The sequence below is a fragment of the Lactuca saligna genome, chromosome 2 (genome assembly GCF_052625555.1).
Source record: "Lactuca saligna cultivar CGN05327 chromosome 2, ASM5262555v1, whole genome shotgun sequence".
Lineage (NCBI taxonomy): Eukaryota > Viridiplantae > Streptophyta > Magnoliopsida > Asterales > Asteraceae > Lactuca > Lactuca saligna.
Window position 1 is genome coordinate 44,118,508 of NC_136418.1, and position 72,089 is coordinate 44,190,596.

The 72,089-nt window shown below is 35.2% G+C and overlaps 2 protein-coding genes, 2 long non-coding RNA genes and 1 pseudogene across 5 annotated transcripts; 4 read left to right on the forward strand and 1 right to left on the reverse strand.

Annotated features, from left to right (window-relative positions):
* Window positions 1-12,427: 12,427 nt before the first annotated feature.
* LOC145028851 (uncharacterized) lies at window positions 12,428-13,000 on the forward strand. The gene is made up of 3 exons (XR_013676212.1): window positions 12,428-12,513; window positions 12,605-12,740; window positions 12,896-13,000. It is a non-coding gene; the product is annotated as an uncharacterized LOC145028851 (long non-coding RNA).
* A 46-nt stretch (window positions 13,001-13,046) lies between these two features.
* LOC145029672 (uncharacterized) lies at window positions 13,047-24,376 on the forward strand. The gene is made up of 19 exons (XM_078978166.1): window positions 13,047-13,104; window positions 13,186-13,306; window positions 13,438-13,620; window positions 13,709-13,777; window positions 13,850-14,053; window positions 17,519-17,595; window positions 17,716-17,732; window positions 18,303-18,464; window positions 18,554-18,799; window positions 18,948-19,097; window positions 19,262-19,327; window positions 19,470-19,727; window positions 19,831-19,859; window positions 19,958-20,265; window positions 20,358-21,286; window positions 21,404-21,433; window positions 21,536-22,621; window positions 22,792-24,251; window positions 24,365-24,376. The coding sequence occupies exons 3-19, from the start codon at window positions 13,465-13,467 to the stop codon at window positions 24,374-24,376; spliced, it is 5,259 nt and encodes a 1,752-aa protein (XP_078834292.1). The 5' UTR covers window positions 13,047-13,104; window positions 13,186-13,306; window positions 13,438-13,464.
* Window positions 24,377-35,399: 11,023 nt separating this feature from the next.
* Window positions 35,400-37,865, reverse strand: LOC145028853 (uncharacterized). The gene is made up of 3 exons (XR_013676213.1): window positions 37,302-37,865; window positions 37,116-37,207; window positions 35,400-37,011 (listed from the first exon to the last, which is right to left on the reverse strand). It is a non-coding gene; the product is annotated as an uncharacterized LOC145028853 (long non-coding RNA).
* An 819-nt stretch (window positions 37,866-38,684) lies between these two features.
* Window positions 38,685-41,230, forward strand: LOC145030912 (mitochondrial fission 1 protein A-like). 2 transcript variants are annotated; one of them, XM_078979362.1, is made up of 6 exons: window positions 38,685-38,849; window positions 39,126-39,264; window positions 39,388-39,509; window positions 39,695-39,758; window positions 40,422-40,533; window positions 41,062-41,230. In XM_078979362.1, exons 1-5 carry the CDS (start codon window positions 38,757-38,759, stop codon window positions 40,502-40,504), a joined length of 501 nt encoding a protein of 166 aa, XP_078835488.1. In that variant the 5' UTR covers window positions 38,685-38,756; the 3' UTR covers window positions 40,505-40,533; window positions 41,062-41,230. The 2 variants fall into 2 exon arrangements, with proteins under 2 accessions (XP_078835488.1, XP_078835489.1); XM_078979363.1 differs by having other exon boundaries at window positions 41,066-41,230.
* A 1,086-nt stretch (window positions 41,231-42,316) lies between these two features.
* On the forward strand, window positions 42,317-44,433 carry LOC145030913 (pentatricopeptide repeat-containing protein At1g08070, chloroplastic pseudogene; annotated as a pseudogene).
* The last annotated feature ends 27,656 nt before the right edge of the window (window positions 44,434-72,089 follow it).

Genomic DNA, 72,089 nt, shown 5'->3' on the forward strand with positions numbered 1-72,089 from the left:
ACAATAATGCTTTTCGTAAGTACAAGTACATTGCTTTAATGATAAAACAAAGTTGATTGCTATTAAGGTATACAAGTTTATTGCTAGAATGGGAAACGCGTTTGTATGTGTATGAGCAAACAATGAGTCTCAACCAAACCTATGACTGAAGCCCTATCGAGATCTATGCTTATCGTTCCATGGATGAATATGGTATCATGCACTCCAGCGATTCGGGCGAGTGAGGAGTTGTCAATTCCTAATATCGCTATCCATAACGACCATTGGCTCAAAGAGTTAATGGTTAGAGATAAGGGAAGGGCCTTAGTACGATAAGTTCTCATGTTCCGTGTTGCATAGACATACATAAAGAAACATAGCAATACAATAGCAATCATGTTTGATACAATTCAATTTAAATACAACATGCAAACAGTAGTTTTTCTGGACATGCTTTTCCACCCCAAAACATAAAAACCGAAAATAGGGGAGTGCGTGAATACTCACGATGTTTTGTGTAGACACAAGCGGTACTTCGGGATGCACCAACGTCTTACTACCGGGATCCTACGACATCAAACACACGCACTAGTGAGTTTCCATGTCGATATCTAATGCTAATATACTAAACTCTACATATAGGGAAATGCCAATTTATGTTTTAGTATTGGATTTTATATCAATTGGTTACACTTTTTCTGAAGTAATGAAATTCTATATATCGGGCGATTAATTACAACCTTGGAATATAAACTTTCCAAATTTTTAAGTCCTTATTACAACATAAATTCACGAAAATAGCATTCGAGGGATAAAAATTCTCAAACTTTTTATTTAACTGTTATTACACAATACTAAGCTGGGAAAATTATAAAAATGGATTTCCAAGCTGTTTAATTATATTTTATGATTTTTGAGCATTTATTTCAATAAAAATTGAAATAAATAGAAAACAGTTTCCAAAATTACCCAAACTTTTTATTTAATTGTTATTATATATAAATAGGCTGGGAAAAATATAAAAGATATTTTTCAGTGGGTATTTCTATTTTTCCTTACTTTATTCCTTTAAATAGTCATTAATTAAAGAAATAATATTAAACAGTTAAAATAAATCACCATAAATTTTTGTAACATCATTTACAGTATAAATATCCTGGCAAAAATATCAAAAGTGGTTTTCATAATGTATAAACTGGTTTTGGGTATTTATGTATATTTAAGTGTATTTTAGTGCAATTAACTTTAGAAAATAAGAGAAAAATAGTTTACAGTAGAGAAAAATATTCAAAATTTTTATGTAACCTCCTACTCTATAATATTATATCCTGGTAAATTTTCATGAATTTTGGATAATCAGAACTATTTCTCCCATTTTTAGACCATTATAATTACCAAAAATTGGGAAAATAGTAAAACATGATGGAAAATCTTGAAATTATTTTCTGGAGTCACCCATCACAGGTAAGGTATGCAAAAATTGTTAGATACAATTTTCACATCCTATAAAGTGGTTTTGTAATTTATCATGTCCTAAATAAAAGAAAATTAGAAATCATATGAAACAGTAACAAAAATTGCTGAAATTTGGTGAGGGGTCATTATTCCCCATAAGGATCATCCATGAATTTATTTAGGATTTATTGACCCCTGGAAGTATTTTATATGATTTATGCCCTTGGTTTTAGCAATAATTCTAATAAATCAAAGAAATAACAAAAGCTCTTGAAATTTTCCAGATTATCTCATGCATGCAAGGGCTTTCAAAAGGAAAAATGTAAAAAAATGTATTCAGAAAAGAAATGAGGGTAATGATTCCAAACAATTTAAGAAAAGTTGCATGCAATAATGCATGAAGTGTAAATGTGGTTGAAGTTCATGAATTTGTGTAGCCCGTTCAGTGAGGTTTTAAGCCACGAAATTTCAACCATAATTCACTAGATATGTTAAGTTTCTAAGGTATTTTTCCTCAGATTTATGGTTGGGTTTAAGGCCATTGTTTAAGCAAGATAAAAATAGTAATCACAGAAAAAGAGCTGTATGCGCAACCTTTTTGTAAAATCTTTTAAAAATCGGATATTTAATATTTTACAGTGAGACCAGTTGCGTTTGAAAGTTAACTCGTGGAACTAACCAATACAAAAAGAATATCATGATTTGGTTAAGAAATGACTGAGTTATGACTGTTCAAAGTCGAACAAAGTAATCTGGCAGATTGCATGTTTGCTTGTGTGCATTATTAGGGTATTTCAACAAGAACATCATGCATGTCTTTGGTAAGGCCCGATTCCTAACACATGCATGGAATGAATGAGCATCCAAGATGTACTATAAATGGTTTAAATGCTTTTGTTCATGCATGAACACAAAAGAAATGGAGAAGAACATGAAATATTAGGTTTTGATGTCACATGATCATATGTGCATCTTTTCCACTCCTTGCATGGGTTTGATCCCGGATTTTCACCATCTCTAACACATGCATTGTGTTATGGTGAGAATCTACAAACCACAAGGGGAGAATAAAGATTTCTAGCCATGGAAAGGCATAGAATCCGAAAAGTAGAGAAGACTAAGAAGAAAAAGAGGTTTAACCATGAAACTATGGAAGAAGATGTTGTTGTTTACCTTGGTTTTGACCTTGAGAGAAGTAAGAACACTTCAAGGGCTTCACAATCTCGAAATTTTGCAGAGAATTGAGAGGATTTTCGTGAGTTTAGAGAGAGGGAAGAAGAGAGTGAAGTGTGTGAAGAGAGTGAAGTGAGAGAGTGAAGAGGGAAGAGGTGGAGTAAGGGTTTAAGCTTAATGATTGTGTTTTGGGGAAGAGAGAGGGCATGGGGAGAGGTGATGGCCGGTTTTTGCATGCATTTTTGCCTCCTCTCTCCTAAAATTTAAACTTTATAAACTTCCCTCCTATATTTTATATAAAAACATTCATTTTTATAAAATGTTTATTAAGCAATTTGATTTATTTAAAAATCTTGTTTTCAACAAATAATTTATGATTAATACTTGTAATTTATATTTCTAGTTCATTGGTATAATCCATAATTTGATTAATAAAATTTGATATTAGGAAGTTTATAGCCAAATTTTATAAAGTTTTTAAGCTTTATAATTTATAACTTTGGATTTTTGGCTCTTTAGGGTTTTCGGAATATTGTTTGATATTCAACAACATGTTGAAGTATAATTAGAATGTTTTAATTTATTTTTTTAGAGTTTTATACCCTATTTCAATTATAACAAAGCTTGAAGCTTTATTCCAATTATAGTATTGGCATTTCCTATTGTAGCTAAGCAACTTACTAGAATTGTAAGTATCAAGTATATTAGTCCTAGACCTTAGTTGGATCCTAGTTTATGCAAGATTTTTGACCTAATTTATACTACTAGGTCATGGCATGTTGTGCATGAATGGTTATTATAAAGATGCATGAGTCCAAGAATGACCTGAATTGGCAGTTGTCACAGTTCCCCCACTTAAAAAGAATTTCGTCCCGGAATTCATTCTATGTCATCGCTTGTCATCGCAAGGGAATAGTTGCGGATACTTTTCCTTTATGTAGTCCTCGCGCTCCCAGGTGTACTCCTGCCCGCGTTTTGAGTTCCATCGAACTTTCACAATCGGGATCTTACTCCGCTTAAGTTGTTTTACCTCCCTGACAAGGATTTCTATCGGTTCCTCAACGAAGCTCAACTTATCATTGATCATAATTTCCTCCAGGGGTACTATCAATGTTTCGTCGGCTAGACATTTCTTAAGGTTGGAGACGTGGAATGTGTCGTGAATGGCGCTTAACTCTTGGGGCAATTAGAGTTTATACGCTACTGGACCAATCCTTTCAAGGATTTCAAAGGGTCCAACATATCTCGGGCTTAGTTTTCCTTTCTTACCAAAACGCACAAGCCCTTTCCAAGGCGACACTTTTAAAAGTACCTTGTCTCCTACTTGGAATTCTAATGGTTTTCGATGATTATCCGCATAACTTTTCTGACGATCTCTAGCAGCTTTAAGCTTATCCTTGATGATAGCAATCTTGTCGGATGTTTCCTGGATAAGTTCGACTCTAGTCAACTGTCTGTCTCCGATTTCTATCCAGCATAAGGGCGAACGACACTTGCGTCCATACAATGCTTCATATGGAGCACATTGGATACTCGTGTGGTAACTGTTATTGTAGGAAAACTCAATTAGGGGTAAATGAGTATCCCAATTTCCTTTGAACTCAATGACACACGCTCGTAGCATGTCTTCCAATGTTTGTATTGTTCTCTCTGTTTGCCCATCTGTCTGAGGGTGGTAAGTTGTGCTCAAATCTATCTTGGTTCCTAGTGCCCTCTGTAACATCCACCAAAATCGAGATGTAAAACGACTATCTCTATCAGAAATGATAGATAAGGGTACACCATGCAGAGAAACAATTTTGTCGATGTAGATTTGGTCCAATTTTTCCATTTTGAAATCTTCTCGAATGGGGAGAAAGTGTGCAGATTTCGTCAGTCGATCCACTATGACCCAAATTGAGTCATGACCTTTAGCAGTTCTAGGAAGTTTGGTAACAAAGTCCATAGATATTTGCTCCCATTTCCATTGGGGAATTTCAGGTTGTTGCAACAACCCGGATGGTTTCTGATGTTCAGCTTTGACTATTGAGCATGTCAAACACTTCCCAACATACAAGGCAATATCCTTTTTCATTCCAGGCCACCAATAGTACTCTTTAAGATCCTTGTACATCTTATCTGCTCCAGGGTGGATGGAGTATTTAGATCGATGGGACTCCTCTAGTACCATGTCTCTCAGGTTGTTAACCCTTGGAATCCAGACCCTGTCTTTAAAATAACGAACTCCATCAGGTTTGGTTTCAAATCTTTCTTCCAAACCATGTAAAGTTTCGCCTGGAAGATTTTCCTTGCATAACGCTTTCTCCTGGGCATTAATGATTTGAGATTTCAAGCTTGTCTGAATTACCATTCCCAAAGCTCTCACATGGGAAGGTTTCACTCTTTCTTTCCTACTAAGAGCGTCGGCTACTACGTTAGCCTTCCCTGGGTGATATCGTATCTCACAATCATAATCACTAAACAACTCTACCCATCTTCTCTGCCGCATGTTTAACATTTTCTGGTCCAGGATATGCTGAAGGCTTTTGTGATCGGTATAAATGGTGCACTTGGTTCCGTACAAATAATGCCTCCATATCTTAAGGGCGAAAACTATTGCTCCTAGTTCTAGATCATGGGTGGTATAATTCTTCTCGTGCGGTTTGAGTTGTCTGGAAGCATATGCAATGACCTTATCTTTTTGCATTAGCACAAATCCTAATCCTTGATGAGACGCATCACAATACACCACAAAGTTCTCTAATCCTTCTGGTAAAGCCAGAATTGGTGCATTGCACAGCTTGTTTTTTAGGATTTGAAATGCCTCTTCGTGTTTCTCTTCCCAGAGAAATTTTCTATCCTTTTGGGTCAAAGATGTTAATGGTTGAGCAATCCTAGAGAAATTCTCAATGAAGCGTCTGTAGTACCCAGCTAATCCTAGGAATTGTCGTATTTCTGTCGGGGTTTTGGGGGCCTCCCATTTCTTGATTGCCTTGATCTTAGCTGGATCTACATGAATTCCTCTTTCGCCAATCACATGACCAAGAAAATGTACTTCCCGAATCCAAAATTCACACTTAGTGAACTTGGCATACAATTTCTACTCCTTTAACAGCTCCAACACTAGCTTTAGATGTCTATTGTGATCTTCTTGGGTCCGCGAGTAAACAAGTATGTCATCGATAAATACAATTACAAACTTGTCTAGGTATGGTCTACAGACCCTATTCATCAAATCCATGAAAACAGCGGGTGCGTTCGTTAGTCCAAACGGCATGACTAAGAACTCATAATGTCCATAACGGGTTCTAAATGCTGTTTTGTGAATGTCCTCTTCGTGAATTCTTAGCTGATGATACCCTGACCGAAGGTCGATTTTTGAGAAGTAGGAAGCGCCCTGCAACTGATCAAACAAGTCATCTATTCTAGAGAGGGGATATCGATTCTTGATTGTCAACTTGTTCAATTCTCTGTAATCAATGCACATTCGGAACGAACCATCTTTCTTTTTGACGAATAACACTGGGGCTCCCTAAGGTGAAGAACTTGGTCGAATAAACCCTTTGTCTAGAAGTTCTTGAAGTTGTCCGGATAGTTCTTGCATCTCGGATGGTGCAAGGCGATATGGTGCTTTTGCTACCGGTGCCGCTCCGGGAATTAAGTCTATCCGAAATTCGACCTGTCTATAAGGGGGTAGACCGAGTAATTCCTCCGGAAATACTTCGGGATAGTTTTGAACCACTGGAATCTCCTTGAGTTGCTTAGCTTCAGGTTCTCTTTCTAGCACGTGGGCCATGAATGCAATACAATTCTTTTTCAAGTACTTGTGAACCTTCACACTTGATACTATGTTTAAACTTCTTCCTGGCTTCTCACCGTGTATGATAAGGGTTTCTCCATTAGGGAGAGGCACTCTAATGACTTTCTCATAACAACCAATGTTCGCTCTATTTTGGATAACCAATCCATCCTTACTATCACATCAAAACTACCAAGCTCTATAGGAATTAGGTCAATGCTAAAGTGTTTATCAGCTAAATTCAAAGTACAACCAGGAATTATATCACTAGCCCTAATTTCATACCCATCAGCAAGTTCAATAGCATAAGCATTCCTCATCTTTACCGATTTCAAGCCAATTAAAGGTCTAAATGCTAAAGAAACAAAACTCCTATCTGCTCCTGCATCGAATATTACTGATGCAAAATGGTTGTTCAGGAGAAACGTACCTGTTATCACTTCAGGGTTCTGACGAGCTTCTTCTGCACCAATCACAAAGGCTACACCTCTTGGCCGTCCAACTTGATTTCCTTGAAAGTTTTGCTTGGCTTGGCCTTGTCCATTGTTACCAGGTCCATTGTTCAGTTTAGGACATGCTCTACGGAGATGATCAGTACTCCTGCACTCGTAACATGTCCTTTTTCCCTCCTTATTCACCTTACAATACTTCGAGTAATGGCCTGATTGCTTACAGTTTTGGCACACCGGGCAAGCTCCCTTGTGATGGAAGTTACACTTATTGCACTTTGGAAGCGGCTCTGAGTACTGCTTCCGCTCCTGCACTTCCCGTTCTTGAGTTTTCACTGGTTCTTGCTCCTGGGCTCTTACCATAAAGTTTCTTGAGACTTTCTACTTCCTCCCTGACTTGCCTCCATACTTTTTCTCTCCCTGATCTGCTGGCTTCCTCTTGCTACTAGAGCTTTCCTTTGTCGATGATCCCATCCTTATCACATCACAATCAGTAATAGCCAACCAAACATATAATATGCTGTCATCGCATGACCTGCCTCTCGTCTAGCAGCACTAGCAGTGTCAGTAGCCTCCATCGAATGCTGAAACAGGATTTCCATCCCTGTCATCACTTCGTTCAACACCTCCTGTTGCTCGACTATTACAGCGAGATTTTGACGTAGATCCGCTGCCATCGAATGCATCATCCGGGACTCCTCCGGGGTCATACCTGGCTGTCTGACAGGTATCCCTATGACTTGCTGAGGTGAGGGTGCTCTCGGTCCTGCATCGCTGGGTTCTGCTCCGCTAGGTCCTGTCGTGCCATGTCCTGCTGTGTTGGCGGGTATCCTTCCTGGAATGGGAACACTCTTCCTCGCTGTCCTCCGAATGCGAAGTCCTTAGAGCGGTGGCTGTGGCAACGCCGATGTAGGTGATGCCTCGCGTCGTTGACTCGGGGCATTGTCATTGCTGATCTCCACCGAGTTCCCAGTATCTTCCGTATCCTCTGATGGGTCTTCTTCTACCGAGGCGGGGGGATTACGTCGAGGGATAACAGTGACGTAGCCGGATTCATCGGCTGAGGCGGTAGCGCGGGAAGATGACGATGTTGACATAGTGGACTGTGACATAGTTTCAATGAGATATGAAATAAATGACAATGCATGCCTATAATATGCAATGCTTACACACACCAAAATTAACCTTTTGAAATTTTGAAATAAAGTTTTCTCAAATATTTTTGTTGAACATATTCCCATTATAATTAGCTCAAGCTTTGTATAAATCTTTTCTTAATTAAACATAGGTGATCAGGCTATGTTTAATCAAGGTCCAATAATACAACTCGCGACCTAATTATACTAGTAATATGTTTGATGTAAAAAGAATTTCTTTGTAAGTTTTAGTTATAGGTTGTGTTTTCTTAAAGAAAAACCGATGTTATCTATAACTTTAGCTCTGATACCACTTCTGTCACACCCCGCTAAAGCGGAAACGCAAGGTATGACAGCGATAACGGTTTCAATGCAAAAGATAAAGATACATCACCCTAGCAGTATTTAAAAGTTTACAACCCATAGCTTCAAAAGAAACAAAATACAAGTTTTTCAAAATAACATTGTTCAAAATATAGCTTTATAATAGCTTCAACACGATGCAGCATGCTCTATGATGATGAATCTTTACATCCACTTACTAAATACTTCCTGAAAAATCATGTAAAACGAGCATCAACTATGAAAATAGTTGGTGAGTATCACAAGTTTATAAATCGAGGGTACAATAATGCTTTTCGTAAGTACAAGTACATTGCTTTAATGATAAAACAAAGTTGATTGCTATTAAGGTATACAAGTTTATTGCTAGAACAGGAAACGCGTTTGTATGTGTATGAGCAAACAATGAGTCTCAACCAAACCTATGACTGAAGCCCTATCGAGATCTATGCTTATCGTTCCATAGATAAATATGGTATCATGCACTCCAGCGATTGGGGCAAGTGAGGAGTTGTCAATTCCTAATAGCGCTATCCATAACGACCATTGGCTCAAAGAGTTAATGGTTAGAGATAAGGGAAGGGCCTTAGTACGATAAGTTCTCATGTTCCGTGTTGCATAGACATACATAAAGAAACATAGCAATACAATAGCAATCATGTTTGATACAATTCAATTTAAATACAACATGCAAATAGTAGTTTTTCTGGACATGCTTTTCCACCCCAAAACATAAAAACCGAAAATAGGGGAGTGCGTGAATACTCACGATGTTTTGTGTAGACACAAGCGGTACTTCGGGATGCACCAACGTCTTACTACCGGGATCCTACGACATCAAACACACGCACTAGTGAGTTTCCATGTCGATATCTAATGCTAATATACTAAACTCTACATATAGGGAAATGCCAATTTATGTTTTAGTATTGGATTTTATATCAATTGGTTACACTTTTTCTGAAGTAATCTTCTCTACTAATAAAACAGTACTAGAAACGCCACCTGGCATTCCCTTAGCCACTCACCCTTGCATTTTCCCGCTCAAAAATTATAAGTGAAGTTCCCACTTCGCCCTTCTATTCTCAAAAATAAAACTGTACACATCAGGAAACATAAATCGTCAATCAGTAAATATATAAATCAGGAAATTTCAAATTTAATTCGGTGGAATATTGAAGATCAAATCAATCCCAATAAATCAGGTAATCAATTTAAATTCCATTTTATATCAATCCCAAAAAATCAGGAAATCAGTTTAGGAAGAGATGATATATTTCAATACAATTTCAGAAGTCAATACAATTTTAAGGGTCACGTATTCATCATCAGGTCAGCAAAACTACATTGCTCTTTACCTTTTAGATGTTCTATTTCATCTACATTCTTAATCGATTTCATCACTTTTCCCTCTATTTTTTTACCTGTTATGTATAACAGTTTGATACATTGGTATTTCTTTATGTATATTCTGATACATATAGTCACGATCTGTGTATGTCGATTTTTGGTTTTCTTAATATGTGTATCTTATATAATTGTATGTGATACATTAGAGTCATAGGACCATTCAATTTCTTCTACACCTATTTGCTTCCTCCAATGATTTGGTCCATCTAAATACTTAATCGTAATTAGGGTATTTGGATGGTTAGACCAATAATTCTTCCATAATGATTTTTCTTACATGACACGTTTTCTGAAAACTTGAAAATACTTTTATCAGTTGGTGGTTTCTTTTAACATCATATTCATATAAACTACAAACCTGTTGAAAAAGTAACTCAAATTATCAATTCATGTGATTTATCAAACCCGTTTAAATAATAAACAAAAAAATTACAAATTTCATTTTAAACTTCCTGTTACACTATATCCTATGTTTATGAATCTACTCTCAAAGTACAATACTATATTTTGGAATTGATCATCTTTTAGTTTATTTTTCTAAATATATGTTTTATTGTCTATATGTACGTATATGTTTATATCTGTTTTTGAAAAGTATGTTTGCAAGTGATACAATTAAATATATAAATCAATCAGTGCTTTACGATTTTCCTGTTTATATCCTAATTTTTTTGTTTGCAAGTGATACAATTAAATATATAAATCAATCTTTTTGAAGTTCCTGTTACACTATATCCCATTTTTAGTAATTTATTCTCAAAGAACAATGCTATAATCTGTAATTTATCATCTTTTAGTTTAATTTTCTAAATATATGTGTGGTTGTCTATGTGTGTGTATCTCTTTAAAAATTCGCATCCCTTCGCATTAATCACCTTCGCATTTTAACCTAATTAATCAAATGCGAACCACAAAATTTTCATTCCAGATGCGAACACAGTTTAGTTCTTGAACTCTAAACTTGCGAAATCAAAAATTCATATGTTGAACCCATATGCGAATATTAACCCAATTGACTTCAAATTGATTCACAGATGCAAACACTCGATTGTTTTACTTTCGCAAAATGAGCATCAACAACTCCACAATCGAGTTTTTAAATTCTTGCAAACAACAATTTCACAGTCCTTGACTTCACGTTTTTCTTCACGAATCATCCCTCAATCATCAATCCAATTGCGAATCAAAACTCATATGTTCTTGCTTTATCGATTCATCGACTACACTCATACAAATGCGAACAATACTCAATTTCAAAATCGATTGAAACTTATAGCAAAGCTAAATCCAACTTCGCATTCAAAGCACACAATTGTTATTGATTGCATTCATGAAATACTAACAAGATAATATATTATAATACAAATATACATATTTTAGGTGGTGAAATCGTAACAGCCTAACAATTTGGTATGCAACTTTATTAAATCAATAAAAAAAGTTATGCAAATTGGAAAAATAAATAAAAATATATCTTTTGTTGTTTTAATTAAGGAAATAAATATTTTATATGAATACTCACCTGGAAAAACGCATATTATAATTGTCTAATTTAATCGTAACAGCCTACCAATGTACTTTCTTCTTGACTGTTTGATTGTTTTTTTCTGTGTGCTGATTATAATTGTCTAATTTAATGTAAATTTTTTTTTAACTTGCAAGGTACAATGGAACATATTACTCCTATAAAGGAAATTGACTCAATCAAGGACGATTTCACAATTAAAGTTCGGATCATACGTCTTTGGACTCAAAAGTCAAGATTTGATGCGAACGACACATACTCGATAGAAATGATTTTGATGGATGAGGAGGTATAAGATGGATGTATTCAATTATTATTTTTATAAAAAATTATTCATACTCATAAGCAATTATATTATTCATACTCATAAGCAATTATATTTAAATATTTATTATTTCATTTATTTTAGGGAAGGAAAATTCATGCATCATGTGTGAAGAAATGGTTTCCTAAATTCAAGCGCTATTTAAAAGAGGATAGTTCAATTTACGTCAAGAAACCTAACGTCGCACCAAATACTTCAAAATTTAAGTTTGCTCATCCGGAATCAAAACTAAATTTTTATCACGATACAATTGTAAAAGATTGTGAAAACTTTTCTGGATCTGCACATGGCTTTCATTTTGTTGACTTCAATACTATCGTTTCTAACAACATCCTGGAGTCAAACTATTTTGGTTGGTTTATTTAATATTAACTTTTGCTATATAACATCCTAAATTCTTTCTTCGTATTACAATTTGATATTTTATATTAAATTATATTTCCTTGCTTTTGTAGATATTATTGGACACATTTTTGAGTATGGGCATATGGATACCTCAGAACAAGATAAATCAAAACACAAGATGCTCTTGCATCTTCAAGATATAGAGTATTCACCATTATTACAAACAAGTAATATAGCTTCATTTATATTATTTACAATATTTATTTATTATTTCAGGGATACTAAGCTTAAGATAACTTTGTGGGGTCATAATGCATACTACATGCATGATTTTCTTGCTAACAATAACAACCTTGCTCCAGTTGTTGTTATTGTTCAATTTGCCAGGGTGAAGTTTATTAATGGTTTGTAACTATTTTTAACAAGCATAATCTAATATATATATATATATATATATGTATATATATATATATATATATATATTATTGAATAATCAAATTTATTTTGGCAGGTCGTCCTTTTTCATCCACCTACTTTGATGTTAGTAGGGTTTTCATAAACAATGATATCGATGAAATTACAATCTACAAAAACAAGTATTTTCATTTAGAATTTCCTATGTATTATCAGATTTATTTATTTCATACTATAATAAATTTAAATCATTTCTTTGTTGTAAATGAACAGATTGGTCTCTGAAAATGGACAACAACTGTCATCAAGTGGAATTAAAATGATTGCATCAAAACAAGACACAGAACATGATGACTTTCTGAAAAATCATTTGTTTTCTAACATTGAAGACTTGTTTGAACCTTTGGAGGTACTTTACATTATTTTTAAAATTGTTAGTTTAATGCACTTATGTTTTTAAATTTTAAATGTTTTTTCATATTTAGAGTATATTGTTATAACTAAACTAAAATACACTTTCGCAAAATAACATTTATTAACAATGAGCATTATTTTAATATCCAGGAAAAGACAGTCATTATTGTTGGTACTGTTAAGGGAATACGTCAAAATATACGTTGGTATTACCTTGCTTGTAGCAACTGCAAAAAGTCAGCAAAAGAAAAAGAGTCTTCAACTGATACGGTTGATGGTTCTCATGAAGTGGCCGAAATCGTTACTTATGAATGTGCTAATCTTAAATGCAAAAATATCAAAATTTCGGTTATTCCAAGGTATTAGATATTAATTTTATATAATAATAATATATGTTTATCATAATTGTTTAATATAATATAATTTTATACTTTATTTAGATTTAAAATCCCACTTCGGGTTCAAGACAACACAGGAACATTGACTTTAACTTTATTTGACCAAGAAGCAAAGAAGTTGTTCAAATACACAGCTAAAGAGTTGTATGATAAAAACAAGAAGGTATTATTTTATATTTTAACTTGGCATCAGTTTGGATTTTTTTCAAAAGGTGTTTACAATTGTGTTGGCCTAAAACTTGGCATTATATATTTTACATACAAATTTTCTAATGATATTTATTTACATTTTAGCTTGGCAACAATTTGGAATTGTATCCAATGGAGTTGAAAGTTGTGTTGGACAGAAAGTTGGCAATTAAGATTGATATCACACGTTACAATGTCGATAATAAAAGTAATCTTTATGGGATATCAAGATTAACCGAGAATGCAGACATAATTGATGAATTGGAAAAAAATAATCTTACTCCACAGGTTTTTTTCAACAATTATATTTTGTTTTTTAACACATTGACCCAACAATATCTGACTCAATATCATTTGTTTTCATCTTGTGATGCAGCCTGCTAATTCTGATTCATTCTTGATTGGTTCTTCAGATGTTGGTTCTCATGACACCAAAGTTCTCAAGGTTTTAGTTTTTAAAATATATTTCTCAAATATTTTGTTTTAATTTATAACAACTAACTAAATATTTTTTTAGGATTCTTTTTCACAGACCGGTGAAAATTTAACTCCATGTGCTAGGGACAAGTCAACTGCAACAAGTCCTATAAAATTCATTTCTACACCAATTGAGTTGAAAAGAAACCTTGCTACATGCATAGATATTGATGAAATTGAGAATTTGTCTACTTCTAAATATCCTAGACTGTCACCACCAGATGAACAACCAACTCCTCTTTTGGTACCCAAGAAAGAAAAGTAAATGCATTTTACTTCGACAAACAATCTTACTTCGTGTTTAATTTTGATTTCGCATCATAGACTCCTAAGCCGTTTACGTTTTTATCTTTCTTGGTTTTGAATGTTTTTTTTTTGGGATTTCATGGTTGTCATTTTTATTTCTTGAAAGTACATTCAGACCATTGGGTTTTTTTTGTAGTCCTATAATTTGGTTTGCCATGTTATTTTGTTTTTCCTACAACTTATTTTAAACTACATTGCTTTATTCCCACAAAATCTTGAAGAATTACATTCATATGTGTAATTATGCAGTTACTTATATGTTTCATTTTACATATCAATTTATTTGACATACCACTTTATTTTACCTAAATGTACTTCTGTATTTACACTATCTCTGTAATTAACTAACTTATTTACCCCTAATCAACTTAAACACATAATAACACGTGAACTGCATTTGACTCCAATATTGAACAAATCACATTTCACAGTCCTTCTTGACTTCGCATTTTTCTTCACGAATCGTCCCTCAATGAATAACCCAATTAACCCAATTGCTAATCGAAAATCAAAACTTATCTGTTTTCATATGCGAACCCAACTGATTGGCTTTTCAAAATCAAATTCGCAACTCCAAATCGTTCGATTATTCGCCCCAATTCCAAAATCAAATAACAGATCCTTCGTATGATTCATTTAATAACCAAGGCTTCTTTTACTTCAAAATGACCGTATTGCCCCTAACTTGATAAGTATTTCATATATCGCAATTAACAATTAAGACAAATCAATCAATCAATCAATTTGTATAAGAAAAATGCGAAATTCTTAGCTTTCTTCCCCAATTCGCATTCTACTGTAAAATTCACATTCTTCATTCACCCTCTTTCTTCGCATGTTCCAGTCATTTTTTTTTAGTTCATTCGCATTTTAGTTGTTTGTCTCACCAAATACGAAATGAATATTAACCATAATCACCTTCGTATCTTTAACCACAATCCATACAACCTCATATGCGAAACCCAATTTTGATTTGTATTACCAAATGCGAACATTTTTGCTTTTACACGTGAACTGCATTTGACTACAATATTGAACAAATCACATTTCACTGTCAAGAATGACTTCGCATTTTTCTTCACGAATCGTCCCTCAATCAATAACCCAATTAACCCAATTGCTAATCGAAAATCAAAACTTATCTGTTTTCATATGCGAACCCAACTGATTGGCTTTTCAAAATCAAATTCGCAACTCCAAATCGTTCGATTATTCGCCCCAATTCCAAAATCAAATAACAGATCCTTCATATGATTCATTTAATAACCAAGGCTTCTTTTACTTCAAAATGACCGTATTGCCCCTAACTTGATAAGTATTTCATATATCGCAATTAACAATTAAGACAAATCAATCAATCAATCAATTTGTATAAGAAAAATGCGAAATTCTTAGCTTTCTTCCCCAATTCGCATTCTACTGTAAAATTCACATTCTTCATTCACCCTCTTTCTTTGTATGTTCCAGTCATTTTTTTTTTTAGTTCATTCGCATTTGAGTTGTCTGTCTCACCAAATACGAAATGAATATTAACCATAATCACCTTCGTATCTTTAACCCCAATCCATACAACCTCATATGCGAAACCCAATTTTGATTTGTATTACCAAATGCGAACATTTTTGCTTTTACACGTGAACTGCATTTGACTCCAATATTGAACAAATCACATTTCACAGTCCTTCTTGACTTCGCATTTTTCTTCACGAATCGTCCCTCAATGAATAACCCAATTAACCCAATTGCTAATCGAAAATCAAAACTTATCTGTTTTCATATGCGAACCCAACTGATTGGCTTTTCAAAATCAAATTCGCAACTCCAAATCGTTCGATTATTCGCCCCAATTCCAAAATCAAATAACAGATCCTTCGTATGATTCATTTAATAACCAAGGCTTCTTTTACTTCAAAATGACCGTATTGCCCCTAACTTGATAAGTATTTCATATATCGCAATTAACAATTAAGACAAATCAATCAATCAATCAATTTGTATAAGAAAAATGCGAAATTCTTAGCTTTCTTCCCCAATTCGCATTCTACTGTAAAATTCACATTCTTCATTCACCCTCTTTCTTCGCATGTTCCAGTCATTTTTTTTTTAGTTCATTCGCATTTGAGTTGTTTGTCTCACCAAATACGAAATGAATATTAACCATAATCACCTTCGTATCTTTAACCCCAATCCATACAACCTCATATGCGAAACCCAATTTTGATTTGTATTACCAAATGCGAACATTTTTGCTTTTACACGTGAACTGCATTTGACTCCAATATTGAACAAATCACATTTCACAGTCCTTCTTGACTTCGCATTTTTCTTCACGAATCGTCCCTCAATCAATAAACCAATTAACCCAATTGCTAATCCAAAATCAAAACTTCTGTTTTATATGCGAACCCAATTGATTGGCTTTTCAAAATCAAATTCGCAACTCCAAATGGTTCGATTATTCGCCCCAATTCCAAAATCAAATAACAGATCCTTCGTATGATTCATTTAATAACCAAGGCTTATTTTACTTCAAAATGACGATATTGCCCCTAAATTGATAAATATTTCATATATCGCAATTAACAATTAAGACAAATCAATCAATCAATCAATTTGTATAATAAAAATGCAAAATTCTTAGCTTTCTTCCCCAATTCGCATTCTACTGTAAAATTCACATTCTTTATTCACCCTCTTTCTTCGCATGTTCTAGTCATTTTTTTTACTTCATTCGCATTTGAGTTGTTTGTCTCACCAAATACGAAATGAATATTAACCATAATCACCTTCGAATCTTTAACCCCAATCCATACAACCTCATATGCGAAACCCAATTTTGACTTGTATTACCAAATGCGAACATTTTTGCTTTTACACGTGAACTGCATTTGACTCCAATAATGAATATTAACCATAATCACCTTCGCATCTTTATGTTGATTATTTTAAACATGGAACATTTATGTCTATTATTTATAATAACTATTATTTTTGTCACGATAAATATGTTATTTTTAATAAATAATCAATAACCAATTGTAAACAAAATTTATATCTTTCATTCTCTAAAATTAATTCATACATTTTTGTAATGGTTGCAGCATATTTACTTATCTTCTGTAAATAACCTATATTCAACCAACTATTTCCTAATATTCTATACTCCTTTTTTAGATGAAATTTGAATATTAAACTAATTTTTAGTTGTAATCTTTTAAATTCCGAAAAATCAGGAAGAAAATTATATCTAATAAAGATCCAACAACAATAAAATCATATAATCGTAATCTTTTTCCAATATTCAAGCATATAACTTTAACTCAAAACGTGAAATCCAAAATTTTGAAACACGTCATTCGTCTTCTTAATGTTCAATTGTTTCTGCGATTTTTTTTTCATTAAGCTTACATCAAACTGCTTCGTTAAAGTTGTAATCCTCATTCCAGTTCTACCTGCAAGATTTCCATATCCATATGTCAGGTTAGTATTATCAGTTTAGATCACTTTGTTTTATCTATGAATTTATGGTTGAAATTTACAACAATAATCAATATGCTGGAATAGATGTTTTTCTAATTGTAAAAATATAATCTTGAATAGATACATAAGATCAATAAGCAATTTATAATCATATCATGTATCACACAATTTTACCTTCATTGATTCCATGGAGATCTAGGGTTTTAACCCTTGATATCATCCGAACCCACGATTGGTTGAAATTGGGGAAACAGTAGATTTAAATCTAATAAACCCTAGGTTGGAAATGAGGATGATGAGTCATGATGCTAACATTTTAATAAACAAATTAATAAAGGTAACTTTTTAAATACATTTACTTTATTATCATTATTTATTTAATTCTAACTAACTTCAATTGTATTATATAAACATATTATGTACATAATTTCACATTTCATTTCCTAACCTATGTCTTCTTATGCAGAAAACAACAGTAACATGTACCACATGCAGGCCAAAGAGAAAAGAAGACAAAGAAAAATATATTTGGAAAATAAAAGATCGAAGAAAATAAAAACAATACCAAACGTTCCAAGTATATCATTACAGCATCTCTTCAAAAAAACCATTAACTATAACCGTATTAGTATTTTATATTCCATCTTTTACTATTATATAGTTGAATACATATATTTACAAGTTTTATAAGTTATTTCTATTTGCAGATCAATCAACCAACATTGTTCGTCAAACTCAAAATGTCAATTCATTTACAACACCTGCAAAGCATAACACAACCATACAATACTGTCATTCCTTTACAGATGTTAGAACTCCATTTTCTAACATTACAAATGTTATAAATCCGTTATCTAACATTACGAATGGTAATTATTTTTGGTTTTTAAAATATACTATTACCCATTATGTAAATATTTATTTATTTAGTTAACTATTTTATTTTTATTTTATTCAGATAACATTGGTTTCGATAAATATATCACTTCCAAGTTCGCAACGAAAAGACAGTACCATGTACTTTCAAATGATATGACATCAAAAAATGCATCTACAGTAACAACTTCATCATCATCAATCAAGTTAAATCCAGGATGTCATAAATTAAAAACGAAGACAAGACATTTATCCCCTATCCCATTGATTGATTTGACAGAAGATGTAGAAAATATACATCAAGTGACCAATGAAAATCGTATAGTTGGTATCTCAAATGGTAATGAAAAAATAAAATCCATTTTACATTTCAGATACTATGTTCTATATAATTATAAAATTCATTGATATTTTATTCAACGCTTTTATTTTACAGAATATTTGGATCATGGTGATAACTTTTATTCTTTATGCAGGAACAAACAATAATATGTACTACTTGCAAGCAAGAGAGAACAGAAGACATAGAAAATTATATTTGGATAATAAGAGATCGAAGAAAAGGAATACAAAATACACTGTTCAAAATCCGTCTACACCACATGTCTTGAAAAACACGGAAAACTGTAATTTTTTTTTTTTTAAATTTTTACACTTCATTAACCTATATAAAAAATACATACATTCTCATCATTTTATATTATTCCCCTGTAGTAATATAAAATTTGAAATTGTAATTTTTAATTTATAATATATGTCTTCAATTTTTATAACATGTTGTTTTTTACAGATCAATCAAAAAACGTTGTTCAACAAAATGAAAATGTCTTTTTCTATAGATCACGTGGAAACCAAAGTACACCCCTACAATCTTCTCCTTCATGTATAAATGTTAGAACTCTATTATCTAACATTTCAAACGGTAATAATATTTGTTTTTGAAATTTACTTTTAACCACTTTCTAATATATTTATATATATTTACTACTTTTTTCCAGCTAATATTAGTTTCAATAACTATGTTACTTCAACGTTACAAAATAAAATACATTACTCTGGACTTCGTAATGGCATGACTTCAAGAAATGCATCTACAATAACTGCTTCTTCATCATCAATCAAGTTAAATCTAGGATGTCATAAATTAAAAAGGAAGTTGGAACATTTATCTCCTATTCCATTGATTGACTTGACAACAGATCTAGAAGATGTACATGAAGTCAATAATGAAAACCTAATAGTAGGTATTTCCAAAGGTAATACATATATATACCCATTTTTTATCTTACACCTGAAATATCATATTGTATATACTTATAAAATTAAATATTTTACTAAAACAACTTTATTTTCTTACAGAATATTTGGATCATGGTGATCAAATTGTTGTATGTCAAACATGTCATGCAAAATTATGGACAAATGAATCCATAAGAGGAAAAAAAAAGGGAACACAAATTATTCATTATGTTGTGGTTATGGCAAGGTTCAACTACCAGATTTAAAGAACGCACCACCAACTTATGAAAGAATGTTCAGAGCAACGGATTCTAAAAGCAAAAACTTCATGAAAAACATTCGACGTTACAATTCAATGTTTTCTTTTATGTCAATGGGTGGTAAAATTGATTATTCAATCAATAGAGGAAATGCTCCATATATTTTCAGACTTGGTGGTCAAAATTATCATACTATTGGAAGCCTTTTACCACCAAATGGATCGCAACCAAAATTCTCTCAATTATACATTTATGATACTGAGAACGAAATTTCAAATAGACAAACATGCTTTGGGTATATTTTCAAACTTCTTATTCATACTTAAGTTTAATCTTTTTTTATTTTTATTTTTTTACTAATATTATGTATATTTTCAATTTTTATAGTGGGGAAAAGCATCAATCTACATCAATCGATAATGATATTATTCAAGATTTGAAGGTGATGTTAGATTCAAATAATGTCTTGGTTAGCTCTTATAGGATGGTAAGAGATACTTTTAAAAAAAATCCTGAAGTTGATATGAAGTTAAGAATTATCAGGAAAAGGGATCGAGATGGAAGGACATATAACCTACCAACTGCTTCTGAGGTTGCCGCTTTAATTGTAGGTGACAATTTTGATTCGGTTGAAAATAGAGATATTGTTGTTCAGACAAAATCGGGATTTCTACAGCGTATCAGTGAATTGCATCCTTCTTACCTTCCTCTCCAATATCCGCTACTATTTCCATATGGGGATGATGGTTACAACGTTGATATTCTTCATAGAGGTGTTAAATCTACAACCAACAACAAGCGCTCGAAATGTACAATGAGAGAATTTTTCGCTTTCAGAATTCAAGACAGAGATCATTCGTTCTCACTGATTCTTAATTCAAAAAGGTTGTTTCAACAATTTTTGGTAGATGCGTATACGATGATTGAAAGTGAAAGAATGTATTTCATACGTAGCCAACAACATGTTCTTAGATGCGAGTCTTACGAGAATTTAAGTAAACAAAAAGCTCAAGGAACTACAAATATCTCCAACATCGGCCAACGTGTGATATTACCTTCATCTTTCACTGGTGGTGCGCGTTATATGCTGCAAAACTATTTGGATGCCATGTCGCTATGTAAATGGTTTGGATATCCTGATTTCTTCATAACCTTTACGTGTAATCCCAAATGGCCAGAGGTTAAAAGGTTCCTTAAGGATACTTCACTTCAACCAGAAGACAGACCTGATATACTATGTAGGTTGTTCAAGATCAAGCTTGATGCATTTATTAAAGACCTAAGGGAGAATCACATTTTCGGCATAGTTCAAGCAGGTATTTGAAATTATGTTTCTTCATAATTGATAAAAGTTATAATTTTTATTACATATTTTTTATATTTTTCCTTACGGTATAATCATTTTTTATTTTTTTTTCCAAAATATTTTGCAGTTGTTTATACAATTGAATTTCAAAAAAGAGGTTTGCCGCATAGTCATATATGTTTATTTATGCATTCTGACTACAAGTTACCCACTGTTGAATTGATCGATACGATAATTTCCGCTGAGATACCAAACATAGATGAAGATCCAGAGTTGTATAAACTTGTGCAAGAGTTCATGATTCATGGTCCATGTGGAGCTGAAAACATCAATTGTCCATGCATGGTCGACAACAAGTGTTCGAAAAACTTTCCAAAACAATTCTGTAATCATAACTCTGTTGATCAGAATGGTTTTCCATTATATAGGAGAAGAAATGATGGTCATTTTGTTGAAAAATCGGGTGTGAAATTGGATAATAGAAATGTTGTCCCATACAACAAATATCTATTGAAAAGATATCAGGCACATATTAATGTTGAATGGTGCAATCAGGGTTCTTCTATAAAGTATTTATTCAAATACATAAACAAGGGACCTGATAGAGCTACAGTTGCCGTTGTACGAAGCAATAATGAAGCTGATAGTAATGATGTAGTCGATGAAATAAATGAGTATTACGACTGTAGATATTTATCTGCATGTGAAGCATCATGGAGAATTTTTAAATATGATGTTCATTACAGATATCCTTCTGTGGTTAGACTTCCTTTTCATCTTCCTGGTCAACAACAAATCGTATATGGGGAGGACGATGATATTCACGATGTTCTCGACAAACCCTCCGTTGCTTCTTCAATGTTCACAGCTTGGATGGAGTGTAATGCAGTTAATGGTGATGCACAGAAACTTACGTATGTTGAATTTCCTACAAAGTTTGTTTGGAATCGTGGTGATAGGATTTGGAAGCCAAGGGAAGTAGGAAAGTGCATTGGTAGAATTCATTCGGTTTCACCTAAACTAGGGGAAGCTTATTTCCTAAGGATTTTGTTAAATAAGGTGAAAGGTCCGAAATCATTTGAAGAAATTCGCACAGTAAATGGTGAAGAATATTCTTCTTTTAGAGATGCTTGTTATGCTCTTGGGCTCTTGGATGATGACAATGAATACATCGATGCAATCAAAGAAGCAAGTCATTCTGGATCTGGTTTTTACCTACGATTCTTATTTGCTACATTGTTGATGTGTAACAGTATGTCTAAACCGGAGGTTGTTTGGGAAAACACATGGGAATATTTGGCAGATGGAATTCTTTATAACCAACGACATAGATTCAAGTCTCCAGGTATTAAAGATTATTATTATTATTATTATTATTATTATTATTATTATTATTATTATTATTATTATTATTATTATTATTATTTAAGTAGTCATTTATTTATTTTTAAACATACATTAAATAATACTTTTAATTATAAATAAATATTGTTAATAATATTTCTAATTACTTAGCTCTTTGTCCTCCAGACTTATCACTCAATGAAGATCAGCTTAAGAACTTAACTTTGTTCGAGATAGAACAAGTTTTACTTCGGAATAACTCGAGTCTAAAAAATTATAAAAACATGCCTATCCCGGATCTTGATTCTGTTTCTTCTTCAAACAATCGACTTATCACCGAGGAGCTAGAATATGACATTACCGCTATGAAGACTGAGTTTGATCGTATGTTTCTTGCATTGACAAATGAGCAGCGTCACATTTTCCTTGATATCATGAGTGCAGTTAAAGAAAATAAAGGAGGTGTCTTCTTTGTTTATGGTTATGGTGGAACTGGTAAAACTTTTTTATGGAAGACAATATCTGCCGCTATTAGAAAAGATGGTCATGTTGTTCTAAATGTTGCTTCAAGTGGGATTGCTTCATTATTATTGCCCGGAGGTAGAACAACACACTCCCGATTTATAATTCCATTTGAACTAACAGAGGATTCTGTTTGTAGAATAAATCCAGATAGTGACCTTGCAAGCTTATTGAGAAAAACCTCATTGATAATTTGGGATGAAGCTCCTATGGTCCACAAGCACGCATTTGAAGCTTTAGATCGAAGTTTGAAAGATGTATTCAAGTCTGAAAATTCTAGCAACTCAGATATTCCGTTTGGAGGGAAAGTTATTGTTTTTGGAGGAGATTTTAGACAGATCTTACCTGTTATTCCAGGTGGAAGTAGACAAAACATTGTTAATGCTTCGTTAAGTTCTTCATATTTATGGCAACATTGCAAGATCCATAAATTAACAAAAAACATGAGACTAAGTGTTGGAAGGGATCAATCTGATATAGAAAAAATCGGAGATTTTGCAAATTGGTTGTTGGATATAGGAGAAGGCAAACTTGGTGGTATCAATGATGGAGAAACGGTTATTGATATTCCAGATGATATTCTCATTAATGATGCACATGATCCTATAGGTTCATTAATCGAGTTTGTATATCCTTCGATTTTGGAAAAGTACAACAATACAAGCTATTTTCAAGAAAGAGCAATACTTGCTCCAAAGAACGAAGTGGTTCAAGAAATAAACGATCGTTTGCTATTGAAATTTCCAGGAGATGAGGTTGAATACTTAAGTTCAGATAGTATATGCCAATCTGAATTTCTCCATGATCAATTTAATGCAAATTTATATTCACCTGATGTTTTAAATGGTCTGAAAGTATCAGGTTTACCAAACCATAAGTTAGTTTTAAAAATCGGTGTTCCAGTTATGTTGCTGAGAAATATTGATCAGAAAAACAGCTTGTGTAATGGAACAAGACTCCAGGTGATTTCATTGGGCAAACGTGTTATTGAGGCACATATCATATCTGGAACTAATATTGGAAACCACACTTTTATTCCAAGAATGTCTCTAACTCCATCAGAAAAGAAAATTCCATTCAAATTTCGAAGAAGACAGTTTCCATTGGCTGTATGTTTTGCAATGACCATTAATAAGAGTCAGGGACAGTCATTATCTAAGGTTGGTTTGTTTCTCAAACATCCCGTGTTTTCACATGGCCAATTGTATGTTGCTTTATCTAGAGTCCAAAGTAGGGACGGATTAAAATTGTTAATTTTAGATAAGGATGGTAGTCTCACAAATAAAACTTCCAATGTCGTTTATAAGGAAGTTTTTGGGAATTTATAAACAATGCTTTTCTACCATCTTTTATTTACTTTTCTACCATCTTTTATTTACTTTTCTTGTATCGTACTTCATCTATCATATTAATTAATTAATTTTTACAACTTTTTTGTATTTGACTTATTCATATTAATGCTAATTTCACTATTCTTCATTTTTTCTAAACTTTCATATTTTTTTTTTGTTACAAATTAAAAACTATAATTATATTTCAATTTATCACCCGTGGATTTCCACGGGTTTAAACCTAGTGAAATTCTATATATCGGGCGATTAATTACAACCTTGGAATATAAACTTTCCAAATTTTTAAGTCCTTATTACAACATAAATTCACGAAAATAGCATTCGAGGGATAAAAATTCTCAAACTTTTTATTTAACTGTTATTACACAATACTAAGCTGGGAAAATTATAAAAATGGATTTCCAAGCTGTTTAGTTATATTTTATGATTTTTGAGCATTTATTTCAATAAAAATTGAAATAAATAGAAAACAGTTTCCAAAATTACCCAAACTTTTTATTTAATTGTTATTATACATAAATAGGCTGGGAAAAATATAAAAGATATTTTTCAGTGGGTATTTCTATTTTTCCTTGCTTTATTCCTTTAAATAGTCATTAATTAAAGAAATAATATTAAACAGTTAAAATAAATCACCATAAATTTTTGTAACATCATTTACAGTATAAATATCCTGGCAAAAATATCAAAAGTGGTTTTCATAATGTATAAACTGGTTTTGGGTATTTATGTATATTTAAGTGTATTTTAGTGCAATTAACTTTAGAAAATAAGAGAAAAATAGTTTACAGTAGAGAAAAATATTCAAAATTTTTATGTAACCTCCTACTCTATAATATTATATCCTGGTAAATTTTCATGAATTTTGGATAATCAGAACTATTTCTCCCATTTTTAGACCATTATAATTACCAAAAATTGGGAAAATAGTAAAACATGATGGAAAATCTTGAAATTATTTTCTGGAGTCACCCATCACAGGTAAGGTATGCAAAAATTGTTAGATACAATTTTCACATCCTATAAAGTGGTTTTGTAATTTATCATGTCCTAAATAAAAGAAAATTAGAAATCATATGAAACAGTAACAAAAATTGCTGAAATTTGGTGAGGGGTCATTATTCCCCATAAGGATCATCCATGAATTTATTTAGGATTTATTGACCCCTGGAAGTATTTTATATGATTTATGCTCTTGGTTTTAGCAATAATTCTAATAAATCAAAGAAATAACAAAAGCTCTTGAAATTTTCCAGATTATCTCATGCATGCAAGGGCTTTCAAAAGGAAAAATGTAAAAAAATGTATTCAGAAAAGAAATGAGGGTAATGATTCCAAACAATTTAAGAAAAGTTGCATGCAATAATGCATGAAGTGTAAATGTGGTTGAAGTTCATGAATTTGTGTAGCCCGTTCAGTGAGGTTTTAAGCCACGAAATTTCAACCATAATTCACTAGATATGTTAAGTTTCTAAGGTATTTTTCCTCAGATTTATGGTTGGGTTTAAGGCCATTGTTTAAGCAAGATAAAAATAGTAATCACAGAAAAAGAGCTGTATGCGCAACCTTTTTGTAAAATCTTTTAAAAATCGGATATTTAATATTTTACAGTGAGACCAGTTGCGTTTGAAAGTTAACTCGTGGAACTAACCAATACAAAAAGAATATCATGATTTGGTTAAGAAATGACTGAGTTATGACTGTTCAAAGTCGAACAAAGTAATCTGGCAGATTGCATGTTTGCTTGTGTGCATTATTAGGGTATTTCAACAAGAACATCATGCATGTCTTTGGTAAGGCCCGATTCCTAACACATGCATGGAATGAATGAGCATCCAAGATGTACTATAAATGGTTTAAATGCTTTTGTTCATGCATGAACACAAAAGAAATGGAGAAGAACATGAAATATTAGGTTTTGATGTCACATGATCATATGTGCATCTTTTCCACTCCTTGCATGGGTTTGATCCCGGATTTTCACCATCTCTAACACATGCATTGTGTTATGGTGAGAATCTACAAACCACAAGGGGAGAATAAAGATTTCTAGCCATGGAAAGGCATAGAATCCGAAAAGTAGAGAAGACTAAGAAGAAAAAGAGGTTTAACCATGAAACTATGGAAGAAGATGTTGTTGTTTACCTTGGTTTTGACCTTGAGAGAAGTAAGAACACTTCAAGGGCTTCACAATCTCGAAATTTTGCAGAGAATTGAGAGGATTTTCGTGAGTTTAGAGAGAGGGAAGAAGAGAGTGAAGTGTGTGAAGAGAGTGAAGTGAGAGAGTGAAGAGGGAAGAGGTGGAGTAAGGGTTTAAGCTTAATGATTGTGTTTTGGGGAAGAGAGAGGGCATGGGGAGAGGTGATGGCTGGTTTTTGCATGCATTTTGGCCTCCTCTCTCCTAAAATTTAAACTTTATAAACTTCCCTCCTATATTTTATATAAAAATATTCATTTTTATAAAATGTTTATTAAGCAATTTGATTTATTTAAAAATCTTGTTTTCAACAAATAATTTATGATTAATACTTGTAATTTATATTTCTAGTTCATTGGTATAATCCATAATTTGATTAATAAAATTTGATATTAGGAAGTTTATAGCCAAATTTTATAAAGTTTTTAAGCTTTATAATTTATAACTTTGGATTTTTGGCTCTTTAGGGTTTTTGGAATATTGTTTGATATTCAACAACATGTTGAAGTATAATTAGAATGTTTTAATTTATTTTTTTAGAGTTTTATACCCTATTTCAATTATAACAAAGCTTGAAGCTTTATTCTAATTATAGTATTGGCATTTCCTATTGTAGCTAAGCAACTTACTAGAATTGTAAGTATCAAGTATATTAGTCCTAGACCTTAGTTGGATCCTAGTTTATGCAAGATTTTTGACCTAATTTATACTACTAGGTCATGGCATGTTGTGCATGAATGGTTATTATAAAGATGCATGAGTCCAAGAATGACCTGAATTGGCAGTTGTCACACTCTTGGAGTTGAAGTTTCCTATGCCTTCTCGCCTAGTCAATGTTGAAGTTGCATTGCTTGACCGCCCAAAATGCACGGTGCTCTAACTTGACGGGAAGATGACATGGCTTTCCAAAGACCAACCTAAACGGGGACGTTCCTATCGGGGTCTTGTACGGAGTCCGATAGGCCCATAAGGCATCGTCAAGTCTCAAACTCCAATCCTTCCTTGTCAGATTCACTGTTTTCTCTAGAATAGACTTCACTTCACGATTCGAAACCTCCGCTTGACCATTCTTTTGAGGGTGATAGGGTGTAGAGACATGATGGGTCACGTGGTACTTCTTCAATAGAGCCTCCATCATTTTGTTGCAAAAGTGTGTCCCTTTATCACTAATCAAAGCCCTAGGCACACCAAACCTCGCAAAAACATTAGACCTTAAAAACTCAATAACCGTTTTGGCATCGTCCGATCTTGTGGCTTTGGCTTCAACCCATTTAGAAACATAGTCAACCGCGAGTAAAATATAAACGTTGCCAAATGAGAGGGGAAATGGGCGCATGAAATCAATCCCCCATACGTCAAAAATTTCACAAACAAGGATTGGATTTTGGGGCATTTGGTTCTTATGCGAAATGTTTCCCGTCCTTTGGCACCACTCACAACTTTTGCAAAACATATAACAATCGCGTGACATGGTTGGCCAAAATAATCCACACTCAATGACTTTTATCAAAGTCCGGCTGGGTCCGAAGTGTCCCCCATAAGCGAATTCATGACAAAATTGCAAAATGGATTGGTGCTCTTGTTGGGGTACACATCGCCTAATGATTTGATCGGGACAATGTTTCCACAAATAAGGCTCATCCCACAAATAATATTTTGCATCATTTTTCAACTTTTCTTTTTGAGCACGTATGAATGTGTCGGGATACCTTTTTGTGACCAAAAAGTTAACGGTATCGGCATAACAAGGAATAGATTGAGTAAGGGAAAAGAGATGCTCATCCGGAAACTCATCCCGCAACGGGAGAGGAGTTTCATTTGAAGTGATCCGGCTTAGATGATCGGCCACGAGGTTCTCGCACCCGCTCTTGTCCCGGATTTCCAAGTCAAATTCTTGTAACAGTAGGATCCACCGAATGAGTCTCGGCTTTGCATCTTTCTTTGTCATCAAGTACTTGAGAGCTGCATGATCCGAATACACTATGACTTTGGTGCCAAGTAGATATTGCCGAAACTTCTCCAAAGCAAACACTATGGCCAATAGCTCCTTCTCCCTGGTAGAGTAGTTGCTTTGAGCAATGTCTAGTGTCCTTGATGCATAATAGATCACATGGGAGGCCCTCCCGTTCTTTTGACCCAAAACGGCGCCTATCGCATAGTTGCTTGCATCACACATGATCTCAAAGGGAAGATCCCAATTTGGTGCTTGCATGATGGGAGCGGATGTAAGAAACTCTTTGAGCTTGTCAAAAGCTTCTTTGCACGCCTCGTTGAACTCAAAATCAACCTCCTTTTGTAAGAGTTGGCACATTGGTCTTGTTATCTTTGAAAAATCCTTGATGAACCTTCGGTAGAAACCTGCATGGCCCAAAAAAGAACGAACTTCCCGAACACAGGTCGGGTAAGGTAAGCTTTGAATAACATCAATTTTGGCCTTATCTACCTCAATTCCTTTTTTAGACACAATGTGACCCAAAATGAGACCTTGACTCACCATGAAATGACATTTCTCAAAATTCAAAACCAAGTTTGTTTCAATGCATCTTTTTAAAATTTTTGTGAGATTGGTCAAACATTCTTGAAAAGAGTTGCCATATACCGTGAAATCATCCATAAAAACCTCAATTATGTTTTCAACATATTCCGAAAAGATACTAACCATACAATGTTGGAAAGTGGCCGGGGCATTACACAATTCGAATGGCATTCTACGGTATGCGAAAGTGCCAAATGGACATGTAAAAGTTGTCTTTTCTTGGTCCACCGGTGCCACCAGGATTTGGTGAAAACCAGAGTACCCATCTAGACAACAATAATGGGATTTCCCGGCCAACCTTTCTAACATTTGGTCAGTGAAAGGCAATGGGAAATGATCTTTTTGTGTGCTTGCATTGAGTTTGCGGTAGTCAATACATACTCTCCACCCGTTTTGCATATGGGTGGGGACCATCATACCTTTGTTGTTCTCGACCACCGTGATTCCTGTCTTCTTTGGAACGACTTGCACCGGGCTCACCCACTTGCTATCCGAGATTGGATAGATCATCCCTGCATCTAGGAGCTTCAAAATCTCTTTCTTGACCACTTCCATCATTGGCGGATTCAACCTTCTTTGTGCGTCCCGTCTCGGCTTGCATTCATCCTCCATTAAGATCTTGTGCATACAAGTGGAGGGGCTCAATCCCTTGATATCCGCAATCGTCCATCCCATGGCTTCTTTATGCTCCTTCAACACCTTGACGAGTTGTTCTTCTTCAAATTCGGTTAAGTGAGTTGAAATGATAACTGGAAGGGTTTCATTCTTTCCCAAATAGGCATACTTTAAGTGTTTAGGTAAGACCTTCAATTCAAATTCAGGTGGTTGAACAAGGGATGGGGGCAATTTTGTATGAGTTGGGGGCAATTCAACTTGCTTGACATCTAATCTTGTGGATTTCTTCATCTCCATTTTATTTACCAGCTTCTCAACTTCCGGATCCAAAGAATAAAGCTTTAATTGCTCGGCTAGCTTCCCACAATCAAATCCTTTGCTTAAGATCATCTCCAATATATCACTGTTAGATAACTCGAACAATTCTTGAGTAAGTGGCTCGACAACATCAACAAATTACAAAGATGAAACATCACTAGGATATCTCATGGCATCATAAATATTAAAACTTATTGTTTCACCATCAAACTCCATTGTCAAACTTCCTGCATACACATCGATCTTCGTCCTAGCCATCTTCAAAAACGGTCACCCAAGCAAGATTAGATCCAATTTGGAGGACACTTTCTCATCTGGATCAATCACATAGAAATCCGCCGTGAAGACCAATTGGTTCACTTGCACTAGGACATCTACCAAAACACCTCAAGGAAAGACACTTGATTTATCCGCAAGAGAGATTATGACACCGGTTTCACTTAAGGGTCCGACATTCAATGATTCATACACCAAATAGGGTATGACATTGATAGAGTCACCAAGATCAAGCATAGCACTACTCAAAGTGACATCTCTAATCTTGCAAGGAACCGTGAACATTCCGGGATCTTTGCATTTGGGTGGAAGTTCCCTTTGTAAAACCGCGGATGCGTTTTCATTCATCAAAATTTTCTCATTTCCCTTCAACTTCCTCTTGTTGGTGCAAAGTTCTTTCAAGAACTTTGCATATCTCGGAATTTTCTTGATCGCATCAAGTAGAGGGATGTTTACTTCCACCTTTCGGAAGGTGTCCAAAATCTCTTTCTCCTCCATATTCTTCTTTGAAGTTGCAAGTCGGGAGGGGAACGGTGGTTGAGTGGCTATTGGTGTTACTAGAGGGGTAGACTTCTTTGGAACTCCGGCTTGTGCATCGTTCTTGACTGTAGGTTCTTCAATAGGAATGATCTCTATTTCTTCCTCTTCTTCCTTTGGCTTCTTCTTTGAAATACTTTCTCCGGCTTGTTTTCCACTTCTCACGGTCACCACATTGACATTTGGGTTCTTTTCGGTTTGAGAAGGGAGTTTACCACGGGATTCCAACTTGCTTATAGATGTAACTATATCTCCCATTTGTGCTTCAAGGTTGGAGATACTAGTCCTTGTCTCTTTTTGGAATTGTTGGGTACTAGTGGCTAGAGATTTGACAATGTCTTCAAGAGACATTCCGGAGCTACTTGGTTGAGATTGAGAAGGTTGTTGATGATGATGTGGAGGGTGCGGTTTGGGTTGATAGTGTGGTTGTTGATGTTGGTATTGAGGTTGTGGTGGTGGATAGGACGGTCTAACCAACGCATTGTGAGGTAATGGTCTTGGGTTGTAGCTCACGTTGGGATTTGGCTTCCAACTTGAATCATATGCATTTGGGTACCTGGATGGTTTGTTGTGGTAGTTTTGGAACTCTCCCGTGGCATTCACATGCTCCGCATCTTCTTGAAGGATGGGACACATATCCGTAGGATGTCCCATTGTTACACATATTCCACAAACCATCACTTGTGGATTTTGTCCCATGGCTAGCTTTTGGACGACGGATGTTAGATATTTTATTTGAGACTCAAGATTCGATGTTCCCACTTCATTGGCTTTGTGTTGTGTGTCTCTCTTTATGTCTTGGCGAGGGCCAAAATGTTGTGAATTTGCGGCTATGGTGTTGAAAAGTTGTCTTGTTTGTTGTGGGGTTTTACTAAAGACATCTCTACCACTTGAGGCATCAAATAGTCTTCTCTCCATTGGCAACAATCCCTCATAGAAGTGTTGAATGAGGAGTTGTTCCGGAATTTGGTGTTGTGGGCAACTATAGCACAAGTTATTGAACCTTTCCCAATAATCATGGAAAGTCTCATTTTGACCTTGGCGGATTCCACAAATCTCATTTCTAAGACTTGAGACTCTTGAGGCGGGATATAATTTATCAAGGAAAGCTCTTGCAATGTCGGTCCATGAGTTGATCGACCCCGGTGGAAGATAGAATAACCAATCTTTTGCTCTATCGGCCAATGAAAAGGGGAATGCCCTTAGCTTGATTTGGTCATCGGTTGACCCTTGTGGCTTCATGCTAATGCAAATAATGTGGAACATCTTCAAATAATTATGAGGGTCTTCATTCTCCAATCCATGAAAAGTTGGTAGGTGATGGACTAAACTTGATTTTAACTCCGAGCCTCCTTCCAAAACTGGGTAATTGATACCGGTTGGAGTTTGTGTAACATCGGTCTCCATCATTTGCCTCAAAGTTCTTTCGGGAACTTCTCCTCCGTCCGCCATTTCAATTGGTTCAATAATGGGTGGATTTTGTTGTAGGGGCGGTGTTTCGGGAATTTCTTGGCGAGGGTCGGGACTAGAATCGGGTTCTATATCACTTAATGAAGCGGTTTCAACCTCCGAGTCCCCGTGGGGGTTAGAAGTTTGACCACATTTAACTCGTTTTTCCTTCGCCAAACGCCTTGCTTCTTTTTCGATTTCTGGGTTGTAAATCAAGTCACCTGTACGCTGAGATCTGGGCATAGAGAAACAAATTGATTAAAAATAAACCAGTCCCCGGCAACGGCGCCAAAAATTTGGTGGTTGTCGAGGCCAACACAAATAATAACCCTAAATATTACACACTAAAATAGTGTATAGTGGTAAAGGGATCGAATCCACGGAGATTGCTTCAATTTATAACTCTATGAAAAATTGCTTTGTAAAAATACTTGTAATATGACAATAAAAATAAAACGGGGGGTTTTGGTGTTTTGAAATACTTGAAACAAACTAGAGTTAACTATGATTTAAATAGACAAATGCAACAAAAATAAGAGTTTGATGTAAAATCAATAAGGGAGAGATGGTTGACTTAAAGTTTCCTCACTTTGACTTTTGGTGAACATATCATTAGAATCCAATGGTGCAATGCTTTGATTTAAATCTTTAATTTGGCTATAGTAATCCAAGGAGCTTGAGATTACCTAGACTTTTCTTAATTATTGAAATGGCTAGAAAAGCTCATAACAATTTCCTTAGTCAAAGTCACTAATTCCAAATAGCATGTAATTAGTGAAAGTCAACTAGAATTAAGAACCAAAAAGTCACCAAATCCAAGAGGAGTCAATTGCGTTCACTACCATGTTGGAGAAAATGTTTTTATGATTGTGTGAAGCAAAAACAACACAAGAATCATTTGTTGCTTGCTAATTTGAGGATCCTTTACTTCATCAAGAAATTAGCCAACTAATCACCACAAACACATTTAAACTCATGAATAAAAACATACTAGTAGTGATAATATGATAAAACACAAAACATTTCCATAAAGATTTAAGAACAAGTTCATGGATTCTTCAACATTCAACAAAAGTTCAAAGGATTCAACAAGAAATCAACCAAGATTTGTTTAGCCAAGCATGGCTAAAATCAAATGAACAAAGTTAGATAAGATTGTACCAAACATTTGACAAGATTCAAGATGAAAAGAAGATATTCTTCAAGTGTTCTTGGCCTCCAAAAGTGCTCCAAACTCCAGAGAGAAAGTATCAAAATCGGACCTTCAAGATAAGGCTGAAGAGGCACACCAACCTTCCCAATATAGAGCTCTAGATAAAATCTCGAAATTGCCCTTGTCAGGAATCCACGCGGACCGCGGGGAATCTTACGCGGGCAGCGGGTACTGTCGGCATTTTTGGGCTTCTTCAAGTTTTAGGCCCCCACAGCTAATCCATTGGCCCAGTTCGAATCCAATAAGCTCCTAGCCCATTTTTTCTTCAATATTTCTTCAATTAAAGCCCAATTTGTCTATCCACATCACTCAAAACTTCCGCAAACTCCCAAAGATTGATCTTGCATACTCAAGAATTCTCCCGCGTCTTTCAAATTTAAAGCTCAATTCTTCCAAGCCATCAAGTAATTGACAAGTCCACCCCATGAATCACCTTCATAGACATCAAGCACGAAATCCCCAATTCCCTTCAAGCCCAATCGCTTCCTAAGAGTGTCGCGCCGCTAGTTTCCAAGAAAATCTGCAATAATGCTCAAAAAACTAGAAAGTACCCCGAAATGGTCATAAAAATAACAAAAGGGAAAATATGCATGGAAGTTAACTAAAATGCGAATGAAATGTACTAAAATAAATAAAAAAAAAAGTAAATAAAATGAAGCTATCAGGGAGAACCGTTCAGATTCTGGGAGCGGAATCAGGCGTAAACTAGGATGAGTTTCACATCCCCGTCGGGAACGAAGGCGGCCCAAGTGGCCATCTGGATTGAGGATTGTGTGAGTTGGGAGTTCAGGAAAATTTCAACCATTGGTTAGCGTCTTCTTAGTGATGTATAGCAGACATATATATATATATATATATATATATATATATATATATATATATATATATATATATATATATATATATGGATCTAGGTTGAGGTCCTAAGCGTGACCCGGGCACCTGATTGGGAGCATAGTCTAGAGCGTGTTCGACTCAAGGTGAGTATGAGTAGACTGGTAGATGAACGGTAAGACCATAGGTGGTGGTCATGGCAAGATACGAGTGTTGTAAGACTGTGGGGTGGCCCATACCAATTGACCGGTCAACCAAGTTACATGCTGACATGGCATGATGACGTGTCGATTTTGATGATGTAGCATGCTGACATGATATGATGACGTGTCAAAATTGAATTTTTTTTCTACAAAAAACACTACGTTTTCACTTTTTTTCGATTTTGACACTAAATTTAATTTTTTCTTTCAATTTTGACACTATGTTTTTTTGTTCCAAATCGAACACCATTTATCAAATTTTGTTCAGTTTTGACCATTTTCCATTTGAAACCATATAAATATATTTTTTTATTACATTTTACACCATATAAATATATTTTTCTGTTTAAAACCATATTTTTATTTAAATGCAAGGTTTTTATTTTTTTTTATTTTTATTCAAAGCATAATGTATAAATATACATTAGTTATATCATGAGAATCAAACTAACTATAAGCTTCTAATAAGATGCAAAAATTTCATGGGTTGCAAACTTGACATCCATGTTTTGATCTACTACATGCCTCTAAACCTCCAAACTTATTCATATTTAATATAAAATACGGTTTTTATATAACTAATACATATTTATATATAAAATTATGGTTTGAATGTAAAAAAAATCTTGTATTTATACAAAACAAAACTATGGTTTTTAATTGAAAAAACTTATTAATACTGTTTAAATGTATTAAAAAAATATTTTTACGGTTTCAAATAAAAAATTGACAATATTGAATAAAATTGGAAAAAATGATGTTCGATTTGGAACAAAAAAACATAGTGTCAAAATTGAAAGAAAAAATTAAACTTAATGTCAAAATAAAAAAAAAAGTGAAAACTTAGTGTTTTTTCTGAATAAAAATTTCAATTTTGACACATCATCAAAACTGACATGTTATCATGCCACATCAGCATGTAACCTAGTTGACTGGTCAATATGTCAGAATGGTAACAAATTGGAAAACACAGTGTCAAATTTGAAAAAAAAAACACTGTGTCAAATTAAAATTTTGGTGTAAACTGAGTGTCTTTTATGCTATTTACCCTAAGTACTATGTATTTGATTAATTAAAACTAGTTGGGGTACCCCGCTCCGCGGGGTTTGATTATGACCAGGGTTTTAGTCAATGACTGCCCAGTGAAGGCCATTCATTAAATGTTGTGTTTTTGCAACATGAACACCAAGTTTTCCTCAATATAAAGTATAAACTGAATTCATGGAATGATCTATCTGATTTACTAACTATAAAAGATGAGAATTAAAAGTATATAATTAGAATTTTTAAGCATAAGTGCTTTGTAATGAAGGTCAACTTTGGAAATTTTAAAGGCATGGTTATTAATTTCAAAATCAACCCCCAACATATGTTCGGGTGTTTGTGTAAAAAATGGACAAAAAAGACAGATTTGAGTTGTTTCCATTCTTATGAGGGTTTAAATGATCTAAAAGCATTAATGATCTATCTTCTCCAACGAAATGAATAACACTTTGTGTCACTTGTAAATGCAACAGTAAACCCAGATAGTTCTTGAAAATTAAAGTAAACTATATTTTCAACAGTTGTATGTAAACTCTAAATACCTTAAGATTCATTCAACAACTTCATGATGCACATAATTTAAATTAAAATAAATTAATGAAAAAAAACAAAAAAAAAATGCACAAATCCATATCCTTTTCATTTCCAACTCTTGTAATCACATATAACCTTAACTACAATGAAATTGATCATGGAGGTTAAGCTTTTTATGAGAAGCTCAACACCGGTTCATAAATGCCCTCCTTTAAGAATATTCAACTTATCAAACACGAAGTCGACAAATTCTTATGGAATTGAATTCCAAAACACATAATGGAATGGAATCTGAAATTCCAATTCCATCGAAATCTAAAAGCCATTTTCCACAATAAATGGTTCAGCCATTAAGGTAACAACTTTTGCAAACTTAAAACCTTAACAAAACGCCATCTATCTCTCGAATAAAATTTTCTTTTCACAAAATGGCTTTTTCGGTGCATATTTTGCGAAGATGATGTAATTTATAAAAAATAGGAATTTTTATTTATTGATTTTTTAAAGCGTAAATGATTCAGAGAGAGAAACATAAACAACTTCAAGTGACATCAAGTCTTAGGACCCGCTTATCTTAGTTGAATGTGTTGCAATGTATAAGATAAACATTTAACATAAACATTAATAAATTAGGCAATTAATGTAATTATGTAAAACATTAATCCGTATTTACCTTTGTTCCGTAGTAAGCATATATCTCATCAATTTGTTGAGTTCTAGGGTCCCATAACTTTAGTTACCAATGTTTCAGAAGTTGTTTTCTATTTCATTCATCCATGAAAGAAAATCAATAAAAAACAATTAGTAAATATATTCATTATCATAATTGCATAATCTAAAATCAAATCTGACAGATCGTCTTTACCTTGTCCTGTATTCATGGTTCACCGTCTTGTTCTCCACATCCCTTTATGACCATATGATCAAACTCCATCTTTCTCACAATAAAATGACATGCTTTTTACAGAGATTCAACAAAAAAAATTAACCCATTAAACAATCAGACAAATGGAACCCTAAAATCCAATGGAAATAGGAGTCATAAGATTACCAACAGGATTTGAACATGGTTACAACAGGCATAGGCATACAGATTCCCTGCCCTCCATCTCTATATCTGACAGTGACCAATGCTACTTAGCTGCTTCCAAAACAACCCATCCAATCAACAACCGCCGACAATGTAGAAAAAAGCAAGCATGAAGGCCAGATCAAAGGCGTTAATAATGGAGGATAGAACCAATGATGTGGTGGTGCTGACGATCGTGGTGATCGAAAGGATTGACTTCAGCTTGTAACATCAGGAGGCGGTGGAGCAGAAAAGGGATGACACATAGAGGCAGTGGAAGCGTGAAGAAGAATGGTCTGAGGCCTTGGAAGTCGATGGGTTAAGATCGATAAGATGAGTGTGGATGTGTGCGGGGTCGAAGTAGACCTGCACAAAATTAGGGCTCGCCGACCTCTATAGTGGTGGAGGCAGACTCATCGGAGTGTTCTGTGGCGGAGCCGGAGTAAGCGGCGTCAGCTATGGCAGAGTGATATAAGCGAACTCAACGATCGATCGACTTCACTCTTCGGTGGTATAATCGGAAACTCAGAACTCGTATGAGTTCAATTTGTGTGTGGAAGAAACCCAATAATGGAAAATGATGGAAGCTGCTAGAAGAGATATACCATAGATTAAAAAACACGGTAAGATAAACATAAAATACAGTGAAACAACAGCAGCAATGAACAACACGTGTACACAGAAAGCTAGTAATTCCATAAAACACCCATGTAAGAAAAATAATCTCAAAGTGCATTATAGGCTGTAATCAAATGACCATTTCTTCCAAAACTTGACCAGTTCACTATTATTGATGCACAACTTTAATATAATTATATAATTGAAGGGCCATTTTTGCCAAAAAAAAAAACAGAAGTTCATTATTCATCTTTTAACTCAATTTTAATATATATATATATATATATATATATATATATATATATATATATATATATATATATATATATATATATATATATATATATATATATATGAAAAAGTGAATATACCCTTAAGAGTTTATGAGCTTAGGTATCCAAACTTATCATAATTAATCATTTTCGTTTGATATATTCATTATAATGTTATTAAATTTCAACCTCTAACTTGATTTACTTTAAATATTTTTGAAATTTCATTATCATCTTCCTCTTATATTACATATTTTGCCGAACACCTACTAAGCTATATATATTATAATTGAAAATTAAATTTATGGAAAAACATGGTAAGTTTGGGTACCTAAGCTTAGATACTCTTAAGATTATATTCACTCTTCCCATATATATATATATATATATATATATATATATATATATATATATATATATATATATATATATATATATATATATATATATATATATATATATATATATATAAACTCGAGGACAAGGTGAGAGATGCATATTTTCTTTTTATTTTTTTCGTAAATTCCTTAGCACCGGAAAGGAATTCATGGAAGCGAAGATCGGAAGGTTCTTTGAGTCCGTAGGCGACTTCTTCTCAGGCGGTGATCAGATTCCTTGGTGCGATTCCGACATCGTCGTTGTAAGCATTTATCCCTTAACAAATTCCTATTAAACCCTATCCCTAATAACACAAATTACATTTCATCATCCAAAACTGAATTTCCTTAACAATTTAATTTTGGATTAATTGTTGCACACATGTATTTTAATGTTTAACAGATCCAATGGCGTTTGTTCCCGATGTTTTCTCTCAATAATTTTTCGTTTTTGTATAATAGAAATTTAATTTAAGCATAATTAATAATTTCATGTGTATTGTAACATAATAATTTCAATAATCAATTTTATAAAACAGGGTTGTGAGCGTGAGGTTAATGAAGCTGAAAAAGGTTCTAAAGATGAACTAAAACATGAGTGTCACATGCGTTTATCATGGGCTCTTGTTCATTCAAGGAGACCCGAAGATGTACAACGTGGGATAGCAATGCTTGAAGGTGAACACATGAGTTTTGTTCTCAACTTTAATTTAAACAAAACAAAAAGTTGAATGTTGGAAAAATATAAATAAAAAAAAAATGTTTAATATAATGGATTTTAATTTTTATTGGTTGTTTCAGCTTCATTGGTGGATACTAATAGCCCATTACAAACAAGAGAAAAGATGTATCTACTTGCTGTTGGATATTATAGAAGTGGTGATTACTCTAAAAGTAGACAACTTGTTGATCGCTGCTTGGAGGTCTAATTTTTCATTTTTTATTGTTTCGAACTTTCAATATTGTGCTTTCAATTTTTTGTTATTGAGGTGTTGTGCTTTCTTTTAATATGATGCTTTGATAAAATAATAAAAATAAATCAATGAAAATACATTGCTATTTTTTTTTTAATTTAAACTTGTTAGTGATTGATATATTTTTTTTATAGATAGCACCCAACTGGATGCAGGCATTGAATCTGAAAAGAACAATTGAAGACCATATTAAAAAAGGTTTGATGATTTTCATTTTCATTTTCATCTTCCATTTATTGTCTCCTTTGACTTCCCATATATTGGTTAAGGGGCTGTTTGTTTTTTGTAAAAAACCATTTTAAACCACTTATTGTTGCGGCGCGCAGCACTTGGCACTTCGCAGCTGTTTGCTTTTAAGAAAACTTCTGACTTAAAAATTGCTGCGCGTGTGTTGCGTGGCGCAGCAGTAGACCAACTGCTTTAAACTTCTTCATACCTTATTTTAACTTACTGCAATAGTCTGCAGACGTTAAAAAACAAACAGACTTTTTATTAAATGTTGCAGCCGTTTAGTCCACTTCTTGTGCCACAGAGAGTTGCAGAGGTGGTTCGCAGACTTTATGCATTTTCGCTTCAAAAAAACAAATAGCACTTAAGTGTTTAACTAAAAAACGACATTTTCTACATATTTCTTGCAAAAATCACAAAAAGACGTTAATACCCTTCTCATCCTCATCATTAGAATAGCATTTTGTGATTTTTGTAATTAGGTAGAAAATGTAGTTTTTTAGTTAAACACTTAACAGAATATGGGTATAAATATAATACACAAATAATTGAAAGTATATTTCTTTTAAACAATTTTATGTATTATATTTTTGTTTTTGGCTTATATTTTTGTAAAATTGCATATATATGCAGATGGTGTAATTGGCATAGGCATTGCTGCAACCACCATCGGGGTTGTGTTTGGTGGAATTGTGGCGGCAATGGCTCGTAGGTAGCAGTAGCACCACCTCAAATGTGTTGTCTGGTATGTGTTTTAAAGACTTTTTTTTTTTTTGGAATATATATTTATAGCACTTTGGAAATCTCAAAATAGAATTTTGAAACACTTTACCTAATTCAAAACATAATTCAAGATATTTAATTTCAATTTTTGTGAGGGAAACTTGATGATATTGGGCTTTTATTAATGACTAATTTGTGCAACGAAGTGGATTTCTTACAAATTTATGCATCAACGTGTAAATTTGTTACAATTTTTTATTATTCATTTATAGATTTACTAATTGGTAAGGGGTCGATTTTTGTTGCATAAATTGGTAACGAATTGGCAAGAAATTGAAAGGTGACCACATAAATTGGTAATAGATTTTGTTTTGTTGCATAAATTGATAAAAATACATAAGTTATTGGATAAGTAAGTCATTAATTCTATTACATTTGCACTCTTGTGATTACAAGCATAAGAGTCTATATTGTTGTAGTTTTTTTTTTTTTTTTTTTTTTTTTTTGCTCTCTTATTAATTATAATTTTGTTATTTGTTGTTGAAATTAGGAAGATGCACCAGTGAGATGCAGGAGAAATTCGATAGTAAAAAAAAATTGTTATCATGAAAATTGTATTTGATGCTATAGGAAGAAATGAAAGTAGGATGTTAAAAAAAAAGGAAATTGAAAATCCAATTTTAAGAAAAGTCTCAATGACACCAACAACGTTACTTTAATTTATTTGTGTATGATTTCATTTATTTGTATACGATTGCATGTTACGTTCATTTATTGATTTCATTTATTTGTGTAATATTGAAATGGTTCAAAAATGTGGACCATTAAATTCCATTTAGGTGGAACCAAAGGTCCATATGCAACACAAATATTACAGGAAAGGTCTTTATGCAGAAAAAGATTATGGAACAGGTCCCTGTGCAATATTTTTTATACAGAAATAGTCCCTACTTAATTACTGAAAATGTCTCTCTGCAGAAAAAGAGATTACAGAAATGGTCCATATATGAAAAAAAAAATCGCAAAACAGGTTCCTGTGTAGAAAAGATTATAAAACAGGTCAAGTGCAAAAAAGATTACACCAAATGTCGCTATGCATAATTTCATTTACCAACAATTAATCATATGTAAAAATTAATAGAATGTAGGATAAAAATTAATCGAATGTAGAAGAGATATACATGTTGCAATGAAGAATAGGAGAATTGGGTTTAATTGACAGTTGAAATGATCTTAATAGTTGTGATGATAAAAGAATGGTGACATAATGTTAATGATGCGTAGGAAGTTTTGTAATATTTAATTAGGTTTAATTTTAATCTTTACTTTAGGAAGTGTATTTTAGTACAATCATATAGAATTTTGATATCTAGATAAGTTTTTAAACAGTATTAAATTAATTTAAACATAATTAAATTATGAATTTGAATATAGATATTAGTTTATAGTTTGAGGTTGATATACATGTAATTTTAGTATTTATAAAGAAATAGAAGTAATATTTTGTACATATAATGATTTTTGGTTCATTAAAGTCACAAGTTTGCATTTGTTTTTTCAGTTTATATTTTTTGCCCTTTACAGGTAAATTGAACATTTATACCAAATTTAACGACTTTGATGAATCAGAAAAAGTTGAAACTGAATATTTATACTTTAATAAACTAGAATTAAACAAAAAGATAAAATGGAAAAAAAAAAAAAATGCAAACTTATGGTTTTAATGAACAAAAAAAAAAAAATTGTTGGGGCTTTCATGTTAAAAAAATATTTTAGAAAACCACTAAAATATTTCAAAACTCACAAATTTACCAGATACTTTTATGTAAAAAGTAAAAACCTTTTTAAAAACCAAGATATTTCAAACTCAATCTCACACCCTATAAAACATATGAAATGTCGCTAACTTTATCTTTGAAAACCTTTGATCATCGTTATCCACTGAAAATGAAAATCTTCTCTAAAATGGAAACTATCATTACACCTTCACCTTCATCTTCCTCCATCGCACTTACCCATGATACCATTTCCAGAAACTCCTCAATTATCCACAAACTTAAATCTTGTAAATCCTTAAAAGAACTCAAACAAATCCATTCCTACATCATCAAAACATCTCCAACATTACCACACCAAACCCAACAATTGGTGTACACCACAATCATCTCTATCTCTGCTAGAACATCAAACCACGTTCCTGATATCACCTACATCCACTCTCTTTTCAACAAACTCGAGAACCCAAAAATCGATCTCTATAACATCGTCATAAGATCATTCAATCATTCGAATCAAAACCCTCTGTTCGCATTGTTGTTTTACAGTGATTTGCTTGCGAAAGGCTTGATTGGGGATAGTTTTACCTACCCTTATGTCCTGAACTCGTGCAAGCTTTCTTACGCATTGAGAGAAGGCGAACAGATACATTCACACGTGGTTAAAAACGGGTTTGTGTTGAATTTATATGTTGTGAACACATTGATTAGTTTTTATGCTGCATGTGGTGTTATGGAAAGCGCCCAGAAGGTGTTCGATGAAAGTCCTGAAAGAGACTTAGTGACTTGGACCACGTTGATACAAGGCTATGTGAAAAGGGGTTGTTTAGAAAAAGGAATTCAAGTGTTCTATGAGATGTGTGAAGCAGGTGTTAGAGCAGATGAGATGACAATGGTGATCTTGATTTCATCATGTGCAAAATTAAGAGACATTAATCTTGGTATAAAACTGCATCAATATATCTATGATCATGATTTGAATTTCGATGTCTACATATGTAATGCTTTAGTTGATATGTATCTCAAATGTGGTAATCCAACTTTAGCCATTAATCTCTTCAACAAAATGCCTTTGAAAAACATTGTTTCTTGGAACTCGATAATACTAGGATTAATTCAACAAGGAAACTTCAAGATTGCCATGAATGTTTTCAAAAAGATGCAAAGTCAAAAAGTCAAACCCGACAATATCACTCTAGTTGGTGTTCTCAATTGTTGTGCTAATTTAGGAACACTCAAACAAGGTAAATGGGTACATTCTTACATAAACAAAAACGGGATTAAAATAGATGGATTTATAGGAAACGCACTTTTAGATATGTATACAAAATGTGGAGACATAAAGAAAGCCACTTATGTTTTCAATAATATGAAACATAAAGATGTTTATACATACACAAACATGATACTTGGGTTTGCAATACATGGTGAAGGACAAAAGGCACTAAAACTTTTCTCTGAGATGCCTAAAATAGGAATAACACCAAATGATGTAACATATTTAGCTGTTCTAATGGCTTGTGCACATTGTGGATTTGTAAAAGAAGGATTCAAACATTTTGTAAACATGTTAAAAGTCCACAATATTAAACCTCAAAAAGAGCATTATGGGTGTATGGTTGACCTTTTAGGTCGTGCTGGATTGTTAAGTGAAGCTGAGGATTTTATACAAAATATGAATATAGAACCTGATGGGTTGATTTATGGGGGATTACTAGCGGCTTGTGGGACCCACAAGAATGTTGAGATTGGAAAAAGGGTGATGGAAAAAGTAGATAAGATGATGGATAAAGATAAAGATGGTGCTTTTATACTTATGTCGAATTTGTATTCATCTGAAAACAGATTTAGGGATGCGTTTAAGTTGAGAAAGATTATGAAAGAAAGGAAGATCAAGAAGAGTCCAGGTTGTAGTTCGATTGAAGTTGATAACGTGGCATATGAATTCAGAAAAGGGGATAAATCCCACCAACAAACGAAAGAGATATATATGTTGCTTGATATAATGGGAAAACATTTAAAGAATAATGAACAGATAAGAATCTAATTCAAATGGACTCAAAGGATCATAAGGTATACAAAACCTTTAAGTGCAATGGTGTAAACTCTAAAGTTCACTTATTTTGTATTTTTATTCTGTTTGTTAAGCGTTCTGAATATCTAGGGATGTTCATATTTTGTTTCATAGAATCCAACATATTTTCTTTCTTTAGAGGATTTTCATCACTTGCTTTTAGTGCGACCTTAATCCGCTAATTAGACCATATGCATCTTCGATTTGATCAAATAATATTTTTATTATTCACGTGAGTTTTAATAAATTCATATTAGTTTTGATTCGTCTACTTACTAGGTTTAAGATATGGGAAATACATTTCATTTGGAAAAACTCACTTCTTATAACAAGTTTCTCAAAAAGGTTTTGTTTTAGATGGGTAAAACTGATATCATTAAAACCAAGGTTGTTAAGATTGAAATCTTACATATAATTGTTTTTAAGTTTGTAAGATCATTGATCGTAAGATCGGATCAGGATCCCGAGATCCCACTGAAAATGACATAATAATAAGTTTAAAACATGAAAAATACCTATCCATCAATAAAAGTTATAAAAAGTTCAAAAAATTAGTCATAACTCAAATGACATCTAATATAGTCTAACATAACAAACGATACAACCACAACATTGTCCTCTTTTAATTCAAAATATCATCTTCTCCTAAGTTTCTTCTATCATCAACTTCACATTCATCTAAAGGAAAACATGACATATAAAACTAAAAAAATAAAAAATATCATTCTCAATTTGAAAAGTATGGAGTACATGAATAACTCACATAATTGATCTCTTATAGATCTTTCAAAATAATCATCTCCTCCACCATCATGGACATGGCTTAGAGCTTTTAACTAACTTGAACATCAACCATTAGAATGGTTCATCCATACTTCATTTGAAGATGATTAGAAGATTCCTCTTTAATAGTAATTCACTGACCATCAGAACTAACATCATCAAGATTTAATGTTTTAAGTTCACCATGCTCAGTCACGGTTTTCATTAGGTGCCCACAATTGCACTGGTAACTCCAGCTTTTCTTGTACGGAGTGAAAAAATTTCGATTTTTTTTAACTTATTGTGTCATTACGTAAAAAATTCTACTATAAAATGTTACATCGGAAAAACCTACTACGGACCGCCCTTGGCCATACTCTTCTTCTTTGTTATAATCTCTTTGATTCAACTCTAGGTTGTACATCACATACACAAGATCGTTATTCTTTTCTTGATGTAGTCGATTACTTCTCTTAGAATGTACCTATATAACAAAATAAAGAAATGATTAAAAAATTAGATAACGATATAAAAAAAGTAGCATTAAAATGTTAATGTTATTGTAAATTACCATCTCAAAGGCATTTCACTCTCACAACCAGATAAGGAACATATCAAACTCAATTTTTTCATGGAAAACTTTCTCAAATCAGGTATGTCAGCTCCTTACAAATCCCACCAATCACCTGAACCTTTTCCCTTGTTAACATGGCTACATTGAGACCAAAGAACCCTCATTGAGACCATAGAACCCTCTTGTATTAATGAAACAGTCAATTTTCTTTACTAGGTTCTCAACATCACCATAAATTCTTTTGAGGCACATGTATAATTTTCCTTTAATCCAACTTGTACTTTGAATATCAAGGTAGTATCATATCATTAGCTTCAAGTAGTAATTTGCCACATGGAGCGCCTTATTTAGTTGATTATGCCATCTTTCATCAATGATCTCATGAATCGGTTCGTACCTAAAAACATAGACAAACAAGAGAATACCTTGTTTGAACATCTTTAAAGTTTGCTTTGATTTCATTCTTCCCATTTACCATGGCTGGTAAATGAAACCAATAGCTGGCTTGGAGTTTGAATCAACGCTCCGAAGAACCTTCATTACGGGGTTCGCGACCCTAAGACATGTTAGCATTGATGATCAAAACCCCACATTATCCAGAATTATACCCACGACAAGATTTTCGTTTTTAGATCTGCATAGTTAGTAGATGTTAGACTTAAATTTATATTCATAATAAATAAAGGGTAGTCGAATGTATTATTACTCTTTATATATATATATATATATATATATATATATATATATATATATATATATATATATATATATATATATATATATATATATATATATATATATATATATATCCTAAGTAATCTTGTTTAGAAGCCTCTTGCTGCCTCCAACCCTAATCTGATCGACATTCAATTTTCTGATCAACAACTTTTCTCTTTGCTTTCGACCAACAATCTATCAACTAAATATGGCCGTTGTTGTCGCAGTTACTGCTGTAGAGAAAACAACCCACAACACTCACAAATTTGCTTTCACCCTCTCTCCTACAAACTATGGTTTATAGAAGGCGATACTTGAAATATTCTTGATTACCAACCATCTGATTGGCTATGTAGACGACACCATTCAACGCCCTCAACTGAAAGTTACAACAGGAGATGTAGTAATTGATAACCCTAGTTATCTTCCTTGGATTGCCAACGGTGAACATATTCGAATGTTGATTTTATCAACCATCTATGAGGAATCCTTTCAACATGTTCAAGGTAAGAATTCTAGAGACCTGAGTCTCTCTTTAGAACGTGCATATGCACCAAATACTGCCTTGTGTGAATACTTGTTAAAACACAACTAATCCGAATAGAGATGAAAGGAGAACAAACTCCACTTACCTATCTCAGCCGAGCAATGGAATACGCATTATCTCTTACCAACACTGGCGAATATATAAAGGACAATGACCTGGTTATGCGTATCATGTAATGTTTACGAAATGATACAATGGTTTGAAATCAAACCTTTTGGCACATCAACCACCAGTCACCTTTAATGATTTTCATGCTCTCTTATCTGATCATGAATACATGATCAACAAATCAACCTCTTTACCCACTACCACCCCACCATAGGTATACACTGTTACTACCGGAGGTATTTCTACTAATCATTTACCTGATCTAGTTGCTATCCAGTCTCAACGTAACAAACTGTAGTTGTTAGCCTCTTAATTAGGGTATCACCTAAACCCTATGGACTCACAAAACACTCAACCACAAGCTCATTATGTCTATCGACCATCAAACAGCCGAGGTAGCCAAAACCGTCAAGGCAACTTTTATAGAAACTCACGAGGTAACCAAATAACCGTGGTCATGACAACTCCAACACTCGACAATTTCAGTGGGCCTCAGCTCATAATACTATGTACTATCACTGCAAACTGTTGTGGTATAGGTTACTTACTATCTTAGTGTCCAAATCAGCTTAACATATCCAACTCTCAAGCTAATATCGCAACTTGTTCAGACTTTGGATCCACGTCAGCAACAACGTGGTTCCCAGAAACTGGTGCAAATAGTCATGCCACTCCTAACTTATCAAATCTTGACAACTCCGAAGCATATCATGGTACTGACTCACTCTTTGTTGGTGACGGTAACCCTCTTCATGTTTTTCATATTGGTTCCTCAAAATACTTTTCCCCTAACAAAACTTTTAATCTTACAAATATTATCCATGTTCCTTAAATTCAAAAGAATCTTTTATCTGTTCAACAGGTCTGTCATGGCAATGCTGTTTATTTTGAATTTCACACTTCTTTCTTTGCTGTGAAGGATGAGATAACCCACAATATCCTCCTTTCGAGACCAAGTACTAACGGGCTCTACACGCTTCGTCTTCCATAACTCCATTCTATTTCCAAACTTGCCTTCACAGCCGCTAAAGCTTCATCTGTCGCTTGGCAACGCCTCAACCATCCACACAAACGTGTTTTTAATTCTATTGTCTCTATTTTTTCTTTACCAATTTCTACAAAACTTAGTCCTTCTTTATGTACTTGTCAGTTGGGAAAATCTTCTCAATCTCATTACACAACTTTACTTTTCACAATAATAAAGTTTTTGGATTTGGTATATTATGATGTTTGGGGACCCTCCCCCACGTTCTCACTTGATGGTCATAAATTATTTCTCTTATGTGTTGATCATTACACTAGATACATATGGTTTTACCCACTTGCACATAAGCCTGATGTCTACTCTACATTTATAAACTTCACTACCATGTTTGAACGATAATTCAACACCAGTTTCAAAAGTGTACAGACCAATTGAGGATGAGAATTGTGTCCTCTTACTTTGAAACATACCAAAAATACGGTCCAAAAATTTCGTTTTCAAATCATTATTAAAACCATAAATCATCCATAATCATAAAGAAAACCATGTATCATGTATTTGAAAACATCATATCAAATATTGTGACAAAATCATATGATAAAAATATCAGAGTCTAAACAATCCCAGGCTGAAACTGTGGTGTGTGCCACGCGATCATCTCAAGCCCTTCCATTGCTAGTGGAAGTACATGAAACCAAAACTGAAAACTGTAAGCATGAAGCTTAGTGAGTCTCCCCAAACTACCACATACCATACAAATATCATGCAACTAGGAGATACGGGCCCCATCCACTCTCATGGAGATTCGGGCCCTGCCCACACTCCGCTATCTAGGAGATTCGGGCCCCGCCCACACTCTGCTATCTAGGAGATTCGACCCCTATCCACATTCCGCTGTCTAGGAGACTTAGGCCCCGCCCACACTCCGCTGTCTAGGAGATTCGGGCCCCTCCCACACTCCGCTAATAACATGCATACAAGTATCCCACAGACAATAAGTATATCTACCAAACAATTACATATCTGTACTCAAATAATGCTATGAGGTTCGGGCCCCACCCACACTAAACTGCTACGAGATTTAGGCCCCGCCCACACTCGACTACTAACATATCACATATACGGGCCGACCTTGATGCCTTGGACCTGTTCCTACAAAAAGGAAACTCACCTCGCAAAACTGACTGTTGAAAACTCGGGTAGGGAATCCTTGTCTGCTGCTCCGGCGACTCTCTGGCTATAAATTCCGTAATAACACTTAATAAAAATTTGATAACCCTTCATTGGGTAAAATGACCATTTTACTCCTGGTCAAAGTCAACCTCCTGGTTAAAGTCAACCTTTTGGGTTAACCAACTTGCTGACTCACCCCTTCAACTCGTCGAGTTCTATAACTCAAAAGTCCTGGAATCGCGACTCAACTCGTCGAGTCGCTCCACCAACTCGCCGAGTCCTATCGATCTACTCAGTTGCGAATTGGCTAATCCAGTCGTCGATTCCCTCTACAGACTTGTCGAGTGCTACTAAAACTAAAATCGGGACACACGACTCGACTCGTCGAGTTCCCTTATGGACTCGACGATTCCTTCAGTCTGTTTGGCCATCTTAACAGATTAAGCCCTTATTCTCTAGATCTATAGTCCATACTTCACTTGTTCACTAGGAATAACCTTTCTAAGAGTAAAGTTTCCAACTTTACCCATCCATAACTCTTCTAAAAGGGTTTAGACAAAACCCTAATTCCTGTAAGACATGGATCTTGTCCAAAAGGCCTTAGAATCTCAAATCCACGCATACAAACCTAGATCTAGGGTTTTATCATTTGTTGGACATATAAAATTCTAAGCTTTCCTTCCATGCATGATCTTTTAGGGCCAAAAAGGCCATGAACTTGCTTATATGCTTGCATGGGGCTTCCATGGTCATAAAGTTTGCACCTTTATGCCATGAAACCCTTCATAGATCCTAGATCTGAGATATTAGTCACTTAGGACATCCTAACCCCAAGGGCCAAGGTTCTTGAACCAAAACCTTCATGAAATGGAAACAAATAAATCTAAGAGAAGAATGATCAAGTTAGAGACTTGATTACTAGAAAACATAGCAAATGGAGTGTAGTTCTTGGGTCTACTCCTTTCCTCTTGAGTCTTCTATCTTCTACTTCTTCCACAAGCTTCAAAAGGCACAAATAACACTCAAAATGGCAAGAAATAGCTCAAGATCACTTATGGTGGATTAGGGTTTGGAGGTGATGGAGGCTGGAATGGAGGCCAAATATAATGCTTAAATAGGGTTCAAACCCTAAAGATTAGGGTTTTACCCAGCCTGTCCAACTCGTCGAGTCAGGGTTGGGACTCGTCGAGTAGCTCACTTAAAACCTACACGAATACTGCCTTCTACTCGATGAGTCAGGGATACCAACTCGTTGAGTCCCTCTTTCAAAATAATTAATTAATTAATTAAATGCGTACCAAGGAACCGGGTTTTACATACTTCCTTCATCATAAACCTTGGCATCATTCATCAACTCTCTTGTACTCATACCGATGAACAAAATGGAGTTTTTGAGCGTCGTCATCGCCATTTTGTGGAAACAGGTCTTTCCCTACTTACCCAATGCTATGTCGCACAACGCTTCTGGCACTTTGCTTTAGAAACTTCCGTCTATCTTATAAATCGTCTTCCATCTAGAATCTCATCAAATAAATCTCCCTTTCAATAAGTCTACAACCAAAGACCAGACTATTTATTTCTTCGTGTACTTGGTTGTTAATGTTTTCCTTACCTTTGTCCCTATAATTGTCACAAGATTGATTTTCATTCCACGTCATGTGTCTTTCTTGGCTATAGTCCTATCCACCATGGTTATCATTCTTTTGATCCTACAACCGAATGAATATACATAACCCGTCATGTTTGTTTCAATGAACATGTTTTCCCATTTTGCTCTTCACCACCACAACCGCCCACCTCACTTACTACCCCTTATACCTCTGTCTTTCCTACACCACCTCCCATTGTGGATCTCGATCCCGGTTCCACAACACACTCCAACTCTACAAACACTCACGCACACTTATCTTCCTATACTCCATCCCCTACGCCCCCACCTCCCCCTCAGTCTCGACCACCTAATCTTCGACAACATCCTACACATACGTCTCGATTTGATCCACCTGCTTATACTTCAACCCATTCATCTACTTCCCAAACTGACCGTTGCCAATAAATCTCCTAAGTGGCACCTTGCCATCACTGGGGAGTTTCAAGTTCTTCAAAAAAATGCTACATGGTCCTTAGTCCCTTATGTTAATAACATTAACATTATTGATTGTAAGTGGGTGTACAGGTTAAATAAGGATCCATAGGGAAATGTTACTCGCTACAAAGCATGCCTAGTTGCCAAAGGATTTACTCAACAACCAGGTGTTAAATATCATGAAACGTTCAATCCTATGTTAAAATCAACCACCATTCAAGTCATTCTATCTATTGCCATGACCAACAATTGGGCTCTCTGTCAATTGGAGTGAAAAGTGCATTTTTTACATGGTGACTTACAAGAAACTGTTTACATGAAATGACCTCCTAGCTTCATTGATCCCACCAAACTGGATCATGTGTGTCATCTTCACAAGTCCCTTTTATGGGCTTAAGCAAGCTCCACGAGCGTGATTTAGCCGATTGTCCACGGCTCTAACTTAGCTTGGTTTTTCAGTCCAAACTAATCCTTCACTCTTCATCTTCAACTCTGGTGGCACTATTATTTATGTTCTTGTTTATGTCAAAGATATTATTATCATAGGTAACAACAAATCAACTATTGACTACATCATAAATCATCTTAGCTCCACCTTTGCCCTGAAAGATACGGGTTAACTTCATTACTTCTTTGGCATTGAGGTTGTTCATGACAAGAAGAATCTTGTGTTATCTCAAGGAAAATATATTCTCAAGATCCTTCACCAGACAGGTATCTCTAACTGCAAGCCAACTTGCTCTCCGATGAGTCCCTCTCACCTCTTGAATATTGATGATATCCCTCCACTTTCGGATCCAACCGTGTATCAGCAAACTGTTAGCGCCTTGCAATATGCTACTTTATCATGTCCGGATATTGCCTTTGTTGTGAATCACATATGTCAGTTTGTGCATGCTCCAACCAAAAACCATTGGCCTGTTGTTAAACATATCCTGCATTACTTGAAAGGCACATCCAGTCTTGGTCTCTTCATTCGTCATCAATCTGGTAACCGATTTCAGGCCTTCACATATACTCTTTGGCAAGATTCTACCTCCTCACACGTTCATGATTACTCTGATTCTGATTGGGCTGGCTGCCCAGTCAACCGTAGATCTCCCAGGGGATTTTCCATATATTTGGGACTCGGACTATCCGTAAACAAAAGATAGTTTCAAGTTCTTCGACTGAATCTAAGTACAAAGCTCTTTCTAACACAGTTGCAAAATTAATTTGGTTAAAAGCAATCTTGTAGGAACTTGGGATATCGATTTCGTCTTTCCCTACTCTTTGGTGTAACAATATATGAACCATATATCTATCAACCAATCATGTGCTTCATGTACGTACTAAACATGTCTAAGTAGATTGTCACCTTGTTCATGGGAAGGTAGCAAGAGGTTAACTACATGTTCAATTCATATCTACGGATGACCAGATCATGGGTGTCTTCACGAAGCCTTTATCCACTCATAGATTTTAGTTTCTCTGGTCCAAGTTGCAATTCGTTCCCTGCCCTCAACTTGTGGGGGAATGTTAGACTTAAATTTATTTCAGAATAAATAGAGGATAGTAAAATGTAATATTACTACTTGTATAGAGATCCTATGTAATCTTATTTAGTAATAACACAATATACGACTTAACTGTAGACAACCGGTTTTTGGAGGCAAATGTCGAGATCAATGCACCTTTTAGTTCAAACAAGGGACCTAACGTAGGATAAGTAGTGGCACAAGTAGTTTCTCTAAGCATAAAGTGTTATTTCTCTTTTTTAAATTTTTTTACGCATAAATCAATTGTGACCTATTACAAACAAAATTTGCTATAACTCATAAGAATCAAAAGAACTGACATAAAAAATAAATAAAACCAAACGTCAGCTGCTTTAAATGAAGCTTGTTATCTTTCTTCCATTTCCAAGGGCCACATTATACCCATAATTTATTTTTCAAAATCACCTAACATTAGATCAATACAATGAGCTAGACACCGGTATCCAAAATAGTTTCTTCCTCTTTTTACATCAATGTCTCCCCAACAACTTTATAATTTACAACATTATCCGTTACTATATTAACAAAATTATCCTTGCCTATTTTTTTCAAAAAATCATCTAACTTTTTGAATACTTTTTCCCCTTCTTCTTGATAATGTCAAATGTGTCAAGTGATGCTAAAAGATAGTTCCTCTAGGACTATTTACAAGAAATTTGCATATTAACCAAAAATGTTTTATCACTTCATCCATCACTTACGAGTGTTCAACCGATCTTCTTCCACTCCCTTTTTTATAATCTTCCACTAACGGATTGGTGTAATTTACTTGTATTTCATAGTAAGAAGGAGGAATAAGTCTTCTCCGAAGTTCACAATTAAAAGGGATGACACTTGTGAGCAGGTAGCAAGAGGTCAACTACATGCTCAATTCATATCTATAGATGATCAGATTGTGGATGTCTTCATGTAGCCTTTTCCCACTTAGAGATTTCAGTTTCTACGGTCCAAGTTATAGGTCATTATCTGCCCTTAACTTGTGGGGGAATGTTAGACTTAAATTTATATTAAGAATAAATAAAGGGTAGTCAAATGTAATATTACTCTTTATATAAAGATCCTATGTAATCTTGTTTAGTAATAACACAATATATGACTTCACTGTAGACAACCACTTTTTGGAGGTAAATATCGAGATTAATGCACCTTTTAGTTCAAAAAAGGGACCTAGCGTAGGATAAGTAGTGACACATGTAGTTGCTCTAAGCATAAAGTGTTATTTCTCTCTCTCTCTCTCTCTCTCTCTCTCTCTTTAAATTTACGCAGAAATCAATCGTGACCTATTATAAATGATACTTGCTATAACTTATAAGAATCGAAAGAACTAATATAAAAAATAAATAAAACTAAATGTCATCTGCTATAGATGAAGCTTGTTATCTTTCTTCCATTTCTAAGGGCCACCTTATACCCATTATTTATTTTTCAAAATCCGTTAACATTAGATGCATACAATGAGCTGGACACCGGTGTCCACAATAGTTTCTTCCTCTTTTTACATCAACATCTCCCCAACAGATTTACAATTTACAACATTACCCCTTACTGTATTAAGGCTTCCCCAACAACTTTATAATTTACAACATTATCCGTTACATCAACATCTCCCCAACAGCTTTATAATTTACAACACTCGTATTTCATAGTAAGGAGGAGTAAGGCTTATCCCAAGTTCATAGTTACAAGGGATGACACTTGTGTAGAAAAACCTGGCGAATTTTTGGCTAAGTCTTTGAAATTCATTCCTTCTTATATATCAAATTTAATGTGTTTCGTACATTTCCCTTTTTTGTAGCAAAATATTACAAAACATTTACTTTAGGGTACCTTACATAGGAATTATCATATTCATTGACCGAAACCTCTTTTTTTCTTTGTTGTCGTATCATTTTCTTCCAACATTTGAGTAAATTAGAGACTAATACTTTCGGGAACCTTTTCACAAGGTGAGACGTTACAACATCTATGAGCCAAGTGATGCCTGAATATGAAAATCCCAGCAAAACATGTAAAGTTACAATGTTTACAATTCAACTTTTGATCACCCAAGTCCACACCATTCTCTTAACCAACATTAGTTCTAGCCCCATAAGCATTTTTCTCATTCTACTTGCCGTTGAGGGTACAAAAGTAGTTACATGGAACATTCCAAAACTACTATTTATGATGGTTGGAATATGAATATATTAACATAATTATTAATATTTATTAGAAATACACAGATGAGCATAATGCTAATACAAACAATGAGTCCTATGAGAGGAAAAACAAAGGAAATGATTTTGGAATTTTTGTTACAAAACAGGAAAGGATTCAAAACACATTCAATTCAATAAACAAGAAGGAAGAGTGTGAAAAAGTTTGCCAAGAAGTGCAAGGTTTTTCTACATAAGTGTGATCCCTTTTAACCATGTAAAAAATCCATGAGTTTCATAAAATAATTGAAATGGATAATGAATTTTGTAGATGATTTAATACTTTCCTTACCTTGAAATATAGGTTACATTGTTGAAAAAAAAAACTGATTACACCAAGTAATTAGTTGAATATTATAAAAGGGAGTAGAAGTCGATCGGTTGCACATTTCTTGGTGATGGATTAAGTGATCGAAAAAACTGTTAAATATGCAATTTTCTTGTCGATAAAGTCCTATACAAACTATATTTTTAGCATCAATTGACACATCCGACATTATCAAGATAAAGTGAAAAGTATTCAAAATGTTAGATGATTTTGTTGAATATAGACGAGGAAAATGTTGTTTAGGTAGTAATCGATAATGCTGCAAATTGTAAGACTGTTGTGGAGATGTTTATGCAAACGTAGAAGAAACTATTTTGGACAATGTGTGTAGCTCATCACATTCATCAAATGTTAGAGAAATTTGAAAAAAATTAATGAACATAAGGTGACCATCGCAAAGGGAAGAAATATAGCACTTCATCTATAACAGTTAGCATTTGGTTTTAATTATTTTTTTATATAAATTATTTTAATTCTTAGAAGTTATAACAACTTTCATATGTAATAGGTCACAATTGATTTCTGTGTTGAAAGAATTTACAAAAGGAAAATAACTAAAAATGCATTTATCTTGATGTTTACCTCCAAAAACTGGTTTTCTACTAACTATGCGGGATTTGAAAATCGAAAGCATGTTGATTGTGATTTGGATTAAATCGTGATGAAAGAATCCATCAATCAAAACTTAATTAGATAAGTTTAATGAATTCTTTTTTTGATATTATACATTAATAAGGAAAGCAAGACAAACTCGTTTTTAGTGAAAAATCAAAGTAAATCCTTTTTTATAAGTTAGAAGAAACTTGCTATGAAAAAAATAAAAATTATTGGAGTCTCCACACTGATTATTTTTTTTAACCATATGCATCAAAAGATGCATGTACTGTTCCGAAGGGATTTAACCTTATAGTTCTAGATAATACATGATTTTGGTCATCATTACCACCATGTCTTGAGGCCATGAACCACCTAATGAAGTTTCTTTGAATGGTTGATCAAGGCTCTAAACCAAAAATGGGTTTCATTTACCATGTGATGGTAAATGTGAATAATGAAATTAAAGCAAACTTGAAAGATGTTCAAAGATGGTACTCAAATATTTTTGTTTGTTTATATTTGTAGGTATTAACTAAAAACCACAATCTCATATTGCTTGTTTTTATATAATTTTAGGTACGAACTAGTTCACGATATCATTGATGAAATATGGTGTAATCAACTAAATATGATGCTCCATGTGGTCGGTTGCTACTTCAAGCCAGTGATGCAATATAACTTTGATTTTCAGATCATACATGTGTCTCGAAAGCATGTATAGTGATGATGAGAACCTAGCAAAGATAATTGGCGGTAAATTAGATCAATTCACTAATGCAAGAGGGTTCTTTGGTCTTTAATGTAGATATGCTAACAAAGAAGGGAAAAGCCATGTCAATTGGTGGGATTGATATGGTTTTGACATGCCCAAGTTAAGAAATTTTGCCTGAAGAATTTTGAGATTACATGTTCCTCATCTGGATGTGAGAGGAATTTGAGCTCCTTTGAGATGGAAACTTACAAGTAACATCATTTTATTGTTTTAATGCTATTTTTATTACATATTCTAATTTTTAAATTGTTTCTTTATTTTGTTTCATGGCTATATCTCGATAAGGACCCTCCAGTCATGTGTCTCAGTGAGAACTCTCCGGTCTCACAGCTTGGGTTGGACACTCCTGTCCTGTATCTAAGTGAAGACCCTCCGGTCTCACAACTCGGTTTGGACTCTCTGGTCCTAAATCAATAAGGCTCTAGATAATATACAACGTAAATCACAAAGACTGAATGCATAATATATCACATAACTCAGTATAAGCACATAAGACCCTCCAGTTAGTAACACATATAAAACCCTTCGGTCACACAGTAAATACCACTCAGGTAAGTATAGCGAGAAGGATCAACTCATAAAGTAAGGTAGTATATCCCACACCCGAACTACCAGTCTAGACTCTGCATAACATATATCACATATTCCTCTATTAATAATTGATATTAACAACCCCCAAAAGATGATAAGCTGTGCTCCTCTACTAAATCTTAGAAGGGTAAAAGACCATTTTACCCCTCGGTGGCCTTTAAAGTCTACAACTTGACCAAAACCCTAAAAGTCAATAGGAGTCAATGGTGAACTCGTCGAGTGCAGCTCATAGACTCGTTGAGTTCCTTCGGAACTCAATAAATCACGAAAACTCGAGTCAACTCATCGAGTCCATGCAGTGTCCAAAAGATCGGGGAAAAACCCTAACCACTCGTCGAGTTGTCCCACCAACTCGTCGGTTTCACTCTGAATCAAAAAACGGGAAAACCCAACTCGACTCATCGAGTTAGATTCCTAACTCACCGATTTCTTCAATCATTACACATTAGGCCCATTCCAGTCGATTCCAATGCTCCAAACTTTAGATCCAACCTTCTAGTATGAAGTTATCACATAAAGTTGCTAACTTTACGTGCATGCAAGGCCTCACAAAGCTAAAACATCCAAAACTAAGCTCAAGAAGGGGTTTAGGGCAAGGAGAAGGGCCAAAGCTTGAAAAATTTGATGACTTTATGACTATAGGGACCTAGAGGAGTTCGAATCTGAAACCATGTCCTTGTGACAAGCTCAAACCCGAGTGTGACTCCATTTTTCCCCCAAATGGCCATAAACACTCCCAAAAGAAGATCTAAGTATTAACAATTCAAGGTATTAACGTTATACCTCAGTTTGATCTCCAATACACAGGAGGTGATGGATCTACAACCTTCTTCTTGATCCAAGCTTCTCAATCTTTAAGTTCTCTAAACACACCTAAGAGGGTACTAAGCTCGATCTAGGGTTTTATCTAGTTGAAATGATAGTGAGGGAGGCTACAATGGATTATAAGTTCTTTAAATAGGGTGCAAAACCCAAAAATTTAGGGTTTTCACTAAACAAGCTCAATTCGTCAAGTTGGCCCCTCCAACTCATCGAGTTTGCTTCAAAATCCATGCACACTAATCTCTCCTACACGACGAGTTGGAGTAGCCAACTCGTCGAGTAGGTCCTATAATATGCATGAAATCTCAAATTTCACACCTGCCAAATCAGGATGTTACAATTCTCCCCCATTGGGAACAGACTTCGCCCTCAAAGTTGTTCTTTGGGAAACAACTCTGGGTACTGCTCACGCACCTCAGACTCTGGCTATCGAGTCCACTCTGAACCTCTGCGGTGCTGCCACTGAACCTTAATCAAGTGCACCTTCTTGTTTCTCAAGGTCTTCACTTTCCTATCCAAAATCGCGACCGAACTCTCAATATAGTTTAGGCGATCATCAACCTGAATGTTCTATAAGGGAATTACTATCATCTCGTCGGCGACATACTTCCTCACCTAGGATACATGGAAGGTGTTATGAATCTGGCTCAACTCCGGCTCCCAAGTCCACTATGAGCCTCTGCGGTGCTACCACTGCACCTTAATCAGGTGCACCTCCTTGTTCTGCAGGTCTTCACTTTCCTATCCAAAATTGCAACCGATCTCTTAATATAGTTCAGACGATCATCAACCTGAATGTCCTATAAGGGAACCACTGCCATCTTATCGACTACACACTTCCTCATCTAGGATACATGGAAGGTGTTATGAATCTGGCTCAACTCCTTAGGTAACTCTAATCAATATGCTACCTTGCCCACCAGGGCAATAACTATGAAAGGACCAAATAATTGAGGGCCCAGCTTGCGCTGCTTCCTGCTTTGGATCACCCCTGACCATGGGGATACCTTTAGAAGAACAAAGTTGCCAGCCTGAAACTCTAACTCGGAACGTCTCCGATCTGTATATCTCTGCTGACAACTTTGGGCCGTCAGCAACCTTTGTCTAATCTATTGGAATTGCTCCATTTTCTTTGAGCACTATCTTAGTGCTCCCCATCACTCTTTGTCTGACCTCCCCCAAACAGATAGGAGCCTGGCATCTCCTCCCACATAAAATCTCCAAGAGCGGCATTCTAATGTTGGGGTGATGGCTGTGGTTATATGAAAACTCTATCCTCAGACACTAGAAGAATGACCGGCTGATCCGCATGGAAACCGAAACTCTACACTAAGTATGACCTCCTTTCAGACATAACCATTCTACTACTAAACCTAAGATGATTCAGTTCTGACTCGAACTGAATGACCATGCCCGACCAGAACTACCCACCGATATCCTCAAACATAAGCCCCATCTACGTTCCAATGTTTATTTCAACACCGAATACAAGGTCAACTTCCAAACCAAAAGTTGAACCTCCAAAGGCTACCCCTTGCATATCTGGCAAAACGACGCCACAACCGTTTGTTCTGAAATAGCTATCTTAACCCATCATATGGCACCCGCAATCCCAAAGTTCGCTTTTACCCCAAGCGATTACTACAATCGATCTGAAGTCACACCTCACCTACGACCTCTATCATCTACCACTTACTAGTTCCATGCGTGTTGTGGTCTTTCTCAATCCCAACGAACCGAACCAATTAGGTCTAAAACATCAGATGGAAACCATAACTACTCAATATGAAATCTATCTGACAATCCAAAATCCCAACCTGCCTATTCTTTACATAGATAGATGTCACACCCCTAGACCAAGGATGGCGGAAACGTCCGGGGGTGGAGGACTTCATGTACAGTACCACAACAACGTGTATAATAGTGCTCAAAGTAAATACAACCATCATAAATATAATTGAAAAAGTTACACCAAAGTATATGTTTACATGTTTCAAAATCAATTACATTATGATGACAAAAGTAAATTGTTGACGGTTTAACGTCCCATCCTCAAAGCGCTGAAGTTTTCCTGTTTCAATGATTTCCTGAGAATACAAGTAGTTTTGAAAAAGTGTCAACAATTAAGTTGGTGAGTTCATAAGAGTTTTGTTTGAAGTCGAAACCGTTTTCCTTGTAAAATCGATATAGTTTGATTTCCAGAAAATCCAATATTTTCTTAGTTAAGTGTGAATACAAATATGCCTATATGATGCATAAATGAACCCTAGAATGACCTGTAGAGTTTCTCTATAATCTTCTAGCGTATATAAGTTATATAAGGTTTAAATTAGATAAAACGTTGAATATAGTGGGTCTGCCCTAGGTCCACAACCAAAAAAGGAACAGGAGATGAGGCGGGCACCACTAATTCTAGGCCAATCGAGACTAAATTCTTATATGACTCAAACATATACGCTCAGCTATTATAGTTGAAGTCTAACAATTCTAGATGAAATATAGTTTTAATATCATAATAGCTATCCTAAGTGACCCTGGTACTTTGTATCGGTACCCCTTTTTGTATAAACCCGACACTTTGTATTTGTACCCATTTTGTATAAAAACCCGGTACTTTGTAGTTGTACCCCTTTTTGTATAAAAACCCGGTACTTTGTATTTGTACCCCTTTTGTATAACAACCCGGTACTTTGTATTTGTACCCATTTTTGTATATATAAAACCCGGTACTTTGTATTTGTACCCCTTTTGTATAACAACCCAGTACTTTGTATTTGTACCCATTTTTGTATATAAAAACCCGGTACTTTGTATTTGTACCCTTTCTTTTTGTACGAAGGTGTTATGTAAATGATCATAAACTATACCTATTATAGTTTAATAAAATGTTTGAAATGTATATGTACCCTAACTATACCCATTATAGTTTAGTATATTTCTTTGTGGTGTTTAAGAATTTCATCCTGTGTAAGTCAAACGTATAGTACGATATAACTATGATTAACTTGCTTTGTTTTGTACTAATGATTATGATGGAGGATTCTTATAAATTCAGCAAGTAATTCCCTATTATATAAATATATCATAACAAGAAATACATGTAATATATGAAGTTATCAAAGATTTAACACTTTGCTCAACATGTTACAAAGTGTTTTGATAGTTAGAAGCTGTTAATTAATTCTTAGTCTTTCAGCACTGTTTTATAAAAATCATAGAAAAATCATACGAAGTCGAAAACTAGATCCATAAATTCTGAGAGTTCACAAAATGTGTCTAGTTTACTCATAATGTTTATCACGATTTTTAACGACCTCCAACTTGGGTGAAAAAGTCCATAATCACAGACTGGTCCGGATTGTTGTTTGAAATGATAGGCAGTTTTGTAAAAATCACCATAAATTGTAGAAAAATAGTATGGAGATGTGCAAGTAGTCATTTTAAAGCTATGAACATGAACTATTTGCACCTTGTACAGTTTTGAAAAAACAAAATGTTTAAGATGCCCAAAACAGTCCGTGAACGGATTTGAACTTTTCTGATGAAGGCTGTTAGAAAATTTTAGTTATGTTCTTGGTGTTTTAACTTGTATTCCCCCCTTAAAAAAACATGAAAATGTAGGGGTATTAACTCACCTTGAGTGATTTCAGTGGATGGATGATGGAGAGAAGGGGTGTTGAACTCAAGATTACTTGGGAAGATTGCTTGAAGATTTGAAGATCTAACACAAATATGATGGAGTTTGTGTAAGATATCTTTGATTTGTGTGGAAATAAGTGAGATAATCATAAGGAGAATGGATTATGCTTACCAAATGTGGAAGAACACTTGATAATCAGCCTTGAATCTCGAGTTTGGTGGAGAAAAAGTTTGAGAGAAAAGTGGTGTTTGATACTTAGTGAAATGAGGCAAATGAGAGAAATGAGGAGAGAGGATGTTTGTTCCAGCTCTAAAAACATGGGAATGGGTGGAAAATGAGTGCAAAGGGCATTGATGTGACTTAGGTAAGGTGGGGAGGTGTGGTTAGTCAAAGAGTGGGTGTGGGGTGGTTGCTTGTGACATTGGATAAGGCAAAGTCAACACTCCACCTTTAATAATTCACCCATTTGATTTTTATTATTTAGATAATGATTTTCATCAAAATATGTTTAAATTATGAATATTTAGAGTTTATTATGTTAAAATATAATTTTTGGAGAAAATCCCGCTTTAAAATCACGAAAAACGGGCTTAAAATGTTAAAAATATCAAAAATGGGCTAAAAATGACAAAATCCTGAAATTTGGCCGAGGTTCGGTCTTCTGATGCTGAACCGAGAGAGAGGAAGGCAGAAACCAAGAGGGGAGAAGAGGGAGAGAAGGAACCGAGAGGGGAGGATAGAGACCGAGAGAAGAGAAGAGAAGAGAGGAGAGAGGCGAGAAGGAGTAGAGACCGAGAGGCCGAGTAGAGACAGAGAGGCGGAGGCCGAGAAGGAGCAGAGACCGAGGCTCGGTCTCGCATGCCTCAGCCAACAGAGGCTCGGTTCTGGTCCTGAGAGGCCTCTCTTCTTGGTTTCGGTTCCTAAAGCCTATTTTTCTCGTTTTCGTCCCGTTTTAAGCCGTTTTTGACGCGGTTAAGGGTCGGAATGACCCGAATGATTCTAAAAAGTTACGGGAACTTTTGAGAGAGATTTGGGAGAGATTTCACATACTTGGATAGATTTGGGAGAGATTTGACATTCTTGGAGAGATTTTTCATACAAAGAGATATTTGAGAGAGATTTCACATACTTGGAGAGATTTCTCATACAAAGAGATATTTGAGAGAGATTTCACATACTTGGAGAGATTTGGGAGAGATTTGACATTCTTGGAGAGATTTCTCATACAAAGGGATATTTGAGAGAGATTTCACATACTTGGAGAGATTTGGGAGAGATTTGACATTCTTGGAGAGATTTCTCATACAAAGAGATATTTGAGAGAGATTAAGTGACAACGATTGAGAGAGGTTATATGTGGGACAGTTGGGAGTGTCCGGCTTCACAATGCAAGGATTGTAAATCCTGTTAAGCCTTGCTTAAGGATCTTACACACTCCCGATGAGTATGCAACATTGTTTTATCATTTTGGCTTGCCACTTACCGCAGTTTTTAGGTTAAGGAGATCTAGTTGTACGTACTTTTCGATTTATGATTTCTTATCAGAATAGCGAGTTGTTTAGTAAATACTGAACGTAAGTCCTAGTACACAAGGGTTAGTTGAGCTAACTGGTTTGACTTGTTGAATTTATTTGACTTTGAGATGACCAGAATCTGACGGTTGTCACATCATCCCCCCGTTAAAGGGAATTTCGTCCCGAAATTTGCACTTCGAATGGGGATCCAAGAATTTAGAGGAAAGATGGGGGAAACTTTTCGTAGTACAAGAAATTGATTATGGTGAGGAATAACTCGCCCGATGTCACATGATTATTACTATGCATGCTTTAATCGATGCTAGAATTAACATATAAAGAAATTCGGGATTTAAATGTCGATGTTAGAAACACGTACTGATATTTGCGGGAAGTTCCGGGGTGGTTTCTGATGGGTTTTGAGCATTCTAACACTTCCTAAGTGTACATGCAACCCTAATAACCTTGGATCTATGTTTGTCTAAGTTGTCATGCAAAGTTGTATTCCAAGGTTATATTCCTATCTAGCATACATGGGGAACAATTTTAACATAAAGTATAGATAGAATAACTTACCTTGTTGTTGCTTGTGTTCCTTGAAACCTTGTGAGCCTAGCACCCCAAGTGTGATGCCTCAAATGCTTCACACAACACCAAATGCTCTTGGAAGAACTTATGAGAGAATACCCACTTCACAAAATCGGCCAAGCCCTCTATATTCTAGTGTGTAACCGATTTGGGAGGAGATCATATTACTTATATAGTGTTGACACACCTAGGGTTAAACCCTAATGTGTCATGACTCTTCATTTCCATGACCCATGGGTTTGTAACTCCCATGGAGCATCCATGGAGCATCCTATGGGTGGAACCCAACTTGATGATCCATGGAGCCTTTTAGCCCACTATACAAGATATGGATGATTTACTTAATCAACCCATATATTTAATTAGTTATCTTTTGATCACTTAATTAATTCTAAATTAATTCTTGATCAAAATAATCAAATAATATTATTAATATATTAGAACTTATAATATATTAATAATCTCCAAGCGTTATTTCTCTCTTTTAGTCTATCCAATTGCATGGTGCCATGCAACCCAAATGGACCATGCCGGGTCGGGTCAAGTACATACCAGAAATAGTTATGGACTTAGACACCTTATCCAACAGTCTCCCACTTGGATAAGTCTAGTAACTATTACTGCAAGTATGACTTCAGGAACCGATCGGCAATCGTAGCTCTTTACAAGGTTTCTCGAAACTTGAGAAGATGATGGTACGCCATTTAAGATAAGTGATCATATAATCCTCTGTTCTAGATATCAGTCGGACAAATACATGGAACAATGTCTTACTTATTGTCCAACATTTGTTTCCCGATTTCCGATTTGTTTGACAAAGAACTTTATTGAACACATCAATTTAGTTCTGACCGGGCCCGGTACATAGGTCAAAACAAAATCATCGAGGGGCCCAGATATCAGCTTCTAATCCAAGAAGGAACAGATAAACTTCGACTCATATGTTTGTTCTACTACTCATTGAATTACACATAAGAGCACGATTTTATAACATCGAGTTACCAATGTGTTTTTCGTACAATCAATGCATAACCAACTTGTAAGTAACAAATCATATCTCTAGGTTTAAAGACTTATATGATATTACCGTCTCACGATCACTCGAGATAGAATTCCATGAAGTGATTCCAGTGAGCGTGGGTTGAGTCCAATGCTCAGAACTTATGAGCACTCATGATTGTTGTAGCCTTGTCCCAGACCTCTACAATCAAACATGACAGTCTTGATTCATACCTACTTCCGACATATGACCGACTGTGGAGGTTTGAATAATATGTTATACCAAACAAAATTATTCTGGAAGTCAAAACATGCAAAAGAAATATAGTAAACGATCGACAAGAGATAGCAACACTTTACTCATAAATAAAACACTTTTATTCATCATCAAATGTCAATTACACTTTACAAATTTCGAGATTATCTAACTACTAAATCTAATATCATCCTTCAGCCCTATGCTCCGAGCATGCTGGAGATGCTTAACCCGAGTCAGTCCCTTCGTGAGGGGATCTGCCGGATTCTCATCTGATGATACCCTCTTTGCCACGAGGAGTCCTTCTTCGATCCGATGTCTGATGAAATGGTATTTTCTGTCGATGTGTCTGGATCTCCCGTGATCCCTTGGTTCCTTGGCTAAGGCAACAGCACTTTCACTATCACAGAAAATTTCCATCGGCTCTTTAATAGCTGGTACAACTCCAAGGTCTCCAATGAAGTTCCTCAGCCATAACGCCTCCTTTTCCGCTTCGCTAGCTGCAATATACTCTGATTCACAAGTAGAATCTGCCACTGTCTCTTGCTTGGAACTCTTCCAAGAAATTGCTCCTCCATTTAGGGTAAAGACCCAGCCCGACTGAGAGCGGAAGTTATCCCTGTCAGTCTGGAAGCTAGCATCACTATACCCTACAACTCTCAAGTCACCACTCCCACCGAGGGTAAGGACCCAGTCCTTAGTCCTTCGTAGGTACTTGAGAATATTCTTTACCGCAATCCAGTGTACCTTGCCAGGGTTCCCCTGAAACCTGCTAACCATGCTCAAGGCAAAGGCTACATCAGGTCGAGTACACGTCATAGCATACATGATCGAACCTACAGCCGAAGCATAAGGTATTCGACTCATTTCTGCTATCTCAGCCTCAGTGCTAGGGCTTTGTGTCTTACTCAGCTTGGCGCTACTCTGGATGGGCAACTCTCCTTTCTTGGAGTCTTGCATTCTGAATCTCTTCAGAACCTTCTCCAAGTAGGTACTTTGACTAAGTCCAATTAGTCTTTTACTCCGATCTCTCAAAATCCTTATCCCCAAAATATAGGCAGCTTCACCAAGGTCCTTCATAGCGAAACACTTTCCAAGCCAGGACTTTACTTCCTGCAAGGTTGGAATGTCGTTTCCTATGAGTAGTATGTCATCCACATACAATACCAAAAAGCTAACTATACTCCCACTAGCCTTGACATATACACAAGATTCATCTTCACTCCTAGAAAAGCCAAATTCCTTGACCTTTTCATCAAAGCAAAGATTCCATCTGCGAGGTGCTTGCTTTAATCCATAAATGGATTTCTCAAGCTTACACACTCTATTAGGGTACTCGTTACTGACAAAACCCTCTGGCTGACTCATGTAAACATCTTCAGCCAACTTTCCATTAAGGAAAGCAGTTTTGACATCCATTTGCCAAATTTCATAGTCATGAAATGCGGCTATGGCTAACAGAACCCGAATAGACTTAATCTTGGCTACCGGAGAAAAGGTCTCATCATAGTCCACTCCAGGAATTTGAGAGAAGCCCTTTGCAACCAGCCTAGCCTTATAAGTGTGTACTTTACCATCCATGTCGGTCTTCTTTTTGAAGACCCATTTGCACCCTACAGTCTTTCGACCTGGTACATTCTCAACCAAGTTCCAAACTTGATTGTCATACATGGATTGTATCTCGCTATCCATAGCCTCTTTCCACTTGGCAGACTCGGGGCCCGCCATGGCTTCCTCGTAGCTGTTAGGGTCATCTTGACTTACTAGTGTCTCATCACTAATAAGTGTCTCACCTTCTGCAGTAATATGGAATCCATAGTAATGCTCAGGTGCACTCCTAACTCTCGTGGAACGCCTCAGAGGTACAAATTCGTCAATTGGCTCAACAGGAGTTTCCTCCTCAAGTTGAGGGCTAGAGTTTGAAGTTCCTTCACCACTTGACTCTTGAATTTCTTCAAGATCAACTTGCCTCCCACTGTCTCCTTGGCTTATAAACTCTCTTTCTCGAAAGACTCCTCTTCTTGCTACAAAGACCACGTTGTCACTAGGTCTGTAGAAGAGGTAACCAAAGGATTGCTGTGGGTAGCCGATGAAAATACACCTCTCGCTTCGGGGTTCAAGCTTATCATGAGTCTCGCGTCTCACGAAAGCCTCGCATCCCCAAATCTTGATGTGGTCTAGTTTAGGTACTTTACCAGTCCACATCTCGTGAGGAGTTTTGGCAACTTTCTTTGTAGGGACTAGATTGAGGATATGGGCGGCAGTCTCTAAGGCATACCCCCAGAATGAGATTGGTAGCGAAGCTCGACTCATCATGGAACGAACCATGTCCAACAAGGTTCGATTACGCCTCTCAGCCACACCATTCAACTGCGGTGTCCTGGGAGGTGTCAATTGTGAGACAATCCCACATTCCTTTAGATAGTCGAGGAACTCTGAACTAAGATACTCACCACCTCGATCGGATCGAAGCATCTTAATGTTCCTGCCCAATTGATTCTCGACTTCCTGTTTAAATTCCTTAAACTTCTCGAAAGTCTCTGACTTATGCTTGATTAAGTAGACATATCCATATCTACTGTAATCATCAGTAAAAGTCAAATAATAACGATTAGCATCTCTTGTGGCATGTTTGAATGGTCCACACACATCCGTGTGTATAAGGTCCAACAAACCTTCACCCCTTTCACATGAGCCTGTGAAGGGTGACTTTGTCATTTTTCCAAGTAAGCATGATTCGCAACTATCATTTGACTTTAGGTCAAACGACTCCAAGACTCCATCCTTTTGGAGTTGGCCTATGCGTTTCTTGCTTATATATCCAAGACGACAATGCCATAATCATGCTTTATCCAAATTATTATTATTAGAATCAATACACAAAACATTATTTCCTAAGTTATCTACAATAGATACAGCTTCATACACACCATCACAAGGTAATGCTTTAAAATAAAGTACATTATTAAAGAAAGCATTAATCGAACCAACTTCATTATCAAACGAAAAGGTGAAACCTTGTTTGTACAATGCATGAAAGGAAATAATATTTCTTGCCATTTCTGGCGAATAACAACATTTATTCAAATCTAAATTTAACCCACTACTTAGCGATAAAGTATAAACTCCAATCTTGGTGACAGGTGTAACTTTCCTATTCCCCATGATTAAGTTTATTCTTCCTTGCTCCACATTCTCACTTCTTCCTAGTCCCTGCAAGTCACAACAAATATGAATACCGCAACCTGTATCAAGGACCCAAGATTTCGAATGGGGTGAGTTATTAGAAATGATAGTGTAAATACCTGCATGGTTGGGTTTGACTTTCCCATCCTTCACATCTTGCTGGTACTTTGAGCAGTTCCGCTTCCAATGAGCTTTTTCATGGCAATAGAAGCATTCAGCCTCTTTTGGGTCAGAAGAAGGAGTAATGAAACCTTTCTTGGTTCCACTTGAAGAAGAGCCATCAAGGGTCCGAGCCTTGGTACCCTTTGAAGATCTCTTTCTCTTCCTCCCTCGACTTTGCCCGATTGCCAAGACCGGAGTTGAGTCTGGAGTAGGAGTGATAGCAACCGACTTCCCCTTAAGACCTGTTTCTGCGGTCTTGAGAAGTCCCTGAAGTTTGCTGAGAGTGACCTCTTCCTTGTTCATGTGATATGTCATGCGGAATTGATCATAGCACGATGGTAAGGAGTGCAAAATGATATCTATTGCAAGCTCCTCAGGGAAGTTCACATTAAGCTTTAGCAACCGATCCACATACCTTTGCATTTTCTGCATGTGGCTCGTGACGGACTCTCCGTCCTTCATCATGGTTGTTATCATGGAGCAGATGACTTCGTACCTCTCTTGTCGTGCACTTTGATGGTATCTTTCCATCAAATCTTGGTGCATTTCATAAGGGTAGAAGTCTTCATAAGACTTTTGGAGTTCAGCTGTCATGGTGGCTAACATGATGCAAGCCACCTTGGTTGCATCTCTTTCATGAGTATGAAAGTCAGCGATCTCCTGGGGAGTTGCAGTGGACTCGTCAATTTCCTTAAGCTCCTTGTCAAGGACATATTCTTTGTCCTCGTAGCGGGTAATCATCCTGATGTTTCTGATCCACTTATTGAAGTTGGATCCATCAAAGGTGACTTTCCCACATAGACTCATAAGAGTAAAGGAGCCATTAGGATTCGAGCCAGAAGCATTAGTTGAAGACATCTGAAAAAGAAGAACAAGTTTAGTTTAGATTTAAGAGAGTCCTTAATAAAACACCCAAATGTAATATTAAGGCTAGGATCCAATCACAATATAATATAACTTAGAAGAGGTATGCCGTAATCTAAGCTATACCATATTTGAAAGGTAGGTGAATGACGATTCACCAATTTCCACCACGAAAACCGAAATAATAAATATTTAGTTTTTATTGGTTTTAGAAATTCCTAGATTCTTTGAGATCCAATGAACTTTTCAAAGGCATGTTTCAATCTCGGGAGTGCCCTCTAGGTTTTGTGACTGGGATGCCGAGGATCACAAAACGAGGTGTGAAGTAACCATGCAAATCACTTGGTACCCTTAAAGTTTATCACTCAATCGATGTGCCGGTAAACCACACACGCTCCATCGATACTATAATAAACCTTAAGTCACCCTTTACCTACCTTGTTAAGTCCAAGTTAGTGTGCCGGTTAACCACGCACGCTCCACCAACGACTCAGACAAAGTGTAAAGTGTAATTTCATGGATTAGCACCTTATTCACATTTTTCCTAAAGTAACTAAGATTGGGAATTTAATAAACATTTAGTTACTTTATATATTCATCATACTTTGAATGAGAATTTATAAGTCCTTGTCTTACCCGTTCGGCTAACGACCCTCCACCAGTCAAGCAAGCGGTGGGTGAGAATATTCACCCATTAAGTCACCATTTTATAGGCAACAACCTTATACCCACCTTATAGACCGGCTTCGTGAATGAGGCGTACTAGCGGTAAGACGACTTGTTCTTATACATATATATATATATATATATATATATAATTATTAAATCATCATAATATAATTATAAGGTTTGAATTTTAACTTTTAAAATTCTAGGGGTTGGAACTTAAAGTTTTAACTTAACTTTACTTGTTCCAAAACTTGAGGGCAAGTTTTGTAACTTTCAAAACTTTTCATTTCTTGTAACTTATGAGTTTAATAGAGTCATAAAATGAAGACTCTTCATTTTTATAACTCTTGTGTTTTCTTAATGGTTTTAACTCAAGTGTGACTCTTGGTTTTCCATAACTTAAGGATAAGTTATGAACTCCATTAAAACACATTATGATCAAGAATTAAACTACCAAATAGGTTACAAATAATTCCTATGATCATCTAAAACATCATAAGAACAAGAACATGAATATGAACACAATCAAAAATTACATAAAACTTTGTAATTTTGATAACTAGTTGTTGTAAATGAATTAGCAAGACATTACACCACCAAAAACAAGTTTACATTTACTAAAACAGTTTAGGGTAATGTTTCTAATTCATTTTCCAGCAACTGAATCGAAATTCTGCACTCATTCGACCCTACTCGCCGAGTGCAAGAACATGACTCGGCGAGTTGGTTGAAGATACACATGGACTCGACGAGTCCCCCCTATAGACTCGACGAGTCCGTTCGCAGACAGCAGATTTCCGATTCCGTTTTCAACTTTTAAGCACAAATAAGAACAAACAAGCCTAGGCTTTGATACCACTGATGGGTTTTGAGCATTCTAACACTTCCTAAGTGTACATGCAACCATAATAACCTTGGATCTATGTTTGTCTAAGTTGTCATGCAAAGTTGTATTCCAAGGTTATATTCCTATCTAGCATACATGGGGAACAATTTTAACATAAAGTATAGATAGAATAACTTACCTTGTTGTTGCTTGTGTTCCTTGAAACCTTGTGAGCCTAGCACCCCAAGTGTGATGCCTCAAATGCTTCACACAACACCAAATGCTCTTGGAAGAACTTATGAGAGAATACCCACTTCACAAAATCGGCCAAGCCCTCTATATTCTAGTGTGTAACCGATTTGGGAGGAGATCATATTACTTATATAGTGTTGACACACCTAGGGTTAAACCCTAATGTGTCATGACTCTTCATTTCCATGACCCATGGGTTTGTAACTCCCATGGAGCATCCATGGAGCATCCTATGGGTGGAACCCAACTTGATGATCCATGGAGCCTTTTAGCCCACTATACAAGATATGGATGATTTACTTAATCAACCCATATATTTAATTAGTTATCTTTTGATCACTTAATTAATTCTAAATTAATTCTTGATCAAACTAATCAAATAATATTATTAATATATTAGAACTTATAATATATTAATAATCTCCAAGCGTTATTTCTCTCTTTTAGTCTATCCAATTGCATGGTGCCATGCAACCCAAATGGACCATGCCGGGTCGGGTCAAGTACATACCAGAAATAGTTATGGACTTAGACACCTTATCCAACAGTTTCTCCCTCGGTGATTGCAAGCACCCTTCCACCACCACCGGCATCTCTTGTTCTTGGGCATTCCCTTTTAAAGTGTCCCGTTTCTCCACACTTGTAACAGGTTGGGCTTACTCCAAAGCCAGGGACCTGGTTGATGGGTCGTGCTAGTGCCTTACAGAAACGAGCAGTGTGCCCCTCTCTGTCGCAGTTTTTGTAATGCATCTTTCGGCAAGCCCCAGTGTGATGGAAGTTACACTTGTTGCATTTCGGAAGGGTTCCAGCGTATGGTTTCATGGGAGTTGGTGTGGTGAGGGTTGTGGCAGCATGAACAGCAAAGATCTGTTGCTTCTTAGCGAGGCCTTGGGCTGATTGGTCCTTCTTGTTGTCCCAAAACTTTCTTTCGCTGTTCCCTCCTCTTGCTTGGGTAAGGGTGGTTGTCATAGTGTCATG

Coding starts and splice junctions, on each gene's coding strand:
- LOC145030912 (XM_078979362.1), top strand. CDS start 38,757: ATGGAAGCGAAGATCGGAAGGTTCTTTGAGTCCGTAGGCGACTTCTTC. Junction 39,265..39,387: donor TGGGATAGCAATGCTTGAAG/GTGAACACATGA, acceptor TGGTTGTTTCAG/CTTCATTGGTGGATACTAAT. Junction 39,510..39,694: donor TTGTTGATCGCTGCTTGGAG/GTCTAATTTTTC, acceptor TTTTTTTTATAG/ATAGCACCCAACTGGATGCA.
- LOC145029672 (XM_078978166.1), top strand. CDS start 13,465: ATGGAGTTGAAAGTTGTGTTGGACAGAAAGTTGGCAATTAAGATTGAT. Junction 19,728..19,830: donor AATAGTAGGTATTTCCAAAG/GTAATACATATA, acceptor ATTTTCTTACAG/AATATTTGGATCATGGTGAT. Junction 19,860..19,957: donor ATCATGGTGATCAAATTGTT/GTATGTCAAACA, acceptor GGTTATGGCAAG/GTTCAACTACCAGATTTAAA.